This window comes from Thalassophryne amazonica, chromosome 23 (assembly GCF_902500255.1).
Source record: "Thalassophryne amazonica chromosome 23, fThaAma1.1, whole genome shotgun sequence".
Lineage (NCBI taxonomy): Eukaryota > Metazoa > Chordata > Actinopteri > Batrachoidiformes > Batrachoididae > Thalassophryne > Thalassophryne amazonica.
Window position 1 is genome coordinate 7,698,302 of NC_047125.1, and position 72,089 is coordinate 7,770,390.

The 72,089-nt window shown below is 45.3% G+C and overlaps 1 protein-coding gene and 1 long non-coding RNA gene across 3 annotated transcripts; one reads left to right on the forward strand and one right to left on the reverse strand.

Moving 5' to 3' along the window:
• Positions 1-4,535: 4,535 nt before the first annotated feature.
• Positions 4,536-5,314, forward strand: LOC117504699. The gene is made up of 2 exons (XR_004558884.1): positions 4,536-4,916; positions 4,959-5,314. It is a non-coding gene; the product is annotated as an uncharacterized LOC117504699 (long non-coding RNA).
• Positions 5,315-6,238: 924 nt separating this feature from the next.
• Positions 6,239-58,246, reverse strand: ache (acetylcholinesterase). Of its 2 annotated transcripts, XM_034164195.1 has the most exons (9): positions 58,049-58,229; positions 26,345-26,842; positions 25,915-26,138; positions 23,879-24,139; positions 19,904-20,126; positions 17,260-17,509; positions 10,459-10,647; positions 9,869-10,047; positions 6,239-7,795 (listed from the first exon to the last, which is right to left on the reverse strand). In XM_034164195.1, exons 2-9 carry the CDS (start codon positions 26,769-26,771, stop codon positions 7,674-7,676), a joined length of 1,875 nt encoding a protein of 624 aa, XP_034020086.1. In that variant the 5' UTR covers positions 26,772-26,842; positions 58,049-58,229; the 3' UTR covers positions 6,239-7,673. The 2 variants fall into 2 exon arrangements, 1 of the variants encoding a protein (XP_034020086.1); XR_004558883.1 differs by lacking the exon at positions 6,239-7,795 and having other exon boundaries at positions 9,947-10,047; positions 17,264-17,509; positions 58,049-58,246.
• Positions 58,247-72,089: the final 13,843 nt, after the last annotated feature.

Consider the following 72,089-nt stretch of genomic DNA (forward strand, 5'->3'; position numbering starts at 1 on the left):
GAGGAACGAATGGGAGGAAACTGGAGTCGTCTGTGACCGAACTGTAAGAAACCGCCTAAAAGAAATGTGATCTACATACAGAAAAGCTAAACGAAAGCCATCATTAACACCTAAACAGAAAAAAACAAGGTTACAATGGGCTAAGGAAAAGCAATTGTGGATTGTGGATGACTGGATGAAAGTCATATTCAGTGATGAATCTCGAATCTGCATTGGGCAAAGGTGATGAATGCAGGAACTTTTGTTTTGTCTGAAGAGAACATGTAAATTTCCACAGTCATTGATGATATGGGGCTGCATGTCAGGTAAAGGCACTGGGGAGATGGCTGTCATTACATCATCAATAAATGCACAAGTTTATGTTGATATTTTGGACACTTTTCTTATCCCATCAATTGAAAGGATGTTTGGGGATGATGAAATCATTTTTCAAGATGATAATGCATCTTGCCACAGAGCAAAAACTGTGAAAACATTCCTTGCTAAAAGACACATAGGGTCAATGTCATGGCCTGCAAATAGTCTGGATCTTAATCCAATTGAAAATCTTTGGTGGAAGTTGAAGAAAATGGTCCATGACAAGGCTCCAACCTGCAAAGCTGATCTGGCAACAGCAATCACAGAAAGTTGGAGCCAGATTGATGAAGAGTACTGTTTGTCACTTATTAAGTCCATGCCTCAGAGACTGCAAGCTGTTATAAAAGCCAGAGGTGGTGCAACAAAATACTAGTGATGTGTTGGAGCGTTCTTTTGTTTTTCATGATTCCATAATTTTTCCTCAGAATTGAGTGATTCCATATTTTTTTCCCTCTGCTTGGTCTAAAAAGTAACCGTTACAGACTGCCACAATTTTTTTTCCTGATTTCTTATAGTGTTTCTTAAAGCCAGAAAGTTGCCATTTGAAATGACTTTAGTTTTGTATCATGTCTGTGATCTGCTTTTTTCTACAAAATTAAACAACTGAATGAACATCCTCCGAGGCCGGTGATTCCATAATTTTTGCCAGGGGTTGTACATATTGGGTGGAGTTAATACTAAAGCTTCTGAATGGTATAATTGGGCAATGTTTTTGTTGTATTTAAGGTCCTACTTGTAGATGTGCCCACTTGCAAACATATCGAAAGAATTACGTAGTGTGTCCATAAAGTAACGGTCCTTTTTATTTTTTTTTTAAATTATATGAATTTCATTCATATGTTTTTACGTCAGACATGCTTGAACCCTCGTGCGCATGGGTGAGTTTTTCCACGCCTGTCGGTGACATCATTCGCCTGGAAGCACGCCTTGGGAAGGAGTGGTCCCGCCCCCTCGTCGGATTTTCATTGTCTGGAAATGGCGGAATGAAAAGGACTTTTTTCCATCAGAATTTTTTCAGAAGCTGTTAGAGACTGGCACCTGGAAACCATTTGAAAAATTTATCTGGCTTTTGGTGAAAATTTTACAGGCTTCACAGAGAATAAGGACTGTTACTACAGCTTTAAGGACGCCTTTAAGGACGGTCGGTGCGCCGCGCTCCGAGCTGCGACGTCGCGGCACAAACCACTGGATCATTTCTAAGCTGCCATTTCCAGACAATGAAAATCCGACGAGGGGGCGGGACCACTCCTTCCACAAGGCGTGCTCACAGGCGAATGACGTCACCGACAGGCGTGGAAAAACTCACGCATGCGCACGAGGGTTCAAGCATGTCTGACATAAAAACATATGAATGAAATCCATATAGTTTTTGAAAAAAAATAAAAAGGACCGTTACTTTATGGACAGATCTCGTAAGTCACAGCAAAATGTTCTTAGAGGCAGAGATTTCTTATTCTCAATAAAATGAGGAAATAAATGACAAACTATAATTCTCCGGGACAGACGGACCACAGCAGGATCATTGACGGGTGTAAGGGACGCGACCACCTCGTGGTCAATACTCACACAGGATATCGTTGAGAATTATCTGCTAATAATATTGTATTTGAGGTACAGTAAGTGTATTTTGACTTCAGGCATTTAACATCCAGATCACTCACTCACTTATCTTCGACCGCTTCCTCCAAGTAAGGGTCACGGAGTGCTGGAGCCTATCCTAGCAGTCATAGGGCATGAGGCAGGGTACACCCTGCTTAGAACGCCAGTCTGTTGCAGGGTCACATATAGACAAAGAAACAGTCACACCTACGGACAATTTAAAGTCTCCAATCCACCTAACTTGCATGTCTTTGGATGTGGGAGGAAGCCGGAGCACCCGGAGGGAACCCACACAAACACGGTGAGAACATGCAAACTCCATAAAAAAAGGCCACAGGTGGGAATCGATCCTGTGACATTCTCACTGTGAGGCAACAGTGCTAACCATTAAGCCACCGTGCTGCACACATCCAGATCAGTGCCTGTTTGTTGTATTTATTGATTTATAGGTTCTCAACCATTGTTAAAATCAATCACCAACACACGGCAGAATGTGGTTAAAGTACCACTGCTTTTGTACCTTTCAATTACACGAATCATCCTTGGCTTATTTGGTGAAACAAGCAGTTTTAGGAGATTTTTGACACACCTAAAACATTTCAATCAGGCGTTTGGTATTATATTTTTAAAAGATAGGAAACTTGACAAGATGCAGATCATTTGGAAAGAATGCCATGGCTGCCGCTGCGCCCAACTCAGCACAACTGGTAAAAAAGTATCTCAAATTACTTTTGCCAAGACGGTATTCTGTCAGTGAGTGACTCACTTTAAGTCACTCACTGAGAATGACGTTGTCTTACTGTTTAAGTTCTGACAGTGTGATCAAACAGGTTCCAAATATGAGGGAACTGATTTCTGTTCCTTAATGCTGAATCTGGTAAATTTGCTGCTTATAAGGAGTAAAACAAATTCTCTGCCTCTCGTAGAATCTGAAGAATACCATAGTACCATACTGAATTGCAGCTTATTTTCTATTTTAATTTTTGCTATAATTTCTTTGTATCATGTTGAATCACATCCTATCACATTGTGAGTAATTAAATCACCATCAAATACATATCAAATTGCATTGAATCGGGAACAGGAGTGAATCGTATCATCATGTATCGCTATATGTATCGTATCGCTAGTCGCGTATTGAGATGCGCATCGAATCGTTGTCAGTGATGGAATTCACATGCCTAGTACAATCCCATTTTTAGCCAAGATATTCCCTCCAATATTTGGGCAAGGGACATAGGGGGCCTTTCTAAGATTATCCACATCTGTCTGGAACCAGCTTCTAGAAATTTAAAAAGGATTTCATTATAAAAAGGCAGAGAACCATTTTTGGCATCTGGTTTTTATAACACACCTCTGACTGGCCTGGAAATTTTCCACAAGGTTGGAATCCAATAAGATCTGCTGGACAGAGATGTTTTTGACAGAATTTTACAAACGTCTGACACTTTTGCTTCTATTTTCACATAGTCCTACGCAGGCCCTGAGGCCCACTGGTGATGGTATACATCCAGAGGTACCACAGCATGGGAGTCTATGACAATGCCCCCCCCCCAGCCCACTGGAGAGGATGTCAGTCCATCTCAGGTTACTTCCCCAGCCAAGGCCGGTACCCATTTACAGCTTCATCACAAGTGCAAAGTACTCACACATTTTAAATATGTATAAATATTTGATGTTTAGCAGATTTCCGTTTTTTTACAAAAAGCTTTAAAGACAAATGTAATTCAAACATCTTATTTACATGTCTGTTGGACCCCTAGTGCCCACTTGTGGCCCACCCGAGGGCACGGCTTCCCGTCCCCCTTGAAAAAACAAAAACCGTGGTCTTTATGAACTTTAATGATGATGTACTTGCAGACGTAAGAGGTCCAGACTGACAGAAGCAGCAGGGTGTCTTTATTTTGGTTGCTATCGGTTAACCAAGTCAGCATTCATGATACACTGGAAGCTACAGAAGCTTTCGACAGTTACAGTACTGGAGGCTGGAACTAACAGCGATGAGGCAGAAGACTGAAAACAGAAATACAACATTTATGGCACTCTTCTTTTTAAACTTTATACTTAGAATAATATTGCTTTTAAAAACACAACCGCTAACCATCATCATTGTTTTATCGCTACACTAACTTTTCACGGCATTTAAATATAAAATATAATCCTTTACTGCTGTATTCATGTTATTGCTAACATCAAACATACCATTAGAGATATATTACTCACTTTGATAATCAGCTATATTCAAATGTACAAATATGACATCGATGAAGTAACAGTCCAGGTTTGGTTAGGTAAAGATGCGGCTGACATCAGGACATGCACAAGGTAGGGAGGAGTCGGGGCTTAAGTAGGGTCTTCCATTGGATGAGGGGTGCCGGGGAGAGCAGTCACTTCCGCAGTCACACATGCATTCTGGTATTTTGAACATGGGGTACAATCCTTTATACTTATTTAAAGCTACAGCAGACTACAACAATCCTCAAACAGGAGCTTCACATGCCGACAGGGAAACATCAGCCCGACCGCGGTCTGACCGACATACAGCGAATTACACACAGGAGACAACACACGTGTTGAAGGTAGCCAAAGTCCCAGGACACAAATCAATAGCGCAAGTCGGCTGAGTAAGAGTTAGAGCTGGTTTCTCATTTGACATTTCGTGATTGTTGTTCTGCACAGTCACTGTAATGTAACCATCTTTAATTTAAACTGCGTTATTGACTCAAGCTTGTTAAACAAACCTTTATTGACAGGTTTAAGTTATAATGTTGACAAAATGGGAGAATCAAGGTGCAAATCTACAGATAAAAGATTCTGGGGAATCACATCATAGAAATTAACAGAAAAAGTCTGAACCGTTACGTTCTCATGATAACGTGCTAATGTTAGGGAAGATGTCGTACTTAGTCATTAGTGAAAACATTTCATTCATTTCTGATCTGAACAGACTCCCTTTGATGGTGATCTCCAGACCGTAGATTAGCCATGCGTTAGTACTACAGTCTGCTAACACACCACGATATTTGTACGAAGAGACCCCAACAACATACAATGCAAAGAGATATTTCTCACAGCGTTCTAGTTTTATTTTCGAAATACTGACTTTTTAGCTTTGGAAAACACAACTTTATGCTTATATGATTCCTGAAAATATTCCAACTTCAGTAGCAAAAACTTTATAGCTTTTCCCTTTTTAAACCATCCCAAATTGTGCAACTTTGCACGCATGAAAATTCTACTTCATATATATTCTAAAAGAAAAATAAAAGGAGAACTGTACTGCTGAATGGATGAACTGGTTAACTGATTGACACAAAAACAAACCTATTTTCATAAATCAATTGCTTGCTTTAGTTATTTAAAAAGTAAAGTTTCTGCCTTTGCCAGTTGTAAAATTTGCAGATTTTTTTTTTGTGACAGGTTTTAAACCTGTATAGATACATTTTTAAAGTGGCTTTAACCAAGAACTTTTCATATTAGTGGCATGAATGATGACTTAAAAGTGCTTTTACAGTACTTTAAAAGAACATAGCTTTTTTTAACAGCTCCAAAACTGGGTACTGTCAATAATGCTGGATAATGACCATTTACCCCTCCCCCCCCCCCCCCCCCCATGAATTCTCTACACTATGAATGAATTAGTTTTTTGTTCACATTTCTGTCAAGTTGCTGCCATCCACCACCTTGTAAAGTAATCATAGTAATCATATGGTGAGTAGTGAGTACTTGTGTCTGTATAAACATGGGGAGAGACTACGGTTTCATCAGGGAGGACTCAAGTGCAACTTGTACAGACAGAAACCTCACTCACTAAACCTGCATGCACGTCCAGTCTGGGAATGTAAACCATAAAGAGAAAAGCTCTAAGCACAGAAGGAGTGTTGCTTTGTTCTCTGCACAGGGTGAAATTACACCTTTAAGTCTTTATAGTAAGTGAGTCCCTTCGGCTGCTCTACAGTAAAATGTCAGTTTGCCATCATTTTTGGAGTGAAGTGATGCTATCAAACTGTGGGCGAGCTCCTACAACACCTGAGCTGGCTGTCAGCTGCATTTCAAGTGAAATATCATTTTGAATGTTTTCTAGTTTTTTTAATCACTACCACATTGGTTTACCCAATAAATATGAAGCTACGTTTGCACACATGGTTCCTCCAAATAACAGTTATGTAACGCTCCATTTCTTTGCCTGTCTTTTCATCTCTCCATCAGAGCTCCACCTCTCCTTCTGCGTCTTCTCCTCCTACCACCTCCCCATCTCTGCCTCCTTGCCGCATCACTCAGCTTTTTTTTAAACCTCCATTTTCCTTCCAAATGGCCGAGCGGTGGATGCTGGCAGGCCGGAGGCTGAGCCAGCGCTCTGTCACATTATCCCGCCGCTGAGTGAATTACTCTGTCTCCATTAGGCTAACGAAAGTGCTGGAGCAAGGAGAGAGAGGCAGAGAGATGGAGAGAAGAAAGGGGGCAGGGACGCAGAAGGAGGGATGGAAAAGAGAAATGCAACTGAGACAAGAGCAAGTTAAAGAGGTACAAAATCATCACCACAGGAAAAGAAGCCAGCTGAAAAAGAGGAGAGGGTAGGACACGGTGGGGAAGACAACAAAGACAAGATCTGAGGCGAAAGATTAAACAGAAAGAAGACAGTGAACGACAGAGTGGTGAGAGAGAAAGATGGAGAGGAACAGAGGGAAGAGAGGAGTCATTTTGAAGAAAGTAACATTATTAAGGAGGGAATTTAATCAAATTAAATAAATCCTTTTAGTCAGCGGTTTAGACAAACACAGCGCCTCCTTAAAAGTTCCCAGAATGCATTGTCAAACTCAGAAATCTTTGGTCAGTGCACTGAATGATTCTTTCCCGGCTGCTGATCAGGTTCCTTTTAAAGAACTGACCTCATTGGTTAGCAGTTCGCTACTTCCTGCTTGCGACCACAAATCCAAACACGACAGTGAATGATAAGAGCGCTGTGGTGACGTCACGGCAATTATAAGCTTAATGAATCAGCTACAAGTCTCACAGAGGCATGTGATTATCTTCAGGTCTGCCACCCAGTTTAAGAAGAATCTATGACCAGTTTTGGGCTAAACAGTTAGCTAGCTGGGACGCTGCCTAAACATGCCCCGCCTCTCACAGTCTGAGATCATGCAAATGAAGATTTCAGTTGGTTCTTGTCCAACCGCCCCTTCAGTGGGATCTCAATTACCTGCTTTTGTCCGTACGTACAGAAAAGTGGTCATCAACACAAAGAATCCAAAAGCAAAAACCCTGAAACCCTTTAAAGTTGGACCTCCGGTGAAAGCAAAAGTGACCTGCTGCCTTCAGGAGGTTCATGTCAAGAAAACAGTGAGTGTGCAACGTTATGGCGTTGTTGAGATTGTTGTTAGACTGAGTGGGGGTCCAAGCCACACACGCACATACACTGTGCACAGGTAATGACACATCTAGACATTTCTAATATTTCTTAATATTGACGACAAGTTCCCTCCATAGCCTGCTGACGCCACGGTGATGCGCGCGCACACACAGACACACACAAATACTGTAACAAACATGTAAATAAATAGTAAAATAGTATATAAAAAGGAACAGTGCCTGGGTTTGTGTGTGTAGAGACACATATAATAAACAACAACGAAATGTCCGTAAAAGAAGTCTGTCTTAACTGAGGGACTATGGAGGAAAGCGGTCGTCGCTTTGATTCTTATCCGCCCTGGCAACTCTCACAGATCGGCGCAGCGCTCCTGTTTGCTGTAGTGGTCGAACTGGCTCTTCCAGTGCATCATGTAGGAAGACCAGCGGTGAAACTCCACCTTCCACTGACGCTCGGCCTCGTCTATGTTGTCTGAAAAGTCAATCAGGCAGACAAAGGACATGAAGAGACGTGCAGCGCTTCTCTTAAAAACATGCGTCATTACAGACTTTAAGGTTTCACTGTAACATGTATAAAACTTTAGGGTTCGCTGCTCTCTTATCAGGCAAAGCTCTTCCAGCTGGACACATGGCCTACGTTCTCAAAATGCAGACCAACATTATTTCCAAAGGTGAAAAAGAAGTCAGCAGGCTACAGGGCTTTCTTGATCTATTCTATACTGTTAAGTAGAATAGTAGTAAACCTGATTCTGGTGAGTCTTAAGTCGATCATCCTGGAGTCATAATTACTTTTTGCACACGACTGATGATTACACCTAGTGAGTTAGAATTTCAGTCTCAACGTGCTTATTTAAGTACAGGGTCCTTCTGCTTCTAAATATGTTAAAACCAGTTTTAATATTTTCACAGAACTAATTTTTCTCAAACATACATGTCAAAAGATGCATCTGATGGCCGAAGCCTTATTGAAAGCCTTGATCCTAATCTTAATAATCCAGGATAATCGCAAACCCAATCCTTTCCTCACTGACGAAGGCACTGGACTCCATGACTGAACCCAGCACTCAATCCATGCATGAACTGGAGGCACAACTCATCCTTAACAAAGGTCAAAATCCACTGTGAAGACCTCACAGGTTCTCCCTCCACGTCACACTCAGCACTGGAAACACTCAGGGCAGATGGTCTTCTAGATCAGGGCCAGAGGCCACTGCTGTAGCCGTTTTTGTTGGCATGTGACAAATCAGACTTGATATAATCAAACATATTCATACTGAGTGAACTCGAAGATGAAACAGAAAACTATACATATGTTTTAAATTAAACAGTCGTTCCCACTGTGAACATGGTCTGCGACTCTCTGCATCCATCTGTTTCAATGAGGTTATCTGCTGACTGTCACTAATGGTTTATGCCACACCTCCTGTCACGCCCACCTCCTGAGTCACATGACTTTACACCTGCCTGAAATTTCCTCATTGTCCTCTGTATAGACACAGTTAGGCCAGACATCAGTCTCCAATCAGCTCATGTTGTGTGTAATGGCCAAGTCACCCAAAGTACAGGTCCTGAACAAAGTACCATACTTTTTAGAAACCCTCACATGCTGAGGTCTGTTTGGCTGCCTGACCTCAGTGAATTTATAGATTTGGTATAGAGCCAGGTCACCAGCTGAACACCAGCGTGTCTGTGTCTTATGTGCTTACTTTTGGTTCTGAATTACGGACACCTTGACCAGTTTTTGCTCATTCATTCATGGGTCATTCATTCATTAACACTAACCTAATAAAATCCGACCTCCACATTCTGTCATTTTTATTATAAAACTAGAATCCTGACATCTTTTTGTATTCAAAGATCCTCCTAAAGACTTTAATCAGCCATTAAACCTCTAAAACTCTTCATCATTCATTCGGTACTCAGCAGACTTTGCAAACCCCCTTTAATTTGGATTTTGGGACAGAGTGCCATAATTTTTCTATTTCTAATAAAAAACTAAACTATTATTTCATGTTTTTTTTTCCATTTACTGCAGTACTGAGTACCACATACTTCACCAAACTGTGTTGTAAAAGTAATGAATTTCTAACCTTTCAGTGTTTTAAATGTCTAGCATCCATACTACACAGTATGCTGTTAATCTGGTTTTGGGGCTGGGATACACCTGTAAATCACGTTGTTCCTGGTCAAATAAAGGCTGTTCAAAATGCAATTAGAAGGAAATAACATAACCACAAAGTTACCTAAAATAATAAAAAATAAATAATATAAACAAAGCTGGTGATGAAAAGTTTGGGTCCATGAACAGATCTGAGTCTCTGTTGTGATTTAGGGTATTTATACAAATGAGCATTTGGAAAAATCTGTTCTTACGATCATTATAGTCATCTGCTCGAGCATAAATACAAGATATAATAAACACTGTTTACTGATTTAGTAACCGCTACAACAGCACTGAACACCACCTGTGAATAACTGGAGAGGAAATTTCAAATGGAAAATTTTGTAGTAGTAGAAGAAGGAGCTGCCAGCAGCAGGTGTTTACCGGTGATGTTGAGGAGGCGTGGCAGGAAGCGGTTCCAGAAAGCACACATCTGGTTCCTCAGGCCCTTGTGGATCTTCAGTGGTTCAGTGTTCAGGCCAACGTGTTTTTGCTCGCTGATGGTGAACAGAGGCCAGCGCCTTCGGTTGTCTAAGGAGCCATCATGGTTCACGTTTGGGTTTCTATGGGAGAGGAAGAGGTGGAATAAATGACAAGGAAGGTTCCAGCTATCAAACGGAAAGATAATGGAACACAACATCTGGGTGGTAGGTAAAAACATCAAACAGACAAGTGAGTGATTTCCCACGATGCTGCTGAAGCAGTGATTAAATAAGTCAGACGCTCTGAAAGACAACTGCAGCTCTTAGTTCTTGGTTTGACTTTGTCTTTCAGGTCACATTTATACTTCAGAAGCATTACGGACGTGCACAGATTTTGCTGAAGTCTGTCCATTTTTCTAGAGACATGTTGCTCGCTAAAGAACAAACAGGGCTGATGACATACTCTGAGCCCGTCTCCTTTAGTTGACACAGTTACATGGAAATCCTGAAGTAATTCATTCTAAGGTTCACCTCACTCATGTATTTTCTCACCCTGTTCGTGCAAAGTTGGCCCAGTATCTCATCATTCGTCTGCTGAGTTTCTCCTCTTCTACAGTGTAATTGAGTCTCTTCTCCAGAGGCAGGCCAAAGACAAACTCGATCTCGTAGCCGTGGATGACTCCCATCCACTCTGGCCACTGCAGGTTGGACGCCCGGTGGTCAACAAGTAGAGGTAGACAGCTCATTGAAAAGGAAAAGAGAGGAAGAAGTTATTTTTTCAATCTCTTTTGTACCCCTTCCCCTTCCCTTGGCCCTACCCTACCCCTTTAAAACAAGGGGTAAGGTGAAGGGGTATGCTTCTAGCCCTATGAATTGAGACACCCCTCCACCTTAGGAGAAAAAAAAAAAAACTGCCCGTGTCAACTGCCGTCTTCACAGTTTGTTAACATGGCCCCGACATGCAACTTGTTGCAGTAGCCTGTTTGCTCTTTTTATTTTCTTGCCTTTCTGCGTAGATGCAAAGAAAATAGAAGTCGCAGATTTCTTCGACGCATCGCAATCATGTTGGTTGGGAAAGTGTAGGAACACGGACCCACAACAGGGGGCGCAAATGGAACGGACAATGGAGAAAGTCAAATCACAAAGTTTTACTGTTGTGAATTCACACAAACACACACAACAGATTACAAATACAGCAGTAACCGAATTCCAAAGGTGTCGTGTGGGCAGGCTCGACGATAGGAGACGTCTGTCCGAGTCGAACCGGAACCCACCCGATTTCCTCTGCCACGAACCCCGGGGATACTGGAGCCGCCAAGTCCCGAACCCCAGGTGGCCACTGCCTCGCTCGTCGGATCCGGTACTGCTGGCAAGGAACAGAAACAGTCAGGTGTGGGTGCGGCTGCACCCAGCAACACACAGGGTGGAACACCACCTCCACCTCTTGTCAGGAAAACACTAAAGTGCAGAGTGTGAGTACTTATCCAATACTGTTTCCTGCTGCTCTCCTCTCTCTCTGTATAAAGGCTAAAAGGTAATTAAGGTTGATATAATCGGCTAGATACGTTACCTCCTTGGTAAAGCGATATCTCGGCAATGAGGTGGAGACGCCGTCCTGCTGATATACCTCCCTGTTGCTTGATATCAGCTGTCTCGTCTCAGGTGAGGGGTGCCAGCTGTCACCCTGGCTGCTCCTGTGAGGCGACAGCGCCCTCTGGTGCCTGGAGCCCGCACTCCAGACAGGGCGCCCTCTGGTGGTGGTGGGCCAGCAGTACCTCCATCTTCGGCGGCCCACAACAGGACCCCCCCCTCAACGGGCGCCTCCTGGCGCACGACCAGGCTTGTCCGGGTGGCGACGGTAGAAGTCGGCCAGGAGGGCCCGGATCCAGGATGAAGCTCCTCTTCACCCAGGAGCGCTCTTCGGGGCCGTACCCTTCCCAGTCCACCAGATACTGCACACCCCGGCCCATCCGTCGACGTCCAGGAGCCGGCGTACAGTCCAAGCCGCTCGCCGTCGATGATCTGGGCAGGAGGTGGTGCCGGACCCGGAGGTGCAGAGGGGTGAGGTGTGATGAGGTTTTATCCTGGAAACATGGAACACTGGATGAATCCGCAGTGAGGCCGGGAGCTGAAGCCTCACTGCGGCGGGATTGATGACCTTGAGAATTTTAAACGGACCATGTATCGTTCCTGCAGTTTTGGGGAGTCCACTTGTAGGGGAATGTCCTTGGTGGACAACACACTTCCTGCCCAGGACAATACGTAGGAGCCGGGGTCCGCCGCCGGTCTGCATGGTTCTTCGCCCTCGTCCGGGCCTTCAACAAAGCAGAACGGGCGGCACGCCACACCCGACGGCACTTCCGTAGGTGGGCCTGGACCGAGGGCACACCGACCTCTCCCTCAACCACCGGAAACACGGGGGCTGATACCCCAAACACACCTCAAAAGGGGAGAGGCCGGTGGCTGATGATACCTGACTGTTGTGGGCGTACTCGATCCAGGCCAGGTGGGTACTCCAGGCCGTCGGGTGCGCGGCTGTCACACAACGTAGGGTCTGCTCCATCTCTTGGTTGGCCCGTTCTGCTTGCCCGTTGGTCTGGGGGTGATACCCGGACGAGAGACTGACCGTGGCCCCCAGTTCCCGGCAGAAGCTCCTCCAGACGTGCGAGGAGAACTGGGGACCGCGATCGGAGACGATGTCTGATGGTATCCCATGCAGACGGACGACGTGGTGGACCAGGAGGTCCGGTGTCTCCTGGGCCGTTGGTAGCTTCGTGGAGGGCCACGAAGTGGGCCGCCTTGGAGAATCGGTCCACTATCGTGAGGATGACGGTGTTCCCTGGGACGGCGGGAGGCCCGTGACAAAATCCAGGCCGATGTGAGACCAGGGGCGATGAGGCACGGGCAGCGGCTGTAGCAATCCCGATGTCTTGCGGTGGTCGGCCTTGCCCCTGGCGCAGGTGGTACAGGCCTGGATGTAACCCCGGACGTCGGCCTCCAGGGACGCCCACCAGAAGCGCTGCCGGACGACTGCCACGGTTCTTCGCACCCCAGGATGACAGGAGAGCTTAGAACCGTGACAGAAGTCCAGGACTGCAGCCCTAGCTTCTGGTGGGACGTAGAGTTTGTTCTTCGGTCCGGTTCCGGGGTCCGGGTCTCGTGTCAGGGCCTCCTGGACGGTCTTCTCCACGTCCCAGGGGAGGGCAGCCACGATAGCGGACTCCGGGATGATGGGATCCGGGGGATCCGACGACTCCGTTTTGACCTCATCTTCATGTACCCGGGACAAGGCATCTTTGATTTTTGGTCCCGGGACGGTAGGTGATCCGGAAGTCAAAACGGCCGAAGAACAGTGACCAGCGGGCTTGCCTGGGATTCAGCCGCTTGGCGGTCCTGATATACTCCAGGTTCCGGTGGTCAGTGAAAACCGTGAACGGCACGGACGTTCCCTCCAACAGATGTCTCCACTCCTCAAGAGCCTCTTTCACCGCAAGGAGCTCTCGATTGCCGACGTCATAGTTCTGTTCGGCTGGGGTCAACCTGCGGGAAAAATAGGCACACGGGTGAAGGACCTTATCGGTCTTCCCGCTCTGGGACAGCACGGCTCCTATCCCTGAGTCCGAGGCGTCCACTTCAACCACTAACTGGCGACTAGGATCGGGCTGCACCAGAACAGGTGCAGACGAGAAGCGCCGTTTCAATTCCTTGAACGCGGCATCGCAACGATCCGACCAGGTGAAGGGGACTTTTGGTGAGGTCAGGGCTGTCAGGGGGCTAACTACCTGACTGTAGCCCTTAATGAACCTCCTGTAGAAATTAGCAAAGCCTAGGAACTGTTGCAACTTCCTACGGCTTGTGGGTTGGGGCCAGTCTCTCACCGCCGCAACCTTGGCCGGATCAGGAGCGACGGAGTTGGAGGAGATAATGAACCCCAAGAAGGACAAAGATGTGCGGTGGAACTCACACTTCTCGCCCTTCACAAACAGCCGGTTCTCCAACAACCGCTGCAGGACCTGACGTACATGCTGGACATGGGTCTCAGGATCCGGAGAAAAGATGAGTATATCGTCTAGATATACGAAGACGAACCGGTGCAGGAAATCCCGCAAGACATCGTTAACCAACGCTTGGAAAGTCGCGGGAGCGTTTGTGAGACCGAACGGCATGACCAGGTACTCAAAGTGCCCTAAGGGGGTGTTAAATGCCGTCTTCCACTCGTCTCCCTTCCGGATCCGAACCAGGTGGTACGCATTTCTAAGATCGAGCTTAGTGAATATTTGGGCTCCATGCAGGGGCGTGAACACTGAATCCAACAGGGGCAACGGGTATCGATTGCGAACCGTGATCTCGTTCAACCCCCCTATAATCAATGCATGGACGAAGACCGCCGTCTTTTTTACCCACAAAAAAGAAACCTGCACCCATCGGGGTCCCGGATGTAGGTCTCCATTGATTCGCGCTCAGGCCGTGAGAGGTTGTACAGCCTGCTGGACGGGAACTCACTGCCCGGAACCAAATCAATGGCACAATCATAAGGACGGTGGGGGGGAAGGGTGAGCGCCAGATCCTTGCTGAACACGTCGACAAGGTCATGGTACTCCACCGGCACCGCCCCCAGGTTGGGCGGGACTCTGACCTCCTCCTTAGCTCGGGAGCCGGGAGGAACCGAGGAACCTAGACACACCCGATGGCAGGTCTCGCTCCACTGAACCACTACCCCGGACGGCCAATCAATCCGGGGATTGTGCTTCAACATCCAGGGAAATCCTAAAACCACACGGGAGGTGGCCTGAGTCACAAAAAACTCGATCACCTCCCGGTGATTCCCTGACACCACCAGAGTTACAGGTGGTGTCTTATGCGTGATCGGAGGGAGTAGGGAGCCATCTAGTGCCCGAACCTGTACAGGCGAGGTAAGCGCCACCAGAGGGAGCCCTATCTCCCTAGCCCATCTGCTATCCAACAGATTCCCCTCAGAGCCCGTGTCCACCAGTGCTGGGGCCTTCAGGGTTGAGTCCTCATAAAGGATCGTGACTGGGAGTCGTGTGGCAATGTGGGTGTGTCCCACGTGAATGTCTTGGCCCACCCCTAGCCCTGTCTCTAGGGGCGGGCGTTTGGAGTTTGACCGCTCGGGGCAGTCTCTTACGTGGTGCTCTGTCGAGCCACAAACAAAACAAGCTCCGTGGGCCTGCCTCCTCTGTGCATCTGGTGCCCTAAATGTTGCCCTACTCGTGTCTTTAGCTTCGTCAGCAGGGGGAGCTGTGGCCCCATAGAGCGCAGGGGCCGTGGAGCGTGGGGAAGACGGAGCGCGGTCGGATCCGGAAGAGAGAGGGACGGCGCGTGCCCGGCCACGCCCTTCGTCTCGTTCCCGCCGACGTTCTTCTAACCGGTTGTCTAATCGTATGACAAGATCGATGAGCCCGTCTAAATCCCGCAGTTCGTCCTTAGCCACCAGGTGCTCCTTAAGAACCAATGACAGTCCGTTTACAAAGGCGGCGCGGAGGGCAGTGCTATTCCAGCCGGACCTCGCAGCCGCGATGCGGAAGTCGACTGCATAGGCAGCTGCGCGCCGACGCCCCTGTCTCATCGACAGTAGCACAGTTGAAGCGGTTTCTCCTCTATTGGGGTGATCGAACACGGTTCTGAACTCCCTCACAAACCCATCATATGTCTGAAGGAGCCGTGACTTTTGTTCCCAGAGCGCTGTAGCCCAAGCGTGTGCCTCGCCGCGAAGCAGGTTTATTACATAAGCTACCTTGCTAGCATGGGTCGCGTACATGACTGGACGCTGTGCGAAGACGAGCGAACACTGCATAAGGAAATCCGCGCACGTCTCCACACAGCCTCCGTACGGCTCTGGGGGGCTTATGTATGCTTCAGGGGAAGGTGGGAGGGGTCGTTGAACGACCAGTGGAACGTCAATGTTACGCACAGGGTCTACGGGAGGGAGAGCCGCAGCGGCGCCCGGGGGGCGCGCTTCCACCTGCGCGGCGAGAGCCTCCACCCTGCGGTTCAGGAGGACGTTCTGCTCGGTCATCAAATCTAACCGAGTGGTGAAAGCGGAGAGGATCCGCTGCAACTCACCGATTACCCCTCCTGCGGACGCCTGCGCGTCCTGTTCTTCCATTGGCCGTTCAACAGCCGGTTGACGCCCCTCGGGATCCATGACGTTGGCCGAGATATCCTGTTGGGAAAGTGTAGGAACACGGACCCACAACAGGGGGCGCAAATGAACGGACAATGGAGAAAGTCAAATCACAAAGTTTTACTGTTGTGAATTCACACAACACACACAACAGATTACAAATACAGCAGTAACCGAATTCCAAAGGTGTCGTGTGGGCAGGCTCGACGATAGGAGACGTCTGTCCGAGTCGAACCGGAACCACCCGATTTCCTCTGCCACCGAACCCCGGGGATACTGGAGCCGCCAAGTCCCGAACCCCAGGTGGCCACTGCCTCTGCTCGTCGGATCCGGTACTGCTGGCAAGGAACAAAAACAGTCAGGTGTGGGTGCGGCTGCACCCAGCAACACACAGGGTGGAACACCACCTCCACCTCTTGTCAGGAAAACACTAAAGTGCAGGAGTGTGAGTACTTATCCAAATACTGTTTCCTGCTGCTCTCCTCTCTCTCTGTATAAAGGCAAAAGGTAATTAAGGTTGATATAATCGGCTAGATACGTTACCTCCTTGGTAAAGCGATATCTCGGCAATGAGGTGGAGATGCCGTCCTGCTGATATACCTCCCTGTTGATTGATATCAGCTGTCTCGTCTCAGGTGATGGGTGACAGCTGTCACCCTGGCTGCTCCTGTGAGGCGACAGCGCCCTCTGGTGCCTGGAGCCCGCACTCCAGACAGGGCGCCCTCTGGTGGTGGTGGGCCAGCAGTACCTCCTCTTCGGCGGCCCACACAACACGTCATGTTAATTAATTTAATTAATTTGTAATTTATAATAATAATTAACAGTATTAATAATTAATTAATGTCAATACTACTACTCATAATAATTAATCAATAATAGTAATAATTAATACTGTTTGATTAATCATTAACTGACTGATTAGTAATTAATTAGTAATAACCTTTTTAAAATTCAAATTTGAAGTATTGTACATATTCCAGGTTATCCATACTGTGCCTTTGCACAAGAGAATAAAATGCTATTGTGAGGAAAACACATATTATCCCATCCCCGTAGGGGCTGAAATTAAGTTGGGACTGAAGTTTAGGGTTCTTTTATAAACAGCTATCTGGTGCAAATATTTCTGCTGGAGCATGTTCAGAGGAGAAGTTGCTAAAAGAAGAAAAGCTGATAATCGCGCGCGCGCACACACACACACACACAGCAGCTTACCTTGCATATTTCCTGCACTGTTGACTGCTCCAGAGTTGAGTCCGCCCATGTTGGACTTGAGGGAGTTGTGTTGGGCGTAAGAGCGAGCAAAGTGGGCCAGTGGGCAGATGACATTGTGGTCACCTACAATGTCATCCAAAGCATCGCGGTTCTTCATTCCGTTGTTCTCATCCATCCAGTCAGTGTACTGCAGCACCACTGCTTCCAGACCAATGTCATTGGCATGAGGAACGCTCAGCTTCACACCTAGCAGACAAGAGGACCACAACGCAACGCTAAGTACACATCGATACATATAAACCATATGGAACTGAATTACACGCTAATTAAACATACTTATAAAAGGTAGCACAGGCATTAATTTAGCACATAGGACATTTCCAAAATTTATGCCGATTCCCACTCACAAAGTGCTACTGTTGTGTGGGCAGCTGAAGAGGAGGTACTGCTGGCCCACCACCACCAGATGGCGCCCTGCTTGAAGTGCGGGCTTCAAGCATGAGAGGGCGTCATAGCAACCGGGAGTGACAGCTGTCACTCGTTATCAGCACCAGCTGTCACTCATCCACATCACATCACCACCACCATAAAGGCCGGACAGCAACTCCACCTCCCCGCCGAGAAATCAGCTATCAGAAGAGGTAATTTCTCTGCTAAATGTGAACCTGCATTATAGTCTGGACTCTTTTTGCAGCCGTATTCCTGTGGTGTTCCTTATCCGTTGGATTGGTGTTTGGTGTGATCAGCGACGGCTTCGCTCCACACTCCATCCAGATAAGTGGTTAGACAGGAGCTGCACGAGTGTGTGATTGGAGGTGGAGGTGCTCCCTCCCAAAAGAATACAGACTGTGGGATTACTGAGTGTGCGAACTCACACTCATCAATACTGTTTTTCTGTTCTCTGCCAGCAGTACCAGATCTGACAGCAGGAGACGGTGACCACCTGGGGACCCAGGACTTGGCGGCTCCGGTGTTCTTCAGATCCGTTGGCGGTGAAGGCCGTGTGGGATCCGGCTCGGCTCAGGACGGATGTCTCCTATCCTCAAGCCTGCCCACACGTCACTCAAATCTGTAATTCAGTGGTACCTAAACTGTGATTGTATTTCGTTGTGCACTACAACATTAAATTGTTACTGTTTGGCTTATCCATTGCCCGTTCATTTAACGCCCCCTGTTGTGGGTCCGTGTTCCTACACCTTCACAACAGCTACGTTGTCAAGATCAGTCACTGACCAGATTTGTTTGTGTGTGCATGCCCACGAGATAACTTGGAAGCCATAGATGTTTAATTTTTCCAATCACTCTGCATATTTAAGAGGTAACTCAGAGGGAAGAGGAGTTTGGCTGCCATTATGGTGACATACGTTCAATCACATGTGGACAAGACATTATCCCAGTCCACTCAGCTGTAAATGGGTTCCATGGCAAAGACGCTGGGGAAGTAACCTGCATCTTGTTGAGGGGAGGCGGAGGCTTTCATCAGCTTCACTCCATTTAATCCGGTGGATTATCACCATCACCAAATGGCTTCTGGGCCTATATAAGGCTGTTATATGGCTGGGGGGGGCCTGGCTGCCGGTTTGTTTGTCTGTTTGTTTTCCTCCCAGGTGGCGTGCATTTGGGACTGAGTGGCTGTGTTGCTGAGGCTGTCAGGACCTCACCCTGATCACCTGCGACTCGTCAGGACTCACAGCTGAGGTGCATCTGGATGGATTGGAGCATGTTGGCATTTAAGACTGGAGTGCACAGTGTGTATTTGCCAGAGACTCGACCTTGTGACCAGACGGGTGAGATCGTCGTCTCGGGAGCCATCTCATCAGCAGCGGATGCTGAGAAACGTCCAGGTTTGATGCACAGTCTGTGAAAGAGGAGGGGGTGAGGTCTCACGCTCGTCAGCACACTTCCTGAGGTACGTTAGATTTTGTGACTAACAGTTATACAGTCAGTAAATGTGGTGTCCCTCACACCTTATTGTATTGAGCTGTTTGTTAGTCATGTATCAGCTTCCACTGCGGTGGAGTTTTGTGAACTGGATGTTCCATGCCCGCAGGTTGGAAGCTGATCAGCAATCAAGCCAGGAAGTGTTTGCTGTTTGTACACCTTTAAGTGTTCTGTGTGTAGAGTGTGGACTCACATAATGGTTCCTTCTTTCACAGACTCGGTTGTTGCGGCCACCTGGGGGGTGTCGGCGGGGTCCTTCGGTCCGAAACAGCTTCTGGCTCCGGACCGTTAGCGCTGCTGGGAGCGCACCACGCCAGACCGCACTTTTCTGTATTATCACTGTTATGTATTAAATTCAGTTAGCCTTTGAACCGTGCTCTGCTTATTTCATACTGGGTCCTTCAAACGCTGGTCGGTTCTCCGAGCTGCGTCCGACACATAACAAAGGCCCTAAGACTTACTTAAGATGTACTTACAAAGAATACCATATTAGATTGAATTTTAACCATATTTAATTGTAAATTTAGATAAAAATAGATTTTTTTTTTAAAAATCAATATAACCTTTGGCAGTTATGCTCAATTGTGACAAACGTGCTCTGCTTCTACTTAAGACTGAATTCAGCAGCTTTCTGTGGAGTACGGTATTCTTGAGATGGCATTCTTTCCAGCACGGCTCCTCTGGCTGAATGACCATCACCTTCCAGGAAGTCCTCTCTGGAGATGAGGCTCTCATTGTCCTTGCTGAAGCCCGGTGCGCCGTACAGCAGGAAGTATGTGCCTTCATCCTGGTTTACCCCAAGCAGGATCTGGGTGTCCTTGAAGTTGCCTGAGCTCAGCATGGCCTCCGGGGTGTCGGGAAGGAGCTCCCCATCCACAACAGGTACAAAGGAAAATCGGAAAAGCGCCGACCATGGCAGAACCTGCGCAGAACAATATAAAAAAATAAATCAACGTAGGAGTGAGTCAATCCATGTGACTGTAAAATGACACAGATGTCTGTCGTGTAACTCCCTGAATGACAAGAAGAATCTAAATATTATGCAATTGCTGAATCCACTTAACAACAGCGGAGTGAATTCTGGGTAAAACACCATCATAGTCCAATCAACAAAACAAATAAAAATCAAAGTAACACCACATCAGGTAGTTGTATCTTATTGTCAGAGAATGTACAGCAGCTGTCTGAGTTTCCAGCAAAGATGCTGGTTTAATGGAGTAACACTGTGCACTCATACTTTCGGTGTTCACCCACTTCAAGAGCTGGGTTTGCATTTCAGATCTGCACAAAAGTAAAGTGGTATTTTCAAAATGTCGACAAAACACAATGACACTGATTTCCACTGAATGATGGAATGTAACTGCTGGGTTTGTCAGTCACTGCAAAGGGACTCTTGCAAGAACTGTAACTGCAACAGATATGGAGCCGGAAAAGTAAAACCCCACTCATTTTAAAACAAAAGTCATCAAAAGATGACATACAGTATCTCCCCGGTCCCCACATATCAGTAATACACCCAAAATACTCTCACCCAAAATACAAAATGAATCCCATGTGATAATCCAACCATTACGGTGTCCTGAGTTGCGTTGTGCTCCTGAAGTGAAAAAGAAATTAAAGTTTGCTGGAAAGGTGCTCCGTCTGACGCAGGGGACAGGATGGCACACTGCCAGCAAAACTGTCAGTGAAGCTGTCCAGCGGCACTAAGTGCACACGCCCCGTGGATCATGCAGCGTTATGCACACACACACACGCACAGTCTATGGTCCGGAGTTGCAGTGCCACTGGGGTGGACCTCCAAAGCGGTGGAGGAGTTTCCCAGTCACTGCCACCGCGCTACTAGTGTCCAATTTGAAATGCACACCGCAGAGCGCATGCTTGCACGCCATCACCAGTGCATGGTTGTCCACCCACACCTTTCCCTGCCGCTTTTTTATGGCGTGGCTCACCTGCTTCCAGAAGCCTTTAGGGTTGGACCGAAAGCCTGTACAAAATGCGGGTTTGGTGCCATGTTCACACTGCAGTTCAGTGACTCCACCTTTGACGAGCGGCTCCGGGTCCTCCCACTTGCACTGACTAACTTCTGCGGTGGTTTCTGCTCCTGCATGGCACTGCAGTCACCCTCTGCTCCCATGCGTGCAGGAGGAGATGGAGACCTGGTGCGCAGCCAAAAAGCACCAGCAGCCAACATTCTTGATTCTTTTAAAATTCTCATCGGGTCTGCATTGATCTCACATGTAGCCATGGCAGCCCAATTAACAGAAATCTGTCATAGTGATGAAGAACTTTAATCCCTGTTACACCCCCAAATGCTACAATTTTACCCCAGATTATTTAAGGTAGCCTCAGAATGCACGACTTTCAACTCAATTAGCAAAAACTCCAAACACGGCTCATCTCCGACTGCTGCAGCCTGAACTGGATGTGGCTCTATGACTCCACCTAAACGGGACGCCAGGTTACTATCCCGAGGCTGTCGCCCATTTATAGCTGAAAAAAAAATGCAGATGGAGTGTCTTGTCCACCGTCAGACCGTAGCTTTATGAAGCACTTTTGGGGTGTGGTATTGTGATTTGGGGATATATAAATAAATTGAACTGAAGGACACAGGCAGGTAGTGTGTTGGGAATCAAACTCAGGTCTACATATTTGTAACCCAGCTCTTTATACCACTGATCTATTTACTCTGCAGCAAGCCCATATCAAAACTGATGAAAATGTAAATATTTAGGTATGTAAATTGGCAGTGTGAACCCTCTCATTATGTCACAACTTTGGTTTGGTCTTGAAGGTCCCATTTGGTTATCAAAGGTCTGAATGTTACAGTGACGTTGTGTAGAAAGCGGTTATTCCTACATCAAATACAAAGTTCTTTAACCTCTTAAACCCTAGAGCCCCTAGATTTGGGGACTTGCCCTGTTTTGTAACATTTGAACACTCATAACTAACCAGTGCTGACACCAACATACGCTTACATCAAAATGTCAAGCGAAGTCTCCTCTACAAAAGTATCCACTTCAGTCACATATCAACTAACCACAGGAGAAACGCCAAGCAAATAAAGACATAAATCGGAAATCATTTTTTGGAAAAAAAAAAAACCTCATTTACGCCTACCAAGTATTATTTACTTTCAATTATTTTGCATCCACAACATCCCCTAGGACCTGTCTTTTAGCTAAACCAAGTTTTGCATTTTTGACCTTGTACAAGCTGAGAAATAAATCACAATGTATGGGTGTGTGATTTTGGTGAAATAGGCGCTAGGGCTTAAGGGGTTAACAGACAAAGGAAACTTGACTCTTGTAACTGGGGCACCAGGTCCCCAGCTTGGCCTCGTGCTGGAGACTTGCATCTCACAGGAGAATTCAATCCAAGGTCACTTCCGGGGATATCCTGCTCCTAACATAGCCTGGCTATCAGCACAGCTACTTTGCGACCATCATCATCCATAGTGTTTACACAACACTTTAGCAATCAACATCGAAACAGGAATGCATCACTTACTGATGTAAAAATACTGACCACAGGCAAACAAACGAGCCTGAAGTTTCACAGAATTCCAAAAGAAATTACAAGAAGAAAACAGTGGAAAAGATCGATCAACAGAACAGACTCTGACACTGGGAAGCCGCCGGTGATAAAGGAGGGCATGCTGGTTGTGATCACTTCAAAGGTATGTTTTCTACCACAAGTTTAGTTTTTTCACATAATTAGTTGTGATTAATACGTGCCATTCATTAACATGTCTGCTTTCAGATGTAGCCAAATGCATCCTCCCAAAAGAAAGAGAAAAACAATCATTGCATACTTGTAGGCCTCCAGGCTTTAGTATTTTTTCCATTGTCGTTGGGCTCAGTAAAGCTAAATATTATCATCCGCAAATCCTCCTAAACGCCAGTGGGACAGGGTCCTACGACAGATCAAACAGACTGTGACTGGGGGGATTACAGATCAAGTAATCAGAGTAACAACAAAAGCTAAGGGTCCTGTCCCACTGGCGTTTAGGAGGATTTGCGCATGAAATGAGGAGACAAAAGCTGAGCGTCCGCAACAAAGGTGGGCGGAAATGACAAATGTCCCGGGGTGGATCAGCGAATACAAGAGGAAGAAAAGCGGATATAACAGGGAACAGAAGCGAAGGCGACCGCGGAGGCGCCCCCATGAGGGGCACAGCAGCCATGATGCACTCGCTTCATCCGTGCCCACTCTGTCTGCATGCGCGACATACCATTTGCGACCGTGATGTGGCCGTGCTGGGCACGCGTCATATCTGTTTTGCACGCTGTCCCGGTCCGCCGCCAAGCCGCGCCAACCCGTCGGTTGCGGATATCAGCGGATGACAGGGGATATGCGGCACGTTGGTTGTGTATGTCCTGCGTATGTCTTCAGTATGTGTTCAGGCAGTGATGCGGATCTCATCCGCAGCAGGATTTTTGAGCCGCTCAAAAATCCTAGCTGCGGACATGCGTGCCTCTGCGGATGATCACGGACGTGTTCGGATTGCGGCCGACTCATACAGGAATGTTACATGGTTATTGCGGTTGTTTGGCGGATGTGGGCCACATTTGTGCGCATTCCATCCGCAAATCCTCCTAAACGCCAGTGGGACAGGGCCCTAAAACAGATCAAACAGACTGTGACTGGGGGGATTACAGATCGAGTTCAGATTACCTGCCACTCCTGGTCAATGAGCTCTTGTGGAGTTTTATTCCGAAGGCAGTCCACGAGCTCCGTATCATTTCCCCCATTGCAGCCCACCAGTTTTCCCAGCAGCATGGCTCGCCTGCGACCCTCAGCTGGGCTGACTGTGGCCCAGGGACAGTTTGGGACCCCACTCTGAAGGATAGCTCTGGTGAAGGTTGGCCTGCTGTCCGGAGACAACAAGTGGAATCCTACAGAAGCCCCACCTGCACTCTCACCAAAGATGGTCACCTGTGCGTATTTGGGGAAAAAATGCCTGAGTCCCAAAATCAGACTGACTGTGTTTTTGAGAGTATGTATCAGACTGTATTCTGTAGTGTGAAGCAGATGAATGTCTAGGACTTCCCATGGAAGGGAAGCAGGTCTGACACAGATTACTTTTCCAGCCAATTTACAGCTGGATGGACTGGGACAATTTTTTTTATTATATACATTTTTTATTATATAAAATACAACTTACACTGCATCCAGAAAGTATTCACAGTGCTTCACTTTTTCTATTTTGTTATGTGAAAAAAATGAATTTACTCCAAAATGGAGTTAATTTTTTTCCCTCAAGATTCTACTCACAACACTCCACAATGACAAGATGGATAACGTTTTTTTTTTTATTATAATTATTTTTGCAAATTTATATATAAAAAACTAAGAAATCACATGTACATAAGTATTCACACCCTTTGCTCAATACTTTGTTGATGCACCTTTGGCAGCATTTACAGCCTCAAGTCTTCTTGAATATGATGCCACAAGCTTGGTGCACCTATCTTTGGACAGTTTTGCTCATTCCTCTCTGCAGCATCTCTCAAGCTCCATCAGGTTGGATGTGGAGCGTCGGTGCACAGACATTTTCAGATCTCTCCAGAGATGTTCGATCAGATTCAGGTCTGGGCTCTGGCTGGACCACTCAAGGACATTCACAGAGTTGTCCTGAAATCACGCCTTTGATATCTTAGCTGTGTGCTTAGGGTCATTGTCCTGCTGAAAGATAAACAGTCACTCCAGTCTGAGGTTAAGAGCGCTCTGGAGCAGGTTTTCATCCAGGATGTCTCTGTACATTGACTAGGTGATGAGCGTTCCTCCAAACATGACGCCTGGCATTCACACCAAGAGTTCAATCTTTGTCTCATCAGACCAGAGAATTTTGTTTCTCATGGTCTGAGAGTCCTTCGGGTGCCTTTTGTCAAACTCCAGGTGGGCTGCCATGTGCCTTTTACTAAGAAGTGGCTTCTGTCTGTCCACTCTACCATACAGGGCTGATTGGTGGATTGCTGCAGAGGCTGTTGTTCTCTCTTCACAGAGGAATCCTGGCGCTCTGACAGAGTGACCATCAGGTTCACCTCCCTGATTAAGGTCCTTCTCTCCCGGTCGCTCAGTTTAGAAGGGCGGTGAGCTTTCGGAAGAGTCCTTGTGGATCCGTACTTCTTCCATTTACAGATAATGGAGGCCACTGTGTTCACTGGGACCTTCAAAGCAGCAGAAATGTTTCTGTACCCTTCCCCAGATTTGTGCCTCAAGACAATCCTGTCTCGGAGGTCTACAGACAATTCCTTTGACTTCATGCTTGTTTTGTGCTCTGTCAACTGTGGGACCTTATATGTAGACAGCTGTGTGTCTTTCCAAATCATGTCCAATCAACTGAAATCACCCTTCATGGCAAAGGCTGTGAATACTTACGTACATACGATGTTTTTTGTTTTTTTTTAGTAAGTTTGCAAAATCTCAAAAAACCTTTTTCACAGTCATTATGGGGTATTGTGTGTAGAACTCTGAGGAAAAAAATTATTTAATCCGATTTGGAATAAGGCTGTAACATAACAAAATGTGAAAAAAGTACAGTGGTGGAAACTTTCTGGATGCAGTGTGTCTTGTCCATGACCACAAAAAGGTAGCGTGAGTGGGAATGAAGCTTAAGTCTACATATTGGCAGCCCAGCTCCTTGTCCTCTGAGGTAGCTAATGTTCACAACAGAGAAAAACAGGCAGATTTAAAAGTCAGAAAATAACCTGTTTGGGATTTCCACCAAAGGCATAGATGTTGTCCTGGACCCACTGCAGCGCCATCCTCTGGTCAAGCAGGCCGACATTTCCAGGAGCCTCAGATGAGCCATGCAGAGCGAGGAAACCGAAGGCACCAATCCGGTAATTCATGGAAACAACAATGACTGTCTCAGTGTGGGCGAGATAGCGACCGTCATACACGTCCAATGAAGAAGACCCGCTATAGAACCCTGGAAATGATAAACGTCAATTTACGGGATTAAATCAAAATATAATTACCAGTAACATTACTGTTCCAGCACTAGTGTGATTAATGTATCTTTTACATTCGATTAAGTAAAGTTAAAAATTTCCCAATAGAAATAATAGACCTGAACTCTGCCGTATTTGGTTTTTGCTGCTTACTAAAGGTTCATTTGTATTTGGGCCCAAGTACCTCCACCGTAGATCCACACCATGACTGTAAGGTTGTGCGGTCTGGGTGAGGAGGGCACCCACACGTTCAAGTACAGGCAGTCTTCACTCATCTCCCTGTTGGGGTTCCACATCTCGATGCCCTGGAAACCTGGAAATGATGTATCCACAAACTGGTAGCACGCTTTGGGGTAGGTGATGGCCTCATAGACCCCCGACCACTGCCGCTTAGGCTCAGCAGGACGGAACCGCCGCTTTCCCACTGGAGGCTCAGCGAAGGGGATGCCCAAAAAAGCGATGACATAACTTCGGTCCGGCAATAGCAGACGGGTCCCACGAACTCGACCAGAACGTATCTGAACAATGTGGTCTGACTCGCTCTGAGAGGAGCACGTGGAGGTCAGAAGTGAAAGGACAGTCAGAGAGAGGAGAAGGACAGAGGTCTTCATACTGAAGGCAAAGAAGGTCTGTCTAGTTGGAACTCTGGTCGTGATTTACTCTCAGTCACGGAGGGCAGGGTCTGGAGAGACAGAGAGAAACAGTGATGTGATTATAGCAGAGGAGCGTGACAGAGAACAGATTGAAGGAGGGGGATAAATCAAATGAGATGAGAGAGGAAGGCTGTAAGTATGGATGACTGTGGAGATTCTCAGGCATCCAGGTCATGGTATCCAAGTAGTCATTGAAGACGGTTCACTCTTCTTCTAGAAACGTTTAATCAGTTTTCTAGATTTCGACACACAGACGGGTATCAGGTATTGCGAAGACCTGGTGTCCGCCCATCTGTCTGTCTGTGTTCAGCATAAGTCCAGTTCTATTACTGCCAGTCTTCAAATTCACAGGGAACATTCTTGGGACACAGACCTTGGACAAGTTCAAAGATGGCTAACCTTGACATATTTTAAAAGGTTGAAAAAAAAAAAAATCAGATTCTGTTTGAATCTGTTCCACTTTGTTTTGAGTGGCGGGGAATGACAGCCAATCAGAATAGAGCTGTACCATGAAGTCAGTGGCTGGTCTTTCAAATCTGCTTTGCTTTGTGTTTATATGCATGTCTCTCATATATTATGTTGTACGCTAACTTCCGCTAACTCAAAGCAAACTTCCAATTTGTCTCAATGCCAGCAAATGCACAGAGGGGGATCTACAAATATTCCTTGATTTGCATAACTTCCACTTTTGTCAAAAGCTCATGTACACACACACGCAAAGCCTCCTGCAGATGCTGTTAAAATGTAAATATTGTTTTTGATTGAATGATTAATAGAGGAGCTTTATTGAACATGTACAAATTGTATGTAAGACAACAGGATCTTAATTAAACAACTGAAAATTATAAAGAACACAAGGCTCATATGGCCGAGGGTATTTTAGCATTGCATTATATTATAATGTCCATAGATTTAGGGTGCTTGCTGTGCATTTTATGAACACACATCCCTGACACCAGTGCTCGACAAAAGGTCTTCACTTAGTTATATGACGTGGGGAAATTTGTCTTGTGCTGGCCATCTCATGAGGCAACTGGCTGCAGATACCTAAAATAATTCAATCATTTTTCCTCTGGTTGCTCTGTCTGTATTAATCCAAATTGATTTGCACCTTGATTCCCTTTGGACTTTACTGGACAGATAAAGTATTATATTTAGTATAATAGGGTTCTCACCAGCGTAGTTGAGCATAGGGGACCCCTATGCTGTGATTTGGGCCCCTATACTGTGACTTAACCAGCATAGGGGGGCTTTTCTGATTTGTTTTGGATTTGTTTTTTTAAAGAACCTACCTGATAATCATGACAGAAAAAAAAAAAAATCAGTATCATCCCATGCCTAGTATACAGATTGGTAAATTACAGTGTACACTTTTCAAAACTGCATTTTGTTAAAACAATTAATACATTTTGTAGTTCAACTCGATGGGTGAGGTATAAACGTCCAGGGTAGAGAGAGCTGTGCATGCGCAGTAGAGCTCATTTTGACCAGTAGTTCATTTCAACAGGGCACCGGCTTTCACCAAGGGCAACATCCACACCTTGTATGTTGGATACAGATTAGGGAAATTATTTCTTTGTGATTCACTGATACCATATCCATGGTTTGATGTGGCCTTGGAATTATACCTCGACCTGGTGTCCCACTGCCAACTGATTGACACTGAGGGGAGATGATGGTCTAGTGGTTAAAGCGTTGGGCTTGAGACCAGAGGATCCTCAGTTCAAGTCCCAGCCTGACTGGAAAATCACTAAGGGCCCTGGGCAAGGTCCTTAATCCCCTAGTTGCTCCCGTTGTGTAGTGAGTACTGTTGTGTGGGCCGCTGAAGAGGAGGTACTGCTGGCCCACTACCACCAGATGGCGCCCTGCTTGGAGTGCGGGCTTCAAGCACAAGAGGGCGTCGGAGCCACTTATCAGCACCAGCTGTCACTCGTCCAACTCCTCACCATATAAGCCGGACTGCAACTCCACCTCCTCGCCGAGAAATCAGCTACCGTTCCAGGTAATTTTCTCTGCTGTGATTATCGTTGTCTAAAAACAGTGGTCTGTGTGCAGCCGTGTTCCTGCGGGCTCTATCGGAGGTTGGATTGGCGGACAGTGAGAGGACGATGTTCTTCGCCTCTCACTCCATCCAGGAAGGAGACCAACAGGAGCTGCACGGGTGACATTGTATCTGGAGGTGGAGGTTCTCCCTCCCGGAGGAACTAAGCTTTACACGATTGCTGGGTGTGTATTCACACACCCACCATTAACTGTTTCTGTTTTCTGCCAGCAGTACCGGGTCTGACTGCTGAAGACAGTGGCCACCTGGGGCGCAGGGCTTGGCGGCTCCGGTGTTCTTCAGATCCGTTGGTGGTGGAAGCTGTGTGGGATCTGGCTCTTCTCTCGCCAGACGTCTTCTATCTTCGAGCCTGCCCACACGTCACCTTGTGTATAATTCACAATCCATATTATTGTTATTGTCTGTATTTCGTTGTGCGATTCACAACATTAAATTGTTACTTTTGGCTTATCCATTGTCCGTTCATTAACGCCCCCTGTTGTGGGTCCATGTCACGACACCTCCCCAACAAGTACCTTGTATGGCAGCACCCTCACATCGGGGTGAATGTGAGGTATTTGTTGTGTGTTGGGGGGTGTGGCTGGATATTTTGGTGTTCTTTTCTTTTCTTTGCTCTCCAGGTGGCATGAGAACTGATTTGTCTGTGGAGAAGGTGCTGGCTGAAGAATCCTTCACCCTCATCAACATCATGTGTAGCACCTGTGAATGGTGCTCACATGCAACCTTAAAGACTTTCAGCTGAAGCAGATAATTGGATGGCGTTCTGCATTTAAGTCATGTGTGATTCGGGCAGAACTGCTGGGAACTCGACCTTGTGATGTTCGTTTGTGAGACGCTGAGGACCGCGCCTGGGTTTGACACATCGAGCCCGTGAAGCAAGGAAGGGTGAGGGACACATGCTGTCAGCACACATCAAATGTGATTAAGTGTTTGACTAATTGTTGATAGTAACTTGGTATTTTGTTACGCAGTATACTTGAATTGTGATGAGGATTGTGCAGCTCGCTTCTCACTGCTATGGCATGCGGACAAGTGGTCCTCCACCTGTTGTGAGAAGCTGCTTATTTGCATAGAGCTTAAAATACAGACCTGTATGTGTTGCTGATAGTGTGTGTCTTTTGAAGGATGTTGGTTGTGGCTGCTAACTTACCTCACCTCTTCTATGCTTCGCAGAGAGTCGGTTTGTCGTGTCCACCTGGGGGTTGTTTGGCGGTGGTAGTGGGTCCAAGAGCGCCGGGCTTCGATCCTTTTGGGCGCTGGAGAGCGTGCCAGCCTTCATTCCACCAGAAGAACGCTATTTTGGTTTTTTTACACTTTTTATGCACCAGTGGGTGAATAAATATATTGTTTTTGGAACCGCTTTTCTGGTTATTTGTAGCGCTGGGTCCCGTCTGACACAGGTCCGCTCCTCAACCCGCGTCGACACATAACAGTAGTTCCCGGCCATTCCATAATGGACCCAGCGGCAGAGGCGGTTCCTTTTGCCGAAAAAGTTCTAGAACACTTGGAGAAAATATGGGAGCAATTACAGCTTCTCGCAAACCAAATTAAACAAACAGACGCCCGTGTTACGGAGCTTGCAGCGCAAGCCGTTCTGCTTCCTGCTGCTCCAGCTGCGGCACCATCGATACTGGTGCAGATAACTCCGTCTCCCAGAGATGCAGTGTCCGAACTGATTGTTTGTCGTCCGGAGCCTTATGCGGGAGACGTTGAAGCCTGTGCTTCGTTTTTGATGCAATGTTCTCTGGTTTCTGCTCAGTCAGGTTGGAACGCCTCAGCTGTACGAGGAATGTTTGTAGACGGGTTAAATGAGTCATTAAAAGACGAGCCGGCAGTCCGTGACGAGCCAAACGATTTAGATGTGCTAATATCGTTGGTGATTCGTCTAGATGATCGGATGAAGGAGCGTCGACGCGAGAGAGGACGCCCATCAGAGCGGGTTTTTCGTCTCGGGGCTTTCCCCGACACAGATCTGGGCCGCCTCTTCTTCGCCCCACTGAGGCTCCTCCGACGGGACCACTGGCTCCTCCTGTTGACGAGCCCATGCAGCTCGGATGAGCAGAGAGTACTGTATTGCCCCGACATAGAAACGTCAAGAAAAATAATGGTGACGTATCTCCAGGTGTTCTGGGACAGGCAAAATAACACACATAAAAAAAAAAAAAAAAAAATCTAGTACGGGTTAATGTTTTGTTTTCTTTAAATAGGGGTTATAATTTGTTTGGGGAGTCAGAGGCGTGTCTGGTGGAGTGAATGTTAGGCGGTTAGAAGCCCGTCTGGGCTCACTTAATTGTTAATTTTTATGTGTTTTTAGGTATTTTCTGTTTGGGTTGTTGGGTCGTTTTATTTTGTTGTTTTTTATTTCCCTGCATCCCTAACCCCAACCTCACTTGCCCCAAGACCGTTTGTCTTGTGGGTTGTGGGGTGGTGCAGGTTGGTCACGCTGAGCATTCTCAGAAGACCTCTGCACCTAGGGGGGGGGGGGGTGTCAGGGGCGTTTTTCTTGGTTTGGTTAGGGCCCGGTTCCACTCCAGCCTTGGTGAGTCTTTGTACCGTTCGTCATTGGTGTTGCCGGGGTGTGGTGCAGCGGAGACATACCTCAGTCGGAGGGGTGGGCCGATCTGTTGCCGTTCGTCATTTCGGTAGTTCCACCCCTCCCGAGAGGCTGGGGTATGGTCGAGTTGGGGCACCGGACATATTTCCGGTTCCCTGTTGCGCCTTGGGGTTGGGGCTGGGTTAGTTTTTCCTGTTCCCTTCCCCGGCTTAATGTTTTGAGCCGTTCGCCAAAATTGAGCCGCCGAGGGGCTCTGGGAGGGACCTGGGGTCTTTCGGGGTGCCGGGAAGGGTAACAGGGTTTACGGTCGTTTATATCCCCCCGGGGTTGTTTTTGGTAGTCCTCCAGGGGTTGAGTTTTGATTTTGTTCTGTTTCCTTCCGGGTTCCACCTCCAAGGTTGATGGGACGGTCCTCTGGGGGGGAATTGGCTTGGGGCCAACTAGCCAAGTGTGGCCGGGTCTGGGGTTCCGGGGTACCCCAGGATGGTACGGTCCTCTGGGGGGTGCCGTTTGCTCCATGTATACCTGGGGACCTGTGTGGGATTCTGGTTCTGGCTGTTCCTCCTGGAACTGGCGGTAAAGGCCTTCTGGGGGGGTTGGGCTCTGCAGGTCGTTCTGGGGGGGTTGTTTGTTATTTTTCTTTTATGCATTTATGTTTGTATTGTGTTTGTGGGGCTGTGTTGGGTTTTTGCGTTTGGGAGTTTTTCTTTTCTTCCCGGGGTTTGATGGGACGGTCCCCTGGGGAGGTTTTGGGTGGGTTTTGTGTTTTTTTTCTGTGTGTTGGATTGTACTGGGGAATGTTTTGGGGCTTTTGTTGATGCCAGCCGGCCTTCCAGCTGCGATGCCCTGTCCTGCTGTCTGTGGTGGACCTTGGGAGCGTGGTGCTGTCTGCTTCCTGGCGAGGACCCCGGAGGGAGGTGCTGTTCTCGGACCTGGTCTGTTCGGTCGCCGGGAGGCTTCCCGTTAAAGGGGGGGTACTGTTGTGTGTTGGGGGGTGTGGCTGGATATTTTGGTGTTCTTTTCTTTTCTTTGCTCTCCAGGTGGCATGAGAACTGATTTGTCTGTGGAGAAGGTGCTGGCTGAAGAATCCTTCACCCTCATCAACATCATGTGTAGCACCTGTGAATGGTGCTCACATGCAACCTTAAAGACTTTCAGCTGAAGCAGATAATTGGATGGCGTTCTGCATTTAAGTCATGTGTGATTCGGGCAGAACTGCCGGGAACTCGACCTTGTGATGTTCGTTTGTGAGACGCTGAGGACCGCGCCTGGGTTTGACACATCGAGCCCATGAAGCAAGGAAGGGTGAGGGACACATGCTGTCAGCACACATCAAAGGTGATTAAGTGTTTGACTAATTGTTGATAGTAACTTGGTATTTTGTTACGCAGTATACTTGAATTGTGATGAGGATTGTGCAGCTCGCTTCTCACTGCTGTGGCATGCGGACAAGTGGTCCTCCACCTGTTGTGAGAAGCTGCTTATTTGCATAGAGCTTAAAATACAGACCTGTATGTGTTGCTGATAGTGTGTGTCTTTTGAAGGATGTTGGTTGTGGCTGCTAACTTACCTCACCTCTTCTATGCTTCGCAGAGAGTCGGTTTGTCGTGTCCACCTGGGGGGTGTTTGGCGGTGGTAGTGGGTCCAGGAGCGCCGGGCTTCGATCCTTTTGGGCGCTGGAGAGCGTGCCAGCCTTCACTCCACCAGAAGGACGCTATTTTGTTTTTTTTTTACACTTTTTATGCACCAGTGGGTGAATAAATATATTGTTTTTGGAACCGCTTTTCTGGTTATTTGTAGCGCTGGGTTCCGTCTGACGCAGGTCCGCTCCTCAACCCGCGTCGACACATAACAGTATTATTTGTAAAGCTCTTTGAGCATCTCATGCAGATTGAAAAGCGCTATATAAATGCAGTCCATTTACCATTGATTATGTATGTTTTTTGGTGCAAAGAACAGGGTATACTCAATTCTGAGAATGGGCGCAATCTGCCCTGCACCCCGATCGCAGATAAGCAGTTGAAGAGTGGGGGCAATCTGTGGCAAAAGTAGCATTGTAGAACAATGTGAGCAATCGGAAAAATTTAAAACATGTTGAAAAAAGTTTGCGAAGTCGGGGCGCATGATTAGGTTTGATTATGATTCACAAAACATGAATAACTGGATGGAATTTGTGCAGATAGTGGGCAATACACATCTTTTACTTCAATTTTACAGATGGCCCAAATTCCTCATTTTTGGAATAGAAAGACAAATTTGAGAAATATAAAAAAAAAGGTGAAAAAAGGGAGTGGGAGCATGTCTTAATATGAATCCCTGTCACCGCATTTAATCCATAGAGGCTCCAATCTGAAATAATTTGTAACAATTTAGAAACATGCCTGAGATTAACACAATTTCCCACATAATAAGTACAAGAGAGCTGAAGTGACTAATTTAACTCCTGTGATAGTGACGGCTCTGTATAAGTAAACACAATTCAGCTGGTATGAAATGATTTGGCCCATTTTATCTTATCAGCAGGAATGTTTTCATACACGCTAATCGGAGACAAGTAGCTGTCAGAAGTAGAAGGTGACTTTCAACATTTGCGTGACAGATGCATATGCTACAGTTGGGGAAAAAAGTCAGAAATCAGGTCATTGCTGAAGACCATGAACAATGGATCAGAGGGTTTAATTTCGACAAGCAAATCCCCCACTTCTGAAGGTTTTCCCAGATACACAGAGGTCCTGTGCAGGTTATCAGCAGACAGTAAACTGAACAGAGATGTGGAGGCAGGCTGTGCCTTCCCAGAAAAGACTTATTAAATATTCAACAGAACACCACCAACAGCACACCCACCCCATGTGGTCCAGATCTACAGGAGAGACAAACGTCACAGCTGCAGTGTAACACAAACACACACACATTACCCATTTCACCAAAAATTATTATTTTTTATTTTTCATGTTCAGTCCTTTGAATCAGACCAACCTCTTAAACAAGCATCTAAAACACATTACAGGTATTTTTTAAATAATTATAATAATAAGATAAAAGCAACAATGAAACTGATTAAAAAAGTCCCTTTGGCTGCTCTCTCCTAATTCAACACGTGCATAAAGAATTAGATCAAACAATGACATGACTTATTCCATAAACATAATGGAAAAAAATAACGTGGAACAAGATATAAACTTTTACAAAATATAACCATAAAAACAATAATCAAAGCATCCATATGAAATTTTAATGGATTCTTTAACCATTTCCCACGCCTCCACCAGGTTTCATTAAAATTAGTTTGTGAGTAGTTCCACAATCAAAACAATGCTAGTAATCACACAGAATAGTACCATATTTTCTGGAGAATAAATTGCATTTTTGTAAACTAGCACAGCTTGGGAGATCCTACGATATAAATCATGCATTTGTTACTACTACTGTAGTAATATTTATAAGACTTTCCGAGGAACCAAAACACTAAATAAAATATAATAGATCACTAAAACAATGCACAAAATTCCCAAATTAAAGAGCTGATAATGCAACTTCAAATGGCAATCAAATTTCAATCTAGTGTTTTATGCTCCATTTACACATAAAGACACAAGTCACAAATGCCACGAATGCTGATTACGAATGTGATGATTTGGGCAGAGGCGTCAGGTCTCTTCAGGAACTGTCGCGACCTGTTACCATGTGTTACGATTAATGACGCGTGGTGGTGGCAAATTATTATGAACCATTACACACGGCCAATAATAATATTCAACCCAACAGTGCAACATTCCTTACAATCTGTCAGGAATGTTGTGAATTTGGTGAATTGTCTCCACACACACCCCATATTCATCCTACTATCAGCTGCTGAACAATTCAAATCGCTCCAAATTGCTTCTCAACATCCAGATGAATCCACAGGAGAAGAACTTGCCTGATTGCTTGCTTAGACACAACAGCATGTGGAACACCTGCAGAAGCGTCCTGAGGAGCATCAGCAGGAACAGCACTTGGCGTCACTGTCCTTCTTCGGCAAAATGCATCAATGAAACTGAATGCGGTGCAGCAGGGTTTTCATTGTGCACATGTGAGAGAAGTGATTCATAGTGGCGCGCAGTGAAATGTGACACCGCGTTACAATTCGTGTCAAAACTTGACAGTTTCTGTGTCAATTCGTAACAACGAGTCACTATAGTATGAGCTCCAAGAACCATCACAGGAACTACTACGAATGCTGTCACGCTCTATTAAGGATCACCACTAATCAACCTGTATCAACACGCTCAGTTACAAACTCCACAACATGAGGGTGGTGTGTGACATTCATGGAAGATTTTTTGACAGCCAAAAGCATGTTCCATGAATATCATACACCTACACGCACTGTTAAGAAACCTATTCAGATGTGTTAAGTCACATTAAGAATGTCAGGAATGTGCCACGAATGACAGAAAAATGACATTCATAAAGCGTCCTGCCTATGTGTAAACGCAGCATTAGCCCAGTCTGAAAATACATTTTTGGCCACGAGACCCAAATCATTATTTGGACCTAGACCAAAATGTTTGCGCACGCATGCACACATGATCTGACTGCTGACCTGTGATCCCGATTCTGGTTCCTGATCTTTGAACCTGCTGTTTGAAAGTATACTGTATATGGTTGTTTGTTGGCCCACACCTTGACTTTCACCAAGTTTCATTAAAACTGGTTGATTTGTTTTTGCATATTCCTGCAAGCAATCCCAAAACCTTCTTTATAATAAAAACATGAAGTTTACTTGCACTGCGCTCGAGCTTCATAAATCAGTACATGTACATAAATTAAAGGTCCCAGCCAAACCCAAATTTTATTTAATCTTAATTAAACTATTCCATGTACAAAAAAGTACAAATGAATAACTCTGATTGCCAACTGTACTGTACTTGCTTAAAATAGTGTTTCCGCATTTCCAGCGTAAACCAGTAAAGGGTTCCCTTCATCTATTTTAGCATGCAGACATGTTTTTGGCCCCTCACAACTGTACAGCAGATACAGGGACAGGTGTACACAAAAGGCTTACTATAAAAAGGCTTTGACAGTTTTACTTTGGGCCCTTTTTATAGTTACAAATATTGCCACAGTTGAATGGATTAGTTTGCCACATGGAATCATGTGCCAAACATGCATCACTTCACAGTAAAATACCGTTGTAAGCACAGGATTGTATGCAAACTATAGGGAAAGAATTTCAAGCCTGTTAACAGAACTAAATTTAAATTTTTCCATGTTAAACAGTGGAACATTGTCGGCATTTTGCCAGTGTGTCATTATGTCATGCAATATCAGGGCATGTGCAGAGGTCTAACCACACATCGTTGGAAGCTACGCTGCATTAAACTGGATACTTTGCACCAGTGCTGAAAAAATATTTCTGAATTTTTATAAGGTTTTTTGCATGACTGGTGACCCAAAGCAAAAAGGGACAAGCCAAAAGAACTTACTTTATCAGCAATAATGTTAGCAGTTTACTGTCACACACTGATGATAAAAATGTATCTCAATTTCAATTTATTTAATTTATATAGCGCCAAATCACAATGGAGTTGCTTCAAGGCACGTCATGCAAGTAAGCTCTAACCTTACCAACCCCTTATCTTTGGTTAACATTACTGCAAAACGTGCTTTGGACATACTCATTGCAGTTCCAAGGTTCAAATGACACAGCCTCCACATTTCATTGCATACAATGGAAATTGAATTTGACATTATGAAGTTACATGAACGTTTGGAAGAGCCTATCCAGATGGCCTTCAACTCGTGCCTATCAGGTCTGGAAGATAGTTCAGGCTGGACACAAATGCAGGACTCTGACAACAGGCTCTGTATGTAAAAACAATTTACTGAAACAGTAAACAGGGTCCGGTACACAGAAAGGCAGTCCAACAGCAATAACAAAACCAGGAACATCAGGCAAAGGCGTGGTCGAGGAAACAAGCAGGTGGTCAAAAAACATGAAGCAGACCGAACAAGAAAACAAGATACAGAGCTGGAGAGAAGGCACTAGGCGCATCAATCTGGCGAGGGAGTAAAGCAAAACGAGGAGCTTAAATACACCCAGGTGATGAGGTGCAGATTGAGAGCAGGTGTGCATGGAATACACCAGAATGAGGGTGTGGCCAGAGAGAGGGAAACACCCACCACCAAGAGCCAGCAGAGACAGATAAGAGACCCAAAGAGGAAAAACTCCAACAAGAGAACAAACAAAACAGAAAACAACTGAAAAAAACACAAAGCCAAGAAATAAAAGCAGACAAAACTCAATTCCTGACAGTGCCTCCTAAAAATCTTCTTCCACATTCTGAGGGAGGTCAGGGAAATGGAAGCATACTGGCCCATGCCATGTTCAAAACCTCCATTGCTGATGAAGCTACTTTGAGCTGTGGCCAGATGGTTGTCAGTGTTTGTCATGGTGGCAACCAAAGAAACTACTGATGGATACTGTGGTAAGGGAAGCTGTCAGACTGAAGGAGACCTTTCATGCCTGGTTGGCACAGAGGTCTCTGGATTCAGCAGACAGCTACTGACAGGCCAGAAGGACTGCAGCCTCAGTAGTGGTTGAGGCAAAAACTCAGTTGTTGGAGGGGTTTGGAGAAGTCATGGAGAATGCCAGTCAGTCAACCTCAAAGCGGTTCATCTCAGAAAAGGGAAGCAGTTCTTAGCCAGTCTGTATTCAGCAGGAGAGGAGAGCTGCTAAACTGGACTGAGGATATTGTTAGGCGGTGAAAAAAAAACACTGAGGATCCCATGCCCTCTGTTAAGGAGGCAGGGATGGAAGACTCAGGCGGAACGGGTGCCATCGCCCAAGCGGACGTCACAGAGGTAGTCAAAAAAAAAAAAGAAAAAAAAAAAAAAAAAAAAAAGCTCTTTCTCGGTGGCAAGTCACCGGGGCGGATTAGAGTCCTTCTGGGATGCTCAAGTCTATGTTGTTGGGCTGTAATGGCTGACATGCTTATACAACCCCTGGCAATAATTATGGAATCACCGGCCTCGGAGGATGTTCATTCAGTTGTTTAATTTTGTAGAAAAAAAGCAGATCACAGACATGACACAAAACTAAAGTCATTTCAAATGGCAACTTTCTGGCTTTAAGAAACACTATAAGAAATCAGAAAAAAAAATTGTTGCAGGCAGTAACGGTTACTTTTTTAGACCAAGCAGAGGGAAAAAATATGGACTCACTCAATTCTGAGGAATAAATTATGGAATCACCCTGTAAATTTTCATCCCCAAAACTAACACCTGCATCAAATCAGATCTGCTCGTTAGTCTGCATCTAAAAAGGAGTGATCACACCTTGGAGAGCTGTTGCACCAAGTGGACTGACATGAATCATGGCTCCAACACGAGAGATGTCAACTGAAACAAAGGAGAGGATTATCAAACTCTTAAAAGAGGGTAAATCATCACGCAATGTTGCAAAAGATGTTGGTTGTTCACAGTCAGCTGTGTCTAAACTCTGGACCAAATACAAACAACATGGGAAGGTTGTTAAAGGCAAACATACTGGTAGACCAAGGAAGACATCAAAGCGTCAAGACAGAAAACTTAAAGCAATGAATGGGAGGAAACTGGAGTCAACATCTGTGACCGAACCGTAAGAAACCTCCTAAAGGAAATGGGATTTACATACAGAAAAGCTAAACAAAAGCCATCATTAACACCTAAACAGAAAAAAACAAGGTTACAATGGGCTAAGGAAAAGCAATTGTGGATTGTGGATGACTGGATGAAAGTCATATTCAGTGATGAATCTCGAATCTGCATTGGGCAAGGTGATGATGCTGGAACTTTTGTTTGGTGCCGTTCCAATGAGATTTATAAAGATGACTGTCTGAAGAGAACATGTAAATTTCCACAGTCATTGATGATATGGGGCTGCATGTCAGGTAAAGGCACTGGGGAGATGGCTGTCATTACATCATCAATAAATGCACAAGTTTATGTTGATATTTTGGGCACTTTTCTTATCCCATCAATTGAAAGGATGTTTGGGGATGATGAAATCATTTTTCAAGATAATAATGCATCTTGCCATAGAGCAAAAACTGTGAAAACATTCCTTGCAAAAAGACACATAGGGTCAATGTCATGGCCTGCAAATAGTCCGGATCTTAATCCAATTTAAAATCTTTGGTGGAAGTTGAAGAAAATGGTCCATGACAAGGCTCCAACCTGCAAAGCTGATCTGGCAACAGCAATCAGAGAAAGTTGGAGCCAGATTGATGAAGAGTACTGTTTGTCACTCATTAAGTCCATGCCTCAGAGACTGCAAGCTGTTATAAAAGCCAGAGGTGGTGCAACAAAATACTAGTGATGTGTTGGAGCGTTCTTTTGTTTTTGATGATTCCATAATTTTTCCTCAGAATTGAGTGATTCCATATTTTTTTCCCTCTGCTTGGTCTAAAAAAGTAACCGTTACTGACTGCCACAATTTTTTTTCCTGATTTTTTTATAGTGTTTCTTAAAGCCAGAAAGTTGCCATTTGAAAAGACTTTAGTTTTGTGTCATGTCTGTGATCTGCTTATTTTCTACAAAATTAAACAACTGAATGAACATCCTCCGAGGCCGGTGATTCCATAATTTTTGCCAGGGGTTGTACAATGTTGCATGGAAGTCACAGACAGTACCTCTGGATTATCAAACTTGGGTGGTGGTCCTCATCTTTCAAAAAGGTGACTGTGTTTCAGTTACAGAGGAATCACACTACTCAGCCTCCCTGGAAAAGCTTATGCCAGGGTATTAGAGAGGAGACTTAAACTGTTAGTCAAACCTCACATTCAGGAAGAGCATGTTGGGTTTTCTCCTGGAATGGGGGACCAGCTATTAGAAGAGTCTTGGGAGTATGACCAACAAGATTACATGTGTTTTGTGAATTTGGAAAAGGTGCATGACAAGATCCATCAAGGTATCCTGTGGGGGGTGCTGCCCAAATATGGGCTACTGGATTCGCTGTGGTGACTGATGTTTAACGGATGCTGTACTGCACTGTTAAGGAGAAGGAGCTGAGCCAAAAGGTGAGACTCTCAATTAACCAGCCGATTTGCGCACCTATCCTCACCTATGGTCATGAATTTTGGGAAATGACCAAAAGAATAAGGTGACAGATACAAGATTCCTCCATCTGGTATCTGGACTTCCACTCCAGGACAGGGTGAAAAGCTCAACTATCCGGAAGGGACTCTGAGTAGAGCCGCTGCTTCTTTAAATCAAAAGGGGCCAGCTCAGATGGTTGGGACATCTGGTCATCTTCCCAGGGAGGTCTTCCAAGCACTTACAACCCTGGTATGAACACTCTAAGGGTTTGCCCTCCCACAGCACCATGCAGTGTCCCGTAGTGCTTCTAGCCATGCCAGACATAAGGGCCCCTTCACACATAACACGAAACGACGCAGAAACTGGAAGAAAATCCGTGAACCAAACATGAAATGGGGAACCACGAAACATTCCACCTGCAGTTGTGAGGGATGCATGGTCGCACAGGCATGCACGACACACCGGCAACAGTTTTGTGCACGCGCGTGCAAGAACACAGTGTGAGCCACTGGAGCATGTGGAACCACATCGCACAGCTGATGTGGAGAAAAAGGAAAAAAACAGCTGGAACACGTGGAAACACATCGCGCACTGCTATGGAGAAACAAAAAATAAAAAAATACATGCCACCTGTGGGATTCAAACCTGCAATTTGCAAAAGCTCTGATTAACAGACAGAAACTTTACCACTGCACTACCATTGCTGTCCTATAACATAAGCGGAAAATGCCTAAAATAAACAAGGCGATAAATGTATTTTTTTTTTTTAAGAAATTAGACGATGTAGATGAAGAGGAAGTCTTTAATTCCGGTGATGAAAGAGCCGAAATAATTGAGAAAACGCGGAGGTGTTTTTAATTTGCCACCTTGCCTGCACGGTCACGTCCAGCTGACAGACTGCAGTCAGCTGGCAGGTGCTGTATGTCCACAGCAAAGCATATAAGCAAAGCAACTGGACTCTGGGACCTTCAGCCACAGCTGACAATGTTGGATTCATGGTGTGTGTGTGTGTGTGTGTGTGTGTGTGTGTGTGTGTTGGTGGGGGGGGCGTATAACAACGACACACTCCACACGCCATTTGTGTGTGTGTGGGGGGGGGGGGGGGGGGGGGGTCGGCACTGTTACACCCATGTGTGTTGCTAGGTGGTGTCACACTCGTGTTGCACTTTGACAATTTTCACAGACCGGTCAAATGTGATCGCCTGCTGTCTACTATCATACCAGGAACGCGAACAGCCCCGCCTTTTCTAAGTGTGCAGCAAGCGGTGGTGGATGCTCATGTGCACCACCTGGAATTTGCCCGACACCTGCCAAGAGGGGGATGGAATGAGCATGCGCAGGGCATTCGCTGTCTTTCGGCTGCTTGTGTGCGCAAATATTATGGCGACAGGTGTATGAGGTGTTTGAAGCGGCTCCGATTTTTCACGAACGTCATGCAATTCCTCCTTTGTGCGCTAGTCAGCTTCGACTGTGTTATGTGTGAATGGGCCCTAAGGGCAGTCAGGTGAGAAGATTGGCCTAACACCCAGCACTACAATGCACCGTGACACGAATTGAGTTTATAACTTCTACAAGACACCAGTATGCTTTAATCACAGCATAGCAGCATCATTCAACACTTAAACTTATGATATATTAATTTGTATTGTAGACATCCCGCTCTATGCATAAAAACATCTGTTGAATATAAACAGTTTACTGAGCGCATCCTACAAATTTTGATGCACACGTGCATCAAAATGTATGTGTATGATACGACAGATTGCATACATGGAGATAGCTGTTCTTACTGCCCGTTCCCATTAAATAGGTTTAATAAAAATAGTGCATTAATTATTTCAGAATTACACCCATTTATATAGACAGTGCCTCCATTTTCAGACACCAGACACAAGGCAAAATGATGAAGTCAAGTTACACACAAAATCAAGGAAACGGAAGTGCAGCATTCACACACATCAAAATATCGCCCATCAAATTATATTGCTGTATCTGTGTGCATGTGTGTGAGGGACAGAGAAAGGTTACATTGCTAAAATAGATTCTTTATTCAACTGAGAGGGAGCATGTTCAGAAATAGGATCAATACATGCATGTGCGTACACGCATGCACACACGCACACAGCTGTCCTCTGTCCCTTACAGTGCCTCCAAGATAATCCAGCTGCCATGACAACTATACGTTGTAAACTATAAACAACAGCCTCGAACCTGGCAGGTGTGTGGCGTTCCTGGAAAGGCAGCTCGGGCATTCACGTGGTCAATTTGTTTGCAAACATGAACTAAAGGGAAGTTCATTGGACCAGACAGGATACTGTGTAGTACCCAGATAATAAACAGCACGGGTCACAGGTTTACATACACTAGTCATTAATTCACAAAGGCTGCTGGTAAAAAAAATTACAGATGTTCTTTTGTGGTACTCTGATAGCAGGATGTGGAAATCAGACCCAAACGTTCCTCTGTGTGATGACTGGGCAGTTCTGATATCTCTGAGTAGGGGGCATAGCCACAGATAAAAGTGCAGCATTATTTATGATAATTCATGAGCTTTGTGAAAGTGCTTGGGGTTTACACAGACACACACAGCATATTATGCAGTTTACTGAATTAACAGGCACTTTTTGAATTTGGCATGATATGTTTGTATCAAAAAAAAAAGTGCGTTGGGGGGGGGATACAACAGCCAGGATGAGCGCTTGTCAAAAGTATAGCGTGCTACAGTCACAGTCATTCTTCTGTGACTCAGCCCAGTCTCTGCCTGCATGCAGTGTAATAATCACACAATTGGTCTCTGCATGTGTTCATGCAAACACTAAAGTGAATTGTTCCAAATGGAATTAGGGCTGCAGCTATCGTTATCTTAGTGAGTATTCTATTGATTATGCTGTATAAACTGTTTTTACTGACTACGTTTACATGCAGCCAATAACCCTTTCATAACCGGAATATTAGCAATAACCCAGTTGCGTATGGCCATGTAAACACCCGCAAAAACCCGAATATGCTCATATTCCGGTTTTTAAAAACCCGAATATGACCCCTGGGTTACTCCTTTTCGAACCCGAATATCAGGTCATATAAACGCGCATCGGGATATCCCCATAGAAAGGAATATTATTTTGTGTTCTGCGCTTGTCCTATCCGCAAGGAATCTTGGTCTTTTGAGTACGGCAACTACTTGTATGCGGCGCGCGCAACCCACCGGACACCACAGAAGCAGAGGTAAACAAGCATGGGGAAATCCAGACATGGCAGCACAGCACCTCGCATTTGGAGCGAGGAGGAAACCGAGTACTTCATTAGTATCATGAAAGACATGAATATAATGTCTTTTATTGACGGTAGAAAGTACCAAGATAGCGACATTTACAAGAAGGTGGCTGAAAAGTTATGCAAAGCAGGATTTGCACGAACGCCAGACCAAATCAAGCACTGGTGGAAGACCTGTGTCGCTGTTTAGATGGGGATATTCCTAATGATACCAATGACCATGTATGCAGGAGTAACTCTGTCTGCTTAAGCATGTAAACGGGTTATTCCTAATGATTCAGAAACCGGAATATTTACCTTATCCCGAATATTAACGGCATGAAAACGTAGCCACTGTCTTTCAGATGTGAAATTATACTGTATTTCTTGTCTTTCTGATGCCTGATTCTTTTTTCCCCTCTTTGTTTAAGGTGCAGCTCCATGAAGAGATGGGTGTGGTATTTGTGCTGGAGACCCTCCTGTCCTGTGCACCAACAGTGTTTCCTGTATATTCATTTTGTGAATTGTTCTGTAATTTATGTTTGTAGCATGGCCCAAGCACAGGGTCACCCCTTTGAGTCTGGTCTGCTTGAGGTTTCTTCCTCAGAGGGAGTTTTTCCTTACCACTGCTGATCTGGGGGTTAGTAAGGTTAGACCTTACTTGTGTGGGGCGCCTTGAGGCAATTCTGTTGTGATTTGGCACCATATAAATGAAAATAAATTGAAAGTGAAAATTCTGGCGATTAATCGAGTAATTGGATAAAAAGTACTTTTGCGCTTTTAAACATCAATAGTCCAGGGCTCTCCCTAAGCAATAGCACAATGTCGCAGCACAAAAGTCTTGACATTTTGCTGAAATGGCGATGGGAAGTGGCTTTCTGTTTTGGTTTTTTAACCATTTTTAAGTTTTTCTTTTTTTAAAGGTTGGTGGACCAGGTCCCTGCGTGATTTTGCTTTAATCCCTTTTTCTCTGCGATTCAACAGATGCATTTCAGCAGGAGGTTCAACATGCAAGCCTTGAAGTCAGTTTTTTTTATTTTTTTTATTTTAGTTACAGTGTTTGTGAAGCGTTGCCCAAAGCAAAACACTTAGTGCGAGTCTGAGCAAAACAAAGAAGAAAGACTGAACTTTTGCTGAGAGGATCTTTTTTCAGAAATCTCCATTACCGTGGATGTGTTCACACAGGTACAGGTCTACACACATCTTTAGCCATGAATTGACATTTTTGTACAAAATGGATAACACAGCACAATTACACTGAATGTGAAACTGCAACAGTCATCTGAGAGGTTGAGAAAGGGTCATTTTATATATATATATATATATATATAAATAAGGATTAAACAACTCAAAGCCATGCATTATACGGTTTGAATGCACGACGCGGAGTCTGAAACACCACGACTCGAAGTGGAGTGGTGTTTCAGACTCCGCGAAGTGCATTCAAACCGTATAATGCATGGCTTCGAGTTGTTTAATCCGCTTATACCATGGTCCCACACAGTGAGCTAACACACAAATATTTAAGTTAACAGAACTTGATAAAAATGTGTGAGTATTTGGGACTATTTTATGTTTTGTCTCTGATGCGCTTACGGAGTCTGTGGGCTCGAACCGCAGCGGGCCACTCACACCGCCCCTCCTCTCTGCTGTGTCGCGTTGTGACAAACTCTGGCAAACAGGTCCAGAAACTACGCTCGCTGTTTTGATGCGGAGCGCTCAGCCGCCCGCAAGGATAGAACCGTTCTCTTCTTCTTTCCCGTCTTCAGTCTTGTCCAGTTCTTCCGATGTTAAATCACTACACCATTGCTTTTGCTGTTCTTCTCATCTGCTCTCCTCCTCTTTCCATTCCTCAAACGTTTTATTTTGGCCAACAATATTAAAATTCACTTGGAAATCCATGTTTTATCGCGTTTTTGTCATTCACTTGTCAAAACACAGCTGATCTGCACCAACTGATTTGTGCGTTGCTATGGTGACGACCAGAGCAGAGTGATTATAACAGTGACTTAACTCGCCGAACTACGTGTGCGTATACACGAAAATAATGCACGCCAGTTAGACATGGAATTCTCACTGACCACGATATATATATATATATATATATATATATATAAATAAATAAAATAAATCATTAATTAATTATGTTATGTTAGACATCGTTATCAGAGCTTTCGACTTTAGAGTTTGACGTGAATATTTGTTTCTTAAATATGGCCATAATTTCTGCAAAACTTTTATTTTCTATAGGTACAACGTATCCAGCACTGCGATACAGTAACAACAGGTCAAGAAAGGTAGCAAAATGGTTCTCTCCCTGAACAGCCACATCGTTAAACCGAGCATGGAGGTCACAGACAAGTTCTAGTGGGTAAGGAAATAGCAGAATAGGGTAGAGGATGACTGAGTGTCAGGGCCTGGGACTGGGGAGGAAGAAAGTGTGTCACTTCTCAAATTAGACTGAGGAATTTGTGTGTGAAGTTCACAGGAGGATTAGTTTCACTGAGCGGGGGAACATGTCATATGTCCAAGGATGAAGTACTTAATGGAAAAATAAATTTGTTACCAAAATACATGGGTATGATTCTGAGAGCTCCAGAGAGGCCTTTCTCACTGATGCAAAAAGACATCTAATCCCACTGATGGCAGAGAAAAGGGAAAAAAATTAAAATAAAACAACTTTGAGAAGTCTGAAATCAAGTAAACAATTAATATATTACAAATATTTAAAGTTTGCATTACATTATGTTAGGAAGCTAGTTAGAATCAAAAAAGAAAAAAAGCATGTTAACGTTGCTTTTGTCTTCTGATGAGCTCTAGCATTATATGCTAGCTATAGCTGGCAAACAAACTTTAGACTGCCTTGCAGTTAATGTTAAACTGTACAGTGGTTCTTCACCACAGTGGAAACAACAGCTGAGAAGGTCAATACATGACCCGGACATACTGCCAGGTTTTTAAATTAGCATTTTCTATCTATACTCTCCCATCATTTTCACATTTGGGGCTTTAAATAGTAAAATGTTCCCTTGCAAGTGCACTGGAATCAGTTTTGAGCTTTGCCAAAATTTTTAAGCCTAACTCAAATAATATTGTCAATATGAACCCAAACAAATTTTGTACTCACTGACCTTGTGACCTAAATATCAAGAAAATCAGGTCACTATGATGATTACCTCCCCCCCCCCCCCCAAACTGGAACTACCCATGTGCAAAGTTTGGTATAAGGCACCTTGACACTTGCATGAATTTGAGCCCCACACTGCAGAGAAATTCGCTGTGCCAATGCGTCCCGCTTTATGCCACTCTATATAAAATAATCACTTCATAGCCGGTGATGTATTTGCTCTCAGAATGATGAAACCATTCTCTCATCGGTCCCAGAATCACAGAAAAATTTTCTACAGCTGCAGGTTGTCTCATGCGCGTCGCGTGGCAGAGAACGCATTTGGAATCTTGTCTCAAAGGTAATTATGTATAATATATATATGAGGTCTGTGAGAAAAGTATCCGACCTTTTTATTTTATGCAAAATGTTGGTTGCATCATTCGCCTGTGGACAGGCTTTGAGTGAGCACTGGTCCACCCCTCTTGTCGTCGTTTCATTGCGAGGAAATGGCGGAATGATTTGGGCTTTTTTTCCATCAGAAGTTGGGACATGCCTATCTCGGCTTTCAGTGCTTACCAGTCGAGTGAGTATAAGAGAAATTGTGGAGAGCTGGGCATGTCCCAACTTGTCCTTTAACACTCCGAAACGGAGGTGTTCCTTTGTCTCGCTTCATCAGCGAATCAGTGACGCGCGAAGCCTCCGCGCGGCTTTCCATGACAAAATCTCTTGTTAAAAGTGAAATCTGCCAGAAAATGGCTGATGTCCAGCTCTTGTGATAACCAGAGAAATTGCACACGACGGTCCCGGCTCCACACAGCGATCCGTTTAGAAATGATGTGGTGGTTTCTGCCTCTCGATAGCGGCTCGGAGCGCGGAGCGCGGGGCGCCGTGCACCATTGTGGGCCGTCCTTAAAGCTGTAGTAACACTCCTTATTCTCTGTGAAGCCCTAAAATTTTCACCGAAAGCCAGATAAATTTTTCGAATGGTTTCCAGCTACCTGTCTCTAACAGTTTCTGAAAAAATTCTGATGGAAAAAAAGCCCAAATCATTCCACCATTTCCTCGCAATGAAACAACGACGAGAGGGGTGGACCAGTGCTCACTCAAAGCCTGCCCACAGGCGAATGACGCAACCGACAGGCGTGGAAAAACTCACGCATGCGCACGAAGGTTCAAGCTTGGCTGACGTAAAAACAATATGAATCAAATCCATATATTTTTTGCATAAAATAAAAAGGTCAGATACTTTTCTCACAGACCTCGTATTATATATAGTAATGGATTGGCAAAATAGTTGTATTTTCATTCCTTCTTAAGGAGTTAGATAATGTATCTGTAAAATTATGTTTATTATAGATGTAACATCTCGTCATAATCGTTCAGATGCCCTGCACGTAATGACCCGCAGTGACACATAGTGTTTTGAATAGGTTGCGCAACTAGTTCACAAAATTAATTAACAAATGTACATTCTGTGCTCACAGCCAGTGGTGATAATCTTCTACTAGCCTTTCATTTAAAGGTATAGCACCACTGGGTTTTTTAAGAATTAAGTCATAAAAAGAATTTTCTTTGGCACCACTGTAATTTTTATTCCTTAGCATTTAGAAAAGGGACTCATAATATGATATTACCGATATGATCAAAATTCATGCTGTCTGGAAAAAAAATGTTGAATTTCAACCCCTGGGGGGCGGGGGTGCAGAAATTCAAAGGATCAGATGCTGTGAACAACATTTGGTAGATTTGGATGTGATTTACAAGACCTCTTATGGGTGTTAATGCAAGATGGGTTACAGGTGATCTCAAAACCTCACGCATGCCTGTTAGTGTGCATGATGCTGATGAAGGAAAAGGTAATATTCACTATGGAATTTCCCCTAGACAAACATGCCCTCTTGAGCAATGTTACAACAATAAAACTTACATTATAATGCTTGGATTTTGGTATAAACTAGATTTTCTCAGTTTTGTTAAATTTGAAAGGCCCTATAGCTTTAAGGCAATGCAACATCCAGCATACAGTCTGCCACTTGCAGCCAATGTGAATGCAGCGCACGTGTGTGAATGTATATTTTTCTACCCTTTGTTGTTTTCAGAAATCCCAAAATAAATAGAACTAAATAAATACAACTTTTGTACTAAATGCTTGTTTGCTTGTTTCTTTTTTATTATTATTTTGGTGTATGCGTTTCCAGCTAAAAAACTGTTAACAAATCAAAGACAGACGTTCATGTTTAATTATCCATGATGACTGTATGTAAATGTCTGTCAACAACTGTCAGGCCCTTTTAGCACTTTTTCTGGCAGGAAAGTGCAGAGAGGGTGCCCAAATACAGTGCCTCATCTAAGCACTTTCTTTAAAAACACCTGATCCTTGTGGGATGTTTCTATGACAACAACAGACATTCACCCTCAGCAGGAATCAAGCATCTGTCCAATCTGCTATAACAGATGAAGCTTTTTGTTTTGTTTTTAGGTGTATTGTGATCGATTTTGTGTGACATAACAGTGGACTGTTGACATTCTGCAAAAGCTTCACCCTCACAGAATGACAAGCTTTTCTCCATTTGATTGGTTGCCTGAAAAGGCATAGCAGTGATATCACAGGACCTATCTGAAAAATTCAGGGATTTTCAACTGAAACCACAAAAACAGTCAGATTTAAGATACTAAAATTAAGAAACTGGATTTTTCTTTTTTTAAAGAAGCCAATTCTGAAAATATTTGGTGATTATTTTAGTAGTCAGTTAGGTCTTGCAGCCCTACTTTAAAACCTAGATCTTAATCCAAGATTGACATAAACCCAGGCACTCCATTTAGCTTCATTTAGCTTCTCAAGGTCAGTGAACCTTGACAACATGAAAATACCCACTTCATTCAAACAATGAACAGCAGTGGGCAAAACCCATGCTGAGGGAGCCACAAATGTACTCATAAGATGTCAGCAACTGTCTCCACCCACAAAGCACTCAGAGCACCTGTGTGCAGCAGACAAGTCATGAAGTCCAGGTTGCCACAAAGTCTCAGGTTGTCACACAAAGCAGCCTGATCAACAGAGTCAAATGACCTGTAAAAATCAACACAAGCTGCAGCAGAGCTCTGTGAATACTCATGCTTGCATTTGATGAACACCAACAGAGCTTAACAGATAGTTAATTTCTTGGGTGTGAAGCCTGACTGTTCCGGTCTGCCTGCAAACAGCTGGCACTAAATCCTGCTAAGAATGACCCTAACCCAGCACAAAGCGCACTTCACTGTGTAGCTCCTGTAGTTACTGTAATAAAAGTGATTAGTTTCCTTTTCAGAAAAGGACAATTAAGCCTTTTGGCTTTGTCAGACATAAACTTAACCCATGAAGAATTGAAACAGCATTGTGAGTATCTACATTATAATAGCTAAGTGGCCTCTGTGTGCGCGTGTATGGCTTTGATCATGGAAAACTGGGAACAGCTGACATTTGCCTTTTGGTATGCTTAAAACGGAACGTTGATAGGACTAATATTTTTGGAGACATTAGCGATAGATGCTAACAACACTGAACAATGGATGTTGTAGTGCAATGCACCATGGGAGTTCAGGGTTTTAAATATTGTTATTGTTGTTCATGTTAGTTTAACAGTGTTGTTAGTGTTATTGATTTATTGTGTTTTTGAAATTCAACTGGCTTAGTCAGTTTAGTTCAGTGTCATATTGCCATTACCATTAGTGAGTTAAGTGTCATACCATTGTCACACATAGCCGGAATCGTGCAGAGTGGCATCGGAGTTATGAATTGGAGCACATCCAAAAAGTGTCAGATTTCAGATCCACAATGTTCTAACAGCTATCTGCAGAAGTCCACACGGTTGGTCAAAATTGGCCGGAGGCCCCGAGTGTGGAGCACATGTTCATAATTCTCCAGGTGTGGTCAGGATGGGACACCGATCCGATGGAGGTCCATGAGCAGTCTGAGGACCATCTAACCGCAATACAATACAAATACATATTCTGATGGCGACAAAACAGCATCTGAAATGATTTGAGGGCATACGAGTGAACCTCGAGATGAATCTGACACGGCACAAAGCCTGTCTGTATCTGCATGTGCCAAGTATAATAATGTCCACCTTCACGGCGCTGCAGATGTGGACAGGTTGTTATATCCATAATAGTCCTTACAGTACAGATAATATTCCTCCTCATGGGCGACAAAATATTGTGAAATACGAGGTCTGTCAATAAAGCAACGGTCCTTTTTATTTTTTTCAAAAACTATATGGATTTCATTCATATGTTTTTACGTCAGACATGCTTGAACCCTCGTGCGCATGCGTGAGTTTTTCCACGCCTGTCGGTGACGTCATTCGCCTGTGAGCACTCCTTGTGGGAGGAGTCGTCCAGCCCCTCGTCGGAATTCCTTTGTCTGAGAAGTTGCTGAGAGACTGGCGCGTTGTTTGATCAAAATTTTTTCTAAACCTGTGAGACACATCGAAGTGGACACGGTTCGAAAAATTAAGCTGGTTTTCAGTGAAAATTTTAACGGCTGATGAGAGATTTTGAGGTGATTCTGTCACTTTAAGGACTTCCCACGGTGCGAGACGTCGCGCTGCGCTCTCAGGCGGCGTCATCAGCCTGTTTCAAGCTGAAAACCTCCACATTTCAGGCTCTATTGATCCAGGACGTCGTGGGAGAACAGAGAAGTTTCAGAAGAAGTCGGTTTCAGCATTTTATCCGGATATTCCACTGTTAAAGGAGATTTTTTTTAATGAAAGACGTGCGGACGGGTCCGCGCGTCGGCTCGCAGCCGCCGCGACGCTCCGCCACAGGAAAAACACCTCTGTTGAAAGCCTTAAGGACAAGTTGGAACATGTCCTGCTGTTAAACAATTTCTCATATACTCACTCCACTGAAAGCCATCAAAAGCCGCCTGGATTTTACAAATGGTTATCAACACGGAGGTGTTTTTCCTGTGCCGCCGCACCGCGTCGGCTGCGTCCCGACGCGCGGACCCGTCCGCACGTCTTTCATTAAAAAAATCTCCTTTAACAGTGGAATATCCGGATAAAATGCTGAAACCGACTTCTTCTGAAACTTCTCTGTTCTCTCACGACGTCCTGGATCAATAGAGCCTGAAATGTGGAGGTTTTCAGCTTGAAACAGGCTGATGACGCCGCCTGAGAGCGCTGCGCGACGTCTCGCACCGTGGGAAGTCCTTAAAGCGACAGAATCACCTCAAAATCTCTCATCAGCCGTTAAAATTTTCACTGAAAACCAGCTTAATTTTTCGAACCGTGTCCACTTCGATGTGTCTCACAGGTTTAGAAAAAATTTTGATCAAACAAAGCGCCAGTCTCTCAGCAACTTCTCAGACAAAGGAATTCCGACGAGGGGCTGGACGACTCCTCCCACAAGGAGTGCTCACAGGCGAATGACGTCACCGACAGGCGTGGAAAAACTCACGCATGCGCACGAGGGTTCAAGCATGTCTGACGTAAAAACATATGAATGAAATCCATATAGTTTTTGAAAAAAATAAAAAGGACCATTACTTTATTGACAGCCCTCGTATGTGCCCATCAGATCTGCGACACCATGGTGGCTGGCGGCAGCTGTGCACGCTGTCACACCTTACGTCTGAGGCTCAGAGTTGAACAGATCTCATTGCTGTAATAAACAAATTATTGCTTGATCCCATTAAATTTTGTCGAACATATGACGTGGAACTGGTTTGCCATGACAACACATGAAACATGAATCTCACCTCCAGAAGCATTTAGCAGCGCAGAGCGCCAAGAGCCAGGACCGCACAGCCTGTGGTGGAATGCTGGAAACAATGGCGCAAAACATAAATTCCATGGGATAATCCAACCACAAATCACCATGTAGAGTTGTGCAGTGGTGATGGTGGTGGGGGGGGAATAAAGTTTGCTGTCATGAATATAGTGGGAAAGCTCACTTTTTGAAGCAAAGGTGTTCTTTGACTGTCAGCAAAGGTTGTGCGCGCACACGCACCGAAGTTTAACTGGCAGTAAAACTGTCCACTGACAGCTGAGCACATGCGTGCATGGGGCTTGACTGAAAGTCTATACTCAACAAAAATATAAACGCAACACTTTTGGTTTTGCTCCCATTTTGTATGAGATTAACTCAACGATCTAAAACTTTTTCCACATACACAATATCACCATTTCCCTCAAATACTGTGCACAAACCAGTCTAAATCTGTGATAGTGAGCACTTCTCCTTTGCTGAGATAATCCATCCCACCTCACAGGTGTGCCATACCAAGATGCTGATTAGACACCATGATTAGTGCACAGGTGTGCCTTAGACTGCCCACAATAAAAGGCCACTCTGAAAGGTGCAGTTTTGTTTTATTGGGGGGGGGATACCAGTCAGTATCTGGTGTGACCACCATTTGCCTCATGCAGTGCAACACATCTCCTTCGCATCATCCGTGAAGAGAACACCTCTCCAACGTGCCAAACGGCAGCAAATGTGAGCATTTGCCCACTCAAATCGGTTACGACGACGAACTGGAGTCGGGTCGAGACCCCGATGAGGACGACGAGCATGCAGATGAGCTTCCCTGAGACAGTTTCTGACAGTTTGTGCAGAAATTCTTTGGTTATGCAAACCGATTGTTTCAGCAGCTGTGCGAGTGGCTGGTCTCAGATGATCTTGGAGGTGAACATGCTGGATGTGGAGGTCCTGGGCTGGTGTGGTTACACGTGGTCTGCGGTTGTGAGGCTGGTTGGATGTACTGCCAAATTCTCTGAAACGCCTTCGGAGACGGCTTATGGTAGAGAAATGAACATTCAATACAGGAGCAACAGTTCTGGTTGACATTCCTGCTGTCAGCATGCCAATTGCACGCTCCTTCAAAGCTTGCGACATCTGTGGCATTGTGCTGTGTGATAAAACTGCACCTTTCAGAGTGGCCTTTTATTGTGGGCAGTCTAAGGCACACCTGTGCACTAATCATGGTGTCTAATCAGCATCTTGATATGGCACACCTGTGAGGTGGGATGGATTATCTCAACAAAGGAGAATTGCTCACTATCACAGATTTAGAGTGGTTTGTGAACAATATTTGAGAGAAATGGTGATATTGTATATGTGGAAAAACTTTTAGGTCTTTGAGTTCATCTCATACAAAATGGGAGCAAAACCAAAAGTGTTGCGTTTATATTTTTGTTGAGTGTATATATTTATAGCACAAAACTGTCAAAAGGGGTAATAGATATAAGTGTAAAGCTGATTGAATACATCATCAGAGCAGCAAACTGATCAGTCCATGTGAATGTCGTGCAGAACGCTGCTGCGTTCATGTACCATCGGAAATTACAGTACATTTTTGTTGTTTCAAACTCAGCAGTTGCTTGTGGTAGGAGTGTGGTTTTTGTTTTATTTTTGGTAAAATAATTAATTGTATCCACACAAAAGATTAATTCTGGCCTATATAAGGAGTCTGAGCCCAGTGAAGCAGACCCCCTACCCACATAAAAAAATCCAAGTAATAGGCTGTAATTTCCAATGGTACATGAACGCAGCAGCAGCAACCTGTGCGATGTTCACACGGACTGATCAATTTACTGCTCTGATGATATATTCAATCATCTTTACACTTATATTTATTACCCCTTTTGACAGTTTTGTGTTATAAATCAATATATATGGGTAAGTAATGTAATACAGTGATACAGCAGCCACCACGGCACACCAGCGTTTTTTTTTCCCAGGCAATATTTTCGGCTCCTGTGTGTCCTGCGCCTTTCAGTCCAGCCATAAAATGGTTGAGTTCTTATTCTAAAAACTTAAAAACTGCATAATTTATTTCCACCCTTGAAAAATGTCAGCTACCTATTTTATAAACACTACCCAATCTAGAGCCCATGGATCCCCATGGGCAACGCGCTAGTAATAATTATATCTGAAGAGATATCAGTACACAATGCGGCTAAACTGGTTAACTCAACATTACAAAACAAGGAATGTTTACACTTACTCCAGGGCAGTAATTATGGTCTTTAAAAAAAAACATTCAACATTAAGTACATGACATTTTGATGTGAAAGGAATGTATGTTATGCCAGGACTGTAGAGAAATGTATGCCTTATTGCAGTGAATATGGAGTTACTTAATTATAAACGTGTATTGGTGAGTTCAGACTACAATATAACAGTTTGATCGTGTTCAAACCTTCTGCAATGTGACTGCTGCCACATTTCCTGTATTACATCATAACATGCATTGTGTGGTGTCACATTATTTATATCAAAAAAATCAATATATCTTATGCCTTAACAGATAAACAATATTCTGACAATAATTTTGCTATTTGAAAGATGTTGGACTGAAACAAATCCTGTGAAATTTGCTTTTGTAAAGAAGTCCAGCATGGAGCAAAAAAACAACCTCATATTGGCATCAATCATTAAACAGTGTACACAGTAAAGCCAAGTAACCACAAGCTGACCACGCCCATCCAGCAAAAAACAGAAACTGCTTGTCACACTCAATGGTTGCTAATCTGACCATAGGGTAATGTCTTCTGCTGCTGACCACATTACTTGGGGTCTGTCTCATCTACATTTTCATTGCTGCATTCTTGCTTCTCTGTTGTTAAATACAGAACTCCTCCAGATTGCTCTAGTGGCCAAACTCCAGTGATTCTTCCTTGATTTTGCACTGTGGACTCAAAGTAAACAGCACACCAACAAGAGGCCTTGCAGTATCATCTGCTTTGACAACATCAAAGCAGGAAACATTTGGTAAGTGGCAGGCAAGAATTATCAATGGCCAACTCTCAGGCTTACCATTATTTTTGCCAGATACACACACGTCCATAAATATTCAGACAGACTGTTTGTAATTTTGCCTCGGTGCACCAATAAAACATCAAGATATGCTTCTACTGTGTAGACTTTTAGCTTTAATTTAAAACTTCAACAAAAATATTGGAGTAGCCATTTAGAAAAGATGATGACTTATATCCATAGTACCTCCATTTTCAGAGCCTATAATTAACTGGACAAACTAAATATAAGGATTGTTTTTAAAAGCAAATCAACACTTTACAGCCAGCTTTCTTTAAACAAGTTAGGGGATAGATACATGAACATGTCTTGGGCATCATTTACTTCAATCATTAACAAATATAAACACTAATGTACTGTAGTGGCAAATCTGACTTGAGAAGGTTGTTTTAAAAGATACAAGTGAGGGAAGCCACCAAGATGCATGTGACAACTGTTTTGGAGTAATAGGCTTCTGTGGATCGTGCAACTTTTTAACAGTTTTATCATGAATGGCACACAGAAGGATGAAAACCGATTACATTTAGTCTACAGTATGCCTTCACTATGAGTAGCCTACCTTGATGGCTTCCCTCACTAGTTTCCTACTTGTCAGTTACTCACTTTTGATAAATGCATACTTCAGAGATTTACATCTAGTATTATAACTTTTTGTATTTCTCAATGAAATTCACAGCCTCAATACTAATCACAGACCTAAACCAAAGCAGCCATACTTCATAATCATAAAAATGACTCTTTCCAGAAGAAGTGGTAAGTGTTTCAGCCATGAGGTGGTTATCTCCAGATTCCATAACATGAAGCAGATGAGAACCTCCAATGCAGGTTTCTTCCTTAACCAAAGCTGGTACCCAGTTACAACTGGGTGGACAGGTAGTACAAGACAGATTCAAGCCTTTTAGCCAAGTCCCACACCCTACCACTTACACTGCAGCGTCTCACACTCTATACAGCTTCAGTGGGACACTGGACATTTAAAGAAAAAAGTGGAGCTCTCCTGAAAACAGGAGAATAGGGATTTGTGCCCAGTTATCCAGCAGGAGGAAGCTTTCCACAGACATGGGTGCCCCATCAAAGATAGCATCCAATTATTCTATAACCATCCTCCAAAATTTCATAAAAAAGAATTCTGGGTGGGTGGGGGTGAGCACTCTGGCACTCTGGAGCCAGCTCTCACACACATACATACACACACACACGGCTATGTACTGGTAGAATTGTACATTATCAATAGAGGTTGAACGATATGGATTTGTTAATTTGTTAGGGGTCCATACAGATATTAGGGAATTTAAAAAAAAATGATGATACCAAATTATCTGCTTATATATTATTCCTAGCATTTCACTATCAAAACATTATAACAAAGAACTGCAATTAGAACTTCATATTTTACAATTCAAACATTACCTTTATTATAAATAAATCTAAATATAGCCAGCAACCAACCAACATGCATCACATTGATTTCACGTGGATTGGCAGTCGCCGCATTGCATCACTAAGCATTTGCATAAAATAGAATTCTGTTCTCTTCTATTTTAGCCACACCTAGCTGGCAGGACAGCAGCCACTTTCTTGTTGCTGTAAAATGTCCACTATGATTGAAAATGAATGGCAGCTGGTCGCGTTGCCTTAGTCTCTTGTAGCTAATGTGACCAAGGGGTGCTTTGGGGGGGTTTACCATGCTTGACAGCTTTGTACACAATGCCCATCTTCTACTGGACAGCCACATAATGACCCATCTCAAACATCCACAGTAGTGTTCTACAATGTTTATTTGCTAAAATTCACGTTTTCATATCGGGGAAAATACTGCAGATACCAGATGGCTAATATCAGCCAAAAACCATCCGTCAGGAATCTAATTATCAATACAGCTACGTAGGGATAGCCACTTCTTAATTTAAGTGGCACCAGTGAAATTACAGTTACAATTACAAAGCAAACCCACATTTACAGGATACATTTCTGCTGTAAAGTCACACGACTCTCTCTGGTTCAGACTTTAATCAGTGAGCTTCACGGACTTATTAGTAAGGTATTGTTAAATTATGTTTTTTCAATGGAGTTTGGCTTAACGATCCTACCAGCAGCCTATAGTAGCTCCATAAAAAAAAAAAAAATCTGAGCAGCTGAAGCTGCAGAAACGTCTCGTCACCATGGTAACCGTTGATGTCTCGTATGAGGAGCGTCTCAGCAGCCATGCGTAAAAATAAAGTGTAAATTTACGGCCTGAGTGTCGACCCCACGCAGGCGTGAGACCGAAGGAGCAGTGCAGGCTGAAACAGACAATGTGTGACTTCAGCGTGGAGCTGCAGTGTCGTTTTACAGTCAGCGGGGGAGAGAGAGAGAGAGAGAAAAACGACCGAGTGTCGACAGTGTTTCTATCTTACCTGGTTTCCCCCGCGGGATAAACACACTGACGTCTTGCGGGTTTGTCTTCGTCCTTCTGCTGTACGGACGCTAAACGACGTCCGACTGAGATTCGAGGGGAAATGTTTGAGAAGTTTTTTTTTTATTGTTGTTATTATTATTATTATCGTCTAGTCGGCTGTTAAAGCCGAAATGTTGCTGACGGCTGCTCTGTGCCGAGGGCGCGTGCAGCGGACCGGGCCTCACACGCTCTGGGACAGCAGAGGGAGACTGCCGCCAATAAATAGCTCCTCGTGCGCATGGAGCAGGCCTTTATCTCGCGAGATCTTCTGGTTCCTCTGTGTTAAATAAGCCGCAGCCGGGTCCATAAATATTTGGACGGGCTCTTTTTTTTTTCTTTTCTTTTTTTTTGCGTCTGCACTCCCACAATGGAGTAGAAATCAATGTAGTAATGTAGAATTTTAGCTTTAGTTTAAGGTGTTTAACAAAAATATTCCATATTAATTGCTTCTTTGATTTATTGTTTTTGTTTTGCAATTGAAGCAACAACTACATTAAATATACACAAAACAAAAACACAAAAAAGCAATACAAAACGAGCTTGCATCATAAGACCCTGTTCCTTATCAAAACTGCAAAATAATACTGAGATTGTAAGGTGACTGTCAAAATTATACTTCTAATAGCTTCCTTGAATGCTTCCTAGGTCCTTAATAGTTTGAAGGTAAGTCATTCCAAATCTTTGCATTTAAGGTGATTTTTTTTTTTTTTTTTTTTTTTACAGATTCGTGAACATTTTCAGACACTATAAACAACTGGACAAACTAAATAGGCCGACTCTCCGTAGCCGGCAATCAATTTACCCTATTGAGGTTTCAAATCCCCCCCCAAAAATCACAAGATCTCAGAGAGGTGGCTTTCACTGCAGATTAGATTAGGATAGATTAGATTAGATTAGATAGAACTTTATTAATCCCTTGGGAAGACTCCCTCAGGGAAACTGAGGTTCCAGCAGCATTGTGTAGCGGCACACAGGGTAAGAAGCACACAGAGTATCATAAATGATAGTAAAAAAAGATGTATGATCTATATTGTATTGTTTTAATATTATATATATATATATATATATATGCTCAGTTCCAGCTAAATATAAGGATTAGCCTGAATGCAAATCATTTTTACAGTCAGTTTTCTTCATTTACATCAATCATTAAAAAATACACAGTATGGTGCTGTGTGGTAAATCTGTCTTGAGGAGGCTTGTAGAGAAGGTGGCAGAGGGTGGCTACAGCAGGACAGCTCTGTTTGCAGTCGCAACTTGGACACAGGACTTCAAACAGTTAGCGCCACTTCATGTTGGCGATGGTGTCTGTGTGTTTACCTGCTTATCGACTGTGGTTGGAAGAAAGAAAGAATCAAGGAACACAGACGAGATGACGTGGGATGTTTACTGATCATCATGTGGAACTCGTGGAACTTGCAGTGTGACCAATACGCAGGTCAGAATGCAACTGGATGCGGAAATACAGCTAACTGCAAAATAAGGCAATAATAATAGTGACTGGGTTGGTTTGTAGGTGACTCTATGTGATTTGAGTAATTATAGGATTCCTTGGCTCTTATTGGAGAAACTGTGGATCATGCAACTTTTGGCTCTTGCATCACCAGTTATACAGCTTCATGGTGAACTGGAACAGAGAAGGATTATCTTTAAAAATATATGAAATTACAGATAAATATTTCCAGACAGTACAGTGGGAAACTACTGGGGGTTTTTGTTTGAAAATCCTTCTCTGAAGGTAACTAGGAGACCCAGAAGGTGTAGATGTCGACTAGTGCAGGAAAAGTGAATTCTACTGCCTGAAGAACTGGAGCAGGTTTGACTAAGGCTGCCCTTGTCCTAAGGGCCATTATAAGGAGAACATAGGCGGTAATGCTTCGGTGGACTTACAGGAATGGCAGCTGATGTTTGTATTGTAAATGGTAAATGGACTGCATTTATATAGCATTTTTCCATCTGCATCAGAAGGACAAACCACTTTACAGTTATGCCTCACATTCACACAGATACACTCACACACTGATGTCAAGATGCTGCCATACAAGGTGCTCACTACACACTGGGAACAACTTGGGGATTAAGGATGTTGCCCAAAGGCTCTTAATGATTTTGCAGTCTGGCTGAGTTTTGAATCGCAGATCTTCTGGTCTGAAGCCCAATGCTTAACCACTAGACCATCACCTCCCCGGACATTAATCCTCTGGGGCCGACGGCGTCATATACGACAGCTGAGACCAAGCTTTACTAAATTATAAATAACTTTTTAATGATATGAGATAGAAACGTGCTCTTTTTTGCTGAAAAGTTAACTCCGTGGACTTTCGAGCCACTGTCCACCATCTTTGTACTCCTCATAGAAGCTGTGTGATGACGTGAGCAATGTGAGTGTCCAATCGGAAGTGGTTTACCGTCACATGGTTTTCCAAAATCCAATTGTAGTGCAGGTTCACCTCATGTGACACACCAAAGATTGTTTTTAGGAGTGATGTGTTACTAGTTGGCCCATTTGAATAGTCCCCTGGCTGCTCCAATGCGCCCTGCGCCATTACGCACAGCGAAAGTGAAAAGTGAGCAGACGGAGAGCCTCTCATACAATCTCACATGCTCAAACAGTGTGTGAGTATCAGGATTGCTTGACTAGCTTTCCTGTGAATGTGACTGGATAAGCCTGTGGCAAGCTCTTTCTCTCCGGCGTAAAGCACTGTTTACCATATCAGTGGAGCGAGGGGGGAGGGGCCACTCCTCAAACTGAATGAGCCTTGTGTGCCAAGTGTGAACGTTGCTTTCAGAGCAGGAGAGAACAGACAGTCAACTTCATAGTAGAAGTTTGTGATGTGACCTTTGTGTAATAGCAGACAGAAATTGCTTTGAGATGAAGACAAACAAAACACATAGACCATTTTGAATATATTGTTCAAAATGTGCATTTGTGTTTATTGTTTGAACCTTTTTGTTGTACAGTCTTTCACACAAGAGCCCAAATTACCTTTATAAAGTGTCAAAACAGTTGTTTATTATAGTTTGCTGTGTGTTTTGAATAAATGTGTGTGGAAAATTATTTTCCGCTTTACTTTTTCCTTTCTTATTTCTGATTGTAAACCTTTATTATTATTACCTTATAAAACACAACTATAGCATATATATTTTGAAAGTACAGGTTGTCCTGAAAAAAAGAGACATAAAACTTGATTGTGGGATGCAGGGAGAGCTGTTAACAGCAAACATTTATGCCAGGTGAGTGAACTGTCCAAAAAATGTCCTCGACCCCAGAGGGTTAATGTGTTGTCTCTTACGTTGCCTGTAGCACTATCAAATCAAATCACATGTGCACCTCCGATATCTATGTATATCCATGCTTACAATTGGCAGGAGCATTACAAGTTACATATATAGGAGTCCAGGTAACCCAACTCAAATTCAAACCAGTTTGTTCATCATCTCAAGCAGAGGTGGGACAAAGTCACCATCAAGTCACTCTCTAGTCATGAATCTGTAAGTGTGGTTGTAAACAGTTGTTTAAGCTTATTAAAGACCTTTTGGGCATCAGGAGTTCAGATAACTTGCATTTTGTGTGACGTAACTCAAGTGAGGTTGGGTCCTACCTGACTGTAGTTATGGATGAATTTGTGGTAAAAATGGGCAAATCATAGAAACCGTTGCAGCTGTTTTACTATTGTAGGCAGAACAGTAGATGACAGGACTTATGGAGATTGAGTTTATGGAATATGGTTGCATGGAGAGGTCCAAATGTGGAACTGGGGGGTGGCAGAGGGTATTGTTGTGCGTGATGTTAAGTGGTCTGAAAACAATTCATAGAGTGCCGTCTTTCTTACTTGCAAAGAAAAAGGCAGCGCCTTAAGGAAATAAGGAGGGTCAGGTAGGGATTCTTTCATGTACTGCTCCATCAATTCCCTCTCAAGATGCAAAAGATTATACAAGTGACCTCGGCAGTGTGCCGAGAGCAAATCGATGGAACACTCATATGTTCGATGGCGTATAATGGACATGGTTCAGTCCTTGCTAAAAACTGCTGCTAGATCATGATATGCAGGAAGAACATTAGATAAATCTGGTGTTGTTTGGGGGATTCTCTCTATGGTGACCTCAGTGGCAGTGACCACAGATTTGAGGCAGTTGGACAGTGAAACTGTAATGGTCAACCAGACAATAGTGGAATTATGCTTTCATAACCATGTGTCCTAGAACCAGGGGACTTCTCTCTGACACCTCCACCACAGACTCCAGCTCCACCCCCAGGACAGAGCCAGCTCTCCTGACAAGCTTGTTGAGTCTGTTCATGTCAGCTGCCTTCAGCCTGCTGCTTCAGCACACTACAGCATAGAAGATGATGCTGGAGACCACTGAGTGATAAAACATCTGCAACGTATTTCTGCAGACACTGAAATATCTGAGCCTCCTGAGCACGTACAGTCAGTTCTGACCTTTCTTATACACAGTGTCTGTGTTTACAGTCCAGTCCAGTTTGTTGTCTATGTGGACACCCAGGTACTTGTAGTAATCAACAATGTCCACAGGAAACAGGAACAAAACTACAGTTATCCACAAAAACACAGGTCAGAAGGTGCAACAATGAGTCCACAAAGAACATGGGTTAATGTTGGCAGCTATACCACTTCAGGAGACTGAGGTCTGTGGTGATGATGAGTTGAAAGACCAGGACTTATATACTGTCAGGATGACTGGTTGAAAGTGTTGAGCTGCCACAGGTTTTCCCAATACAGGTCTACTGATGAGGTCAGGAGAGAGAGAGAGAGAGGGAGAGCAAACAGCCAGCAACCCAGCAGGAATCACAACATCACAGGATTCCCATTAAGTTGCCGGACCATATAATTGGCCTACAGACAGGTGAAGTGGTTCTGGTCTTTGTCAAGGAAGGGTTCTGGCTCCTCCTCTATTCAATACTTGCATGGGTTAGATATTTGGCTTGGTTGTGGAGCCCATGTGCTTGGCTGACTCTACTGATGAGGAAAGGTTCATTCACCTTGGCCTATAGTATTTGAAAGTGAGAAAACGGAGTGAAGCGTCCAACCCCTCTCCAGGAGTTGGGTACCAGAGCCCAAGCTGTGAGTGGAGGTGAGCCCGACTATCTCTAGTCTGTATCTCTCAACCTCCGGCACAAGCTCAGGCTCCTTCCCCCCAGCGAGGTGACATTCCACGTCCCAACAGCCAGGGGTTGTGAGCATGGACCGGGCCGCCAGGCCACCCGCCCTTAACCGCCACCCAATCCTCTCTGCACCCGACCCCCATGGCCCCCTCTGCAGGTGGTGAACCCACAGGAAGGCGGGCCCACGTCGCTCTTTCGGGCTGAACCCGGCCGGGCCCCATGGGCTAAGGCCCGACCACAAGGCGCTCGCTCGCGAGCCCCAACCCAGTTCCTGTACGACCGCAGCGGGAGCTTGGTTCGCATTGCTGGTAGTAAGTCAAACCTGTTTCCAGTGCACGTTGGCCTCCGCCAGGGCTGCCCTTTGTCACCGGTTCTGTTCATTATTTTTATCGACAGAATTTCTAGGCGCAGCCAGGGTGTAGAGGGGTTCTGGTTTGGGAACCACAGAATCTCGTCTCTGCTGTTTGCGGACGATGTGGTTCTGTTGGCTTTGTTGTGTGGGCCGCCAGAAGAGGAGGTACTGCTGGCCCACCACCAGAGGGCGCCCTGTCTGGAGTGCGGGCTCCAGGCACCAGAGGGCACAGCCGCCTCACAGGAGCAGCCAGGGTGACAGCTGTCACGCATCACCTGCAACAGCTGTTACCAATCATCTGATCGGCAGGGGTACATCAGCAGGACGACGTCTCCACCTCTTTGCCGAGATATTGTTCTACCTGGAAGGTAACATTCTCAGCTAACTGTGTGACAGTAACCTTTTGTGACTTTTGTGCGTTGTATAACAGACTCCTTTTCCAACGAGAGGTGGAGGTAGTTTTCCTGCCGTGCGGATTGCTGGGTGCAAACGCGCCCACATTTAATTGTTTCTTTGTTCCTCGCCAGCAGTACCAGGTCCGACACGCGGAGGCAGTGGCCACCTGGGAATTCGGGACTTGGCGGCTCCAGTATTCCCGGGGTCTGGTGGCGGAGGAAATCGTGTGGTTCTGGTTCTGCTTTGGACAGACGTCTCCTATCTTCGAGCCTGCCCACACGACACCTTTTGTGATTTGGCTTTTTGTCCATTGTTGTAATCTGTTGTATTTGTTGTACCCATTCACAACAGTAAAGTGTTGTTATTTGACTTCCTCCATTGTCCGTTCATTTGCGCCCCCTGTTGTGTACCTACACTTTCCCAACAGGCTTCGTCAAATCAGGACCTTCAGCATGCACTGGGGCGGTTTGCAGCCGAGTGTGAAGTGTCCTGGATGAGAATCAGCACCTCCAAATCCGAAGCCATGGTTCTCGACCGGAAAAAGGTGCTTTGACCTCTTCAGGTTGGTGGAGTGTCCTTGCCTCAAGTGGAGGAGTTTAAGTATCTCGGGGTCTTGTTCACGAGTGAGGGACGGATGGAGCGTGAGATCGATAGACGGATCGGTGTAGCATCTGCAGTGATGCGGTCACTGTATCGGACCGTCGTGGTGAAGAGAGAGCTGAGTAGGGGGGCAAAGCTCTCGATTTACAGATCGATCTATGTTCCGATCCTCACCTATGGTCATGAGATTTGGCTCATGACCGAAAGAGCGAGATCGCGAGTACAAGCAGCAGAGATGAGTTTCCTCCGCAGGGTGGCTGGGCGCTCCCTTAGAGATAGGGTGAGGAGCTCGGTCACTCGGGAGGAGCTCGGAGTCGAGCCGCTGCTCCTCCACATCGAAAGGAGTCAGTTGAGGTGGCTCAGGCATCTTTTTCGAAAGCCCCCTGGATGCCTTGCTGGAGAGGTGTTCCGGGCACGTCCCATTGGGAGGAGGCCCTGGGGAAGACCCAGGACACGCTGGAGGGACTACATCTCTCGGCTGGCTTGGGAACGCCCTGGGGTTCCCCCGGAGGAGCTGGGGGACGTGTGTGTGGATCGAGAGGTCTGGGCGGCTTTGCTTGAGCTGCTGCTTGAGCTGCTGCCCCCGACTTTGTCCTACCTCTGACAACTACACATCAGTGGTGGATGGAGTACCAACATATGATCATACGTTGGTGCTCCATCCATCACTCTAGAGATCCATCCTGGGTTCTGATATGCATCCATGGAGGTAGAGTGATGGTCCATCCTTACTAGCCATCATGCTGTCACAACAAGGTGATATGTGGGTGTGCCTTTGACCTCATCCTGTAGCTGTCAGGGTGAGGTCAAAGGCACATGTGGACCTCAGTTCTGCACTGTTTAACAATAAATGGCTTCACCCAACCACTAGCCATGAGTAAAAAAAAAGTTTTTGTGTTATCATTCATACTGTCATACTGGGCCCAAAATCCCAAAATTCTGCCAGGGCATGTAAACCTTTGAGCACAATTGTGTATTATGAATAATTACCTTTGAGACAAGACTCCAAATGCATTCTACACCAATGTGCAAAAGACAACCTGAAGCTGTAGATAGTTTCTCTGTGATTTTTGGAGCGATGAGAGAATGGTTTCATCAGCCAAGGTCTGAGAGCAAATGCGCCATTGGTCAATTCTATTTCCTAATAGAATCGTTCATCCTGTGTTCCAACATAACTGTACTGTTTTCTGTGGTTTCTCTCTGGAACTTACACATTGCCTCGTTTGCTCAGCAGCCGGTTAGTGTGTGCTTGCATATGTTCACTTACCTCTCTGTCCTCCATCCCTCAGTGACTCCACGGCGTCCACACGTGGCTCTGGGATAGCACGGCTCCTATCCCTGAGTCAGAGGCGTCCACTTCAACCACAAACTGGCGACTGGGATCGGGCTGCACCAAGACGGGTGCAGTCGAGAAGCGCTGTTTCAACTCCCTGAACGCGGCTTCGCACCGATCCGACCAGGTGAAGGGGACTTTTGGAGAGGTCAGGGCTGTCAGGGGGCTAACTACCTGACTATACCCCTTAATGAACCTCCTGTAAAAATTGGCGAAGCCAAGGAACTGTTGCAGCTTCCTACGGCTCGTAGGTTGGGACCAGTCTCTCACCGCCGCGACCTTGGCCGGATCCGGGGCGACGGAGTTGGAAGAGATGATAAACCCCAGGAAGGACAAAGAGGTGCGATGAAACTCACACTTCTCGCCCTTCACAAACAGCCGGTTCTCCAACAACCGCTGCAGGACCTGACGTACATGCCGGACATGGGTCTCAGGATCCGGAGAAAAGATGAGTATATCGTCCAGATATACGAAGACAAATCGGTGCAGGAAGTCCCGCAAGACATCATTAACCAAGGCTTGGAACGTTGCGGGGGCGTTGGTGAGGCCAAACGGCATGACCAGGTACTCAAAGTGACCTAACGGGGTGTTAAATGCCGTCTTCCATTCGTCTCCCTTCCGGATCCGAACCAGGTGATACGCATTCCTAAGATCCAGCTTAGTAAAGATTTTGGCTCCATGCAGGGGGGTGAACACGGAATCTAACAACGGCAACGGGTAACGGTTGCGAACCGTGATTTCATTCAGCCCCCTGTAATCAATGCATGGACGGAGTCCACCATCTTTCTTGCCCACAAAAAAGAAACCTGCACCCATCGGGGAGGTGGAATTCCGGATCAGCCCAGCAGCTAATGAGTCCCGGATGTAGGTCTCCATTGATTCGCGCTCAGGTCGTGAGAGGTTGGACAGCCTGCTGGACGGGAACTCAACGCCTGGAATCAGATCAATGGCACAATCGTACGGACGGTGCGGGGGAAGGGCGAGTGCCAGATCCTTGCTGAAGACATCAGCAAGATCATGGTACTCAACCGGCACCGCCGTCAGATTGGGAGGGACTTTTGACCTCCTCCTTAGCATGTAAACCGGGAGGAACCGAGGATCCTAAACACGCCCGATGGCAGGTTTCGCTCCACTGAACCACCACCCCAGACGGCCAATCAATCCGGGGATTGTGTTTCAACATCCACGGGAAGCCCAAAATCACGCGGGAGGTAGAAGGAGTCACAAAAAACTCGATCTCCTCCCGATGATTCCCAGACACCACCAGAGTTACAGGTTGTGTCTTGTGCATGATTAAAGGGAGAAGGGTGCCATCTAGTGCCCGCACCTGCAATGGTGAAGGAAGCGCCACCAGAGGGAGCCCTACCTCCCTTGCCCATCTGCTGTCTAGCAGATTCCCTTCGGACCCCGTGTCCACCAGTGCTGAGGATTGTAACTGGGAGTCGTGTGGCAATATGTGTGTGTCCCACGTGAATGTTATGACCCCCCCTTAGCCCAGTCTCTAAGGGCGGGTGTTGTCATTTTGGCCGTTTGGGGCAGTTTTTCTGTATGTGCTCTTTTGAGCTGCAGAGAAAACTCTCCCTGCGGACCAGCCTCCTCATTCTGTCAGCTGTTCTCATTTTGGCCCTGTGCATTTCCCTAGCAACGTCAGCAGGGGGAGCTGTTGCCCCACGGAGCGCTGCGGCTGTGGAGCGTGGGGAGGGCGGAACCTTTTTGAACCCGGAAGGGAGAGGGATGGCGCGTGCCCGGCCACGTCCTTCGCCTCGCTCCCGACGGCGTTCCTCCAACCGATTGTCTAACCGTATAACGAGATCAATAAGCCCATCTAAATCCCGCGGTTCTTCCTTAGCTACCAGGTGCTCCTTCAGGACCGACGACAGTCCGTTTATGAAGGCGGCGCGGAGCGCAACGTTATTCCAGCCGGACCTCGCAGCCGCGATGCGGAAGTCGACTGCATATTCGGCTGCGCGCCGGCGCCCCTGTCGCATTGACAGCAGCACTGTTGAAGCGGTCTCTCCTCTGTTAGGGTGATCAAACACTGTTCTGAACTCCCTCACAAACCCAGTATAAGAGGTAAGGAGCCGTGACTTTTGCTCCCAAAGCGCTGTAGCCCAAGCACGTGCCTCACCATGAAGCAAGTTAATAACATAAGCCACCTTGCTGGCGTCAGACGCGTACATGACGGGACGTTGTGCAAAGACGAGCGAACACTGCATCAGAAAGTCCGCACACGTCTCCACACAACCTCCGTACGGCTCTGGGGGGCTTATGTATGCGTCAGGGGATGGTGGGAGGGGTTGTTGAACGACCACTGGAACATTCATATCTTGCACAGGGTCGGCAGGAGGAGGAGCCGCAGCAGCGCCCTGAGCGCTCGCTGCCACCTGTGCGGAGATAGCCTCCACCCTGCAGTTCAGGAGGATGTTTTGCTCGGTCATCTGATCCAACCGAGCCGTAAAGGCGGTGAGGATGTGCTGCAACTCACCAATCACGTCTCCTGCAGACGCCTGTGCACCCTGCTTTCCCATTGGCCGTTCAATCGCTGGGTGACGCCCCTCGGAGTCCATGACGCTGGCCGAGATATCCTGTTGTGAAAGTGTAGTGACACGGACCCACAACAGGGGGCGCAAATGAACGGACAATAGAAGGAGTCAAATTTGAACACTTAACTGTTGTGAATGCCACAACCATACACAGCAGATTATAGAATGATACAAAGTCAATGGATAAAGGTGTCGTGTGGGCAGGCTCGACGATAGGAGACGTCCGTCTAAAGAAGAACCGGAACCACACGATTTCCTCCGCCACCGAACCCGAAGGATACTGGAGCCGCCAGGTCCCGAATCCCCCAGGTGGCCACCGTCTCCGCGTGTCGGATCTGGTACTGCTGGCGAAGAGCAAAGACAGTCAAGTGTGGGTGTGTGTACACCCAGTAACAACAACGGTGGGAATTCCACCTCCACCTCAAATCACACACTCGTGCAGCTCCTGTTTCAGCACTTATCTGGAACGAGTGAGAGGCGAAGACGTCGGCACTCTCACAAACCACCAATCAGTGGACAAGGCTCCACAGGAAAGTGGCTGCAAAAAGAGGTCAGACTAAGATACAGTTTAGTTTATGGCTGAGAATATTACCTCCTTAGAAGAACGATATCTCGGCGACGTGGTGGAGGTGTCATCCTGCTTTTATCTGGGGTGAAGTGCAGATGATCGGTGATAGCTGTCATAGTTGATGAGTGACAGCTGTCACCTCGGCTGTTCCTGTGAGGCGGCAGTGCCCTCTCGTGCCTGAAACCCGCACTTCAGGCAGGGCGCCCTCTGGTGGTGGGCCAGCAGTACCTCCTCTTCTGGCGGCCCACACAACATGCCTGTTCTGTTGAAAATGACTCATCTTGTGTCTACTGCTTCATGTCCTTTCTAGTCCATTGATATGTCTCCCATATTGTCTGTTTTGGTCCTTTCATTACTGATAAGTGTTTCAAGACCTGATTCCAGACCATGTCCAGCAATCACCTATTCACAGTCCAACATCCAGGTCCAGGGTCAGCTTTGATCCTGCTATTGGTAACAATATAACCCAGTACAACCTGCTGCATGGACGAGTGGTTAGCATCTAAACTGACTCCCCCACTAGTGCTTAGGGAGGGTAGCATCACACCAAGTGGGATGAAAAACAAGACCTGTCAAAGGGTAGATAAACTCCCTTGTGAGTTAGGGTTAGGGATGTGCGTCATGTGTGCAGATGAGATGAGTTTGTATCAGTTTCTGTCAGTGTGTGCATAATGTCTGGAGTTACCTTGACAACATCAGACTGTCAGGGAGGGCAGAAGATAAGAGGGACAGCCAAATGGTTCACCAAGGCCGTAGAAATTCTGGAGGAAACCAGCGGGCATTTTGACCTTCGGAGGCTGATAAGCCTGCCAAGATTAGGGTTGAGCAGAGAAACAAATTTGCAGCTCCTCTGACTGACCAAATCCAACTTGAGTATACCCTGACATCTTCCTTTGCAAGGCGTACATTTGCTCCGAGATGTTATCCAACTTACGTCTGAATTCAAGGGTTAATGCAGTCTGAGACTGTGTCGCCTTGCCCAACTCATTAATCATGACAGACAGGTGAGGGGTAGCAGCTGTCTTGCCAATTCTCTGGTAGGTCAGGGTAGCACATACAGTGGGGAAAATAAGTATTTGACCCACTGTCAGTTTTGCAGGTTTTCCCACCTACAAAGAATGGAGAGGTCTGTCATTTTTAATCATAGGTCCACTTCAACTGTGAGAGACAGAATCTAAAAAAAAAAAAAAAAAATCCAGAAAATCACATTGTATGATTTTAAATAATTAATTTGCATTTTATTGCATGAAATAAGTATTTCACCCCCTAGAAAAACAGAGCTTGACAATTGGTACAGAAAGATTTGTCTGCCATTTCAGAGGTCAGACGTTTCCTGTAATTCTTGACCAAGTTTCCACACACTGCAACAGGAATTTTGGTCCACTCCTCCATACAGATCGGCTCCAAATCTTTCAGGTTTGGAGTTTCAGCTCCCTCCAAAGATCTTCTATTGAGTTCAGGTCTGGAGACTGGTCAGGCCACTCCAGGACCTTGAAATGCTTCTTACAGAGCCTCTCCTTAGTTGCCCTGGCTGTGTGTTTGGAATCATTGTCATGCTGGAAGACCCAGCCATGACCCATCTTCAATGCTCTTACTGAGGGAAGGAGGTTGTTTGCCAAAATCTCACAATACATGACCCCATCCATCCTCCCTTCAATACGGTGCAATCGTCCTGTCCCCTTTGCAGAAGAGCACCCCCAGAGTATGATGTTTCCACCCCCATGCTTCACGGTTGGGATGGTTTTCTTGGGGTTGTTCTCATCCTCTAAACATGGTAAGTGGAGTTGATTCCAAAAAGCTCTATTCTTGTCTCATTTGACCACATGACCTTCTCCCATGCCTCCTCTGGATCATCCAGATGGTCACTGGTGAACTTCAAACGGGCCTGAACATGTGCTGGCTTGAGCAGGAAGACCTTGCTGCCGTGCAGGATTATAAACCATGACAGCATCATGTGTTACTAATGTAATCTTTGTGACTGTGGTCCCAGCTCTCTTCAGGTCATTGACCAGGTCCTCCTGTGTAGTTCTGAGCTTTCTCAGAATCATCCTTACCCCACAAAGTGAGATCTTGCATGGAATCCCAGTCTGAGGGAGATCGACAGTCATCTTGTGTTTCTTCCACTTTCTAATAAACAATCAACAGTTGTTGTCTTCTACCAAGCTGCTTTCCTGTTGTCCTGTAGACCATCCCAGCCTTGTGCAGGTCTACAGTTTTGTCCCTGGTGTCCTTAGACAGATCTTTGGTCTTGGCTATGGTGGACAGGTTGGAGTGTGATTGATTGAGGGTGTGAACAGGTGTCTTTTATACAGGTAACAAGTTCAAACAGGTGCAATTAATACAGGTGTAAAGCGTGCTTCTTAAAGAAAAAGGGCTTCTTAAAGAAAAATTAACAGGTCTGTGAGAGCCAGGATTCTTGCTGGTTGGTAGGGGGTCAAATACTTATTTGCAGCAGTAACATACAAATAAATTATTAAAGAATCATACATTGTGATTTAAGGATTTTTTTTTTAAGATTATGTCTCTCACAGTGGACATGCACCTAAGATGAAAATTTCAAACCCCTCCATGATTTCTAAGTGGGAGAACTTGCAAAATCGCAGGGTGTTCAAATATTTATTTTCCTCACTGTAGTTGTTGATCTTGCTGAGATTAGTTTTGGCACTTGTTTTTGGATATTGGTAACCGTCGCTTGGGGTTTTGTGGTGTCACATTCAATACCATGTTGTCTGGGAGAAGTTACACGCCCCATTTTTGATTAGGATTTCATAGTGTATGTACTGCCGCAGCTGGCTTGGCTAATAGCCTCCTACCTCAAGCTGAAAAGACCATAGTATCATTCTCTGAAATGGAAGAATGGATGGAGACGATGGTGTTGGCTGCTGGGCGGGGCGGGGTGGAGTGGGGTGGAGTGGAGTAGGGGGGCATAGCATTGGGTTTAATTATGTAAAGAGCTTTGAATCTGACCTGTTATGTCTCGTCTTTGATACAGTAAAACACACACACACACACACACATCAGCCTTGCTCTGACAGCAGAACAGGACAAATAGGAGCCCATTTGGTTTTGCCTTTGCAAGCCAT

Coding starts and splice junctions, on each gene's coding strand:
- ache (XM_034164195.1), bottom strand. CDS start 26,771: ATGAAGACCTCTGTCCTTCTCCTCTCTCTGACTGTCCTTTCACTTCTG. Junction 24,140..25,914: donor TTGGTGGAAATCCCAAACAG/GTTATTTTCTGA, acceptor AAATACGCACAG/GTGACCATCTTTGGTGAGAG. Junction 7,796..9,868: donor ACGCCTCCTCAACATCACCG/GTAAACACCTGC, acceptor TTGACTTTTCAG/ACAACATAGACGAGGCCGAG.